At 44.6% G+C, this 72089-nt stretch overlaps 5 protein-coding genes across 6 annotated transcripts in view; 3 read left to right on the top strand and 2 right to left on the bottom strand.

Moving 5' to 3' along the window:
- The window catches only part of anxa3a (annexin A3a), a 21278-nt gene extending 18552 nt beyond the window's left edge, over positions 1-2726 (bottom strand). For both annotated transcript variants that reach the window (XM_080766081.1, XM_080766082.1), the window contains exons 1-2: positions 2661-2726; positions 1-41 (exon numbers count right to left, since the gene is read on the bottom strand). The exon at positions 1-41 is cut by the window's left edge and continues 11 nt beyond it. In XM_080766081.1, the coding sequence (XP_080622207.1) occupies positions 1-4 (4 nt within the window). In that variant the 5' untranslated portion in view covers positions 5-41; positions 2661-2726. The remainder of the gene's footprint in view (positions 42-2660) is intronic.
- Positions 2727-29517: 26791 nt separating this feature from the next.
- On the top strand, positions 29518-32700 carry LOC308317053 (putative E3 ubiquitin-protein ligase HERC4; the record flags this gene model as incomplete). Its single annotated transcript, XM_080765844.1, has 1 exon — positions 29518-32700. One exon carries the CDS (start codon positions 29518-29520, stop codon positions 32698-32700), a length of 3183 nt encoding a protein of 1060 aa, XP_080621970.1.
- A 3291-nt stretch (positions 32701-35991) lies between these two features.
- LOC308317052 (dolichyldiphosphatase 1-like) lies at positions 35992-36687 on the bottom strand (the record flags this gene model as incomplete). Its single annotated transcript, XM_080765843.1, has 1 exon — positions 35992-36687. One exon carries the CDS (start codon positions 36685-36687, stop codon positions 35992-35994), a length of 696 nt encoding a protein of 231 aa, XP_080621969.1.
- A 903-nt stretch (positions 36688-37590) lies between these two features.
- On the top strand, positions 37591-38709 carry LOC308316463 (glutamine synthetase-like; the record flags this gene model as incomplete). The annotated part of the gene is made up of 1 exon (XM_080765102.1): positions 37591-38709. One exon carries the CDS (start codon positions 37591-37593, stop codon positions 38707-38709), a length of 1119 nt encoding a protein of 372 aa, XP_080621228.1.
- A 1878-nt stretch (positions 38710-40587) lies between these two features.
- LOC308317051 (general vesicular transport factor p115-like) lies at positions 40588-43389 on the top strand (the record flags this gene model as incomplete). The annotated part of the gene is made up of 1 exon (XM_080765842.1): positions 40588-43389. One exon carries the CDS (start codon positions 40588-40590, stop codon positions 43387-43389), a length of 2802 nt encoding a protein of 933 aa, XP_080621968.1.
- Between the last annotated feature and the right edge of the window lie 28700 nt (positions 43390-72089).

Raw genomic sequence — 72089 nt, 5'->3', positions numbered from 1 at the left:
CCATTCTTTGCAAACAGCAATACTTGTGACTTGGGATAAGACTGTAGATAAAGTGAAAATTGGTTGAACATTTATTTTTGAAGCAAACAAGATGGTGAAGCAATTCAAACGTATCATTTTACTAGGATAACATGAAAGGCATGGCAACAAAACATGTTTTGGCTTAAAATAGTAAAAGACATTTAAAACAAATAAAATGAATAACACAACTAAAAATCAAAATGCAGAAGAGGGGATATAACTACACATTTTGTGAATCAGAGATTGTGACATTGTAGGCCTATAGTATGAATTGAACCTTTCCACAGAGAGCAGAGGTCGAGGTAAACGATGAGGAGAAATTAATCTGACAATGTGATTGCGGGTACCTGGCCTGTGTCAGTCAAACTACAGTAATTGGACTCGTATAGGTGTAGACCGGTAACCCAGTCATCTCCACAAACATTAACAGAGCCTATAGCTGTGTCATGGCATGATTTTATCTTGTTTATTTCCTTGTGGCTATTTATTAAGGCAATGGCAAGCAGTTTGTCCAGTGTAACCGGCTTAATTGTAGGACAGACATACTGTATACAGCCAAGGCTTCGATGTTACAACTGTATATCCTGCTTGAGCTACAGCAGAGGTTCCCAGACTATTTCATGTCAAGGACCCCCAAATTGACGCCGTTTAGCCCACGGACCCCCATTTGAAGAGATATGCCGGTGACCCCTCATAAGAGAAGATTGTTACGGCTCTAGCAGTGATTCTCAACCCGTTTAATTTCAAGGACCCCCAGTTTGACATTCATTAGTCCACGGACCCCCATTTAATGACATTCCTATCTCTGGGACCCCCAATTTATATTGTAAAATCAATGTCAATTTAACTCTTGAGAGTGTACAAATTGAACCAAATGGACCAGTTCCAAACTATCATTTAGCTGGGGACCCCCTGGAACTCCCTAAAAAAGCACCCGGCCTGGAGGACCCCCAGGGGTCCTTGAGGGAACCACTTTGGGCAGTCACTTTGGGAACCACTGAGCTGTAGCTTGAGGAAACGACAGGACACCGATATTACGTTGGATGGTGTCCTCAAGCTCGATAGAGAATCACCGTGCTGCACGCCATGCTATAGCCTGAGGTACTAAAGTGTTACAGGGGGCAACTGACTGGAATTATCCTATCGATTAGCTCTATGCACAGCAGGTGTGTAGCCACAGACGACACAACTGTCTCTGAGTCCAATTACTTTGACTCAGGTCAAGTGTGACTGACTAAATCAGCCATGACCATCTTTATGAATTAGATTTGTTCCAAGTACTATAGACGAATAACAGTTTAAATCCACATGAATTATCCTTAAGTCCACATGAATTATCCTTAATGTATAAATGATGGATGAAGGGTCAGGTGACAACTAGGCCTTTTCGTGGAGGGGTCAGAATAAAATTTGGACTTAAACTGTTATTAATTTTTATCTTTTTGCTTTGTTGTAAATGCTGATACAGATTTTCTTTTTCTAGTATAGAAAACATTACGTATAGAAGTATAGAAGAAGTATAGAAACATTATTTTATGGTATTTATTCTAATTCAAGAACTGTTTGCTATGAATGATGTGCCAAAGTCATGTGATGTTGGTATCATCAGCAGAATGCTGGTACAAATAGCAGATAATATGTGCGACGCAGAGCAGCTACACATGAGACATGTGAGCCTGTGATGTTTCCCTTCCTGGTTACATAGCTTAGATTCACTGTCCTGTCATGCCTGAAGCCTAGCCCCGCAAGCAGAACCCGAATGTAGTAAAGTGTCTGACACTTTTATGACTTTACTGCATTGGGTCCTGCTTCAAGTGGGGCTGTCGCCAGTTACGCACAAACAAATACAATGTAACACGCCATGAGACGGACTTCTGCGCGCTTTGACCATGGTTATTCATGTATTGACTTACGAATGTGCGAACTATAAGTACCTTACATACCATACCGACACATCTCCTGTGTCGCGGAAGCCGTTAAGTATTTTTAATCCATGATTGATTAAAAATGTCGCTTCTTCCTACCTTGTTTATTGACACCTCATTGTACCTCCTATCTGGCTAGCTAGTGGTGCTACAGCTATGACGGAGCAGATCAAAGGCAGGGACATAGCCCGCAAAGCCAACCGCACATCGGGAGGCGGTACAATAAACGGTAAATAAACAAGAAGAAATCAAAGCGACATTTTTAATCAAACATGGATTAAAAATACTTAACGGCTTCCGCGACACAGGAGATTTTATCAGAGGTATGTAAGGTACTTATAGTTCGCACATCCGTAAACAAACACAATAAAAAGCGTCCTAATTCCGCGCCGATGGACTAAACGATGAGTGTGTGTATATCCGCGTCCCAACAATCGCATTGAAAAATCTTAGCTTGACCAGGAACCCTACGGGTCAGCCCGGTTCGGTTCGGATTGGGCTGACCCAGGGGGTTCCGAGAGGGGCTACCTGAAGCCCTGAACACTGATAAGATGATAGAATAGTATATGCTTCCTGTTTAACTCTAGCCATTTGCTGCATTCTTTTTTTACAAGTAACTTGTCCTCCCTTATGTTGTATGAACACAACATGACACTAACCTGATAAAGGTTGACTGAAGGCAGAAATAATGTATTGATATTAAGGAAATCTTACCTGTTTGTTTGAACAGATCTGAGACACACACACTAGCTTCCAGCAGCTCAGCCTACCCCAATGATGTCACCGTTGAAGCCTGAACAGAAACCTGCACCTGGCTGGCCACACCCACCCAGTCCTGGGTGTGCCAGCCTTGTGCACACACACACACACACACACACTATGCTAAACGTGTCCCACACACACAGTAACCTGACACTTTATATTTATAAATTGACAAATAAACAACTATGCAAGACAGACAGTTATACAGGCAGGAAGGCAGTATACAAGTTACACATAGATTTTATTTGTTACTTGATAACTTTTCTTTTCGCTACAATGCTAAGACAAACCAAAATAAATGTAGTCTCATGTAGCCCTAGGGCACATATACCTGTATGGGATTAAATAAATCAAATCTTGAATGTTATGATATTTACTCTTTTCGCTTGGCTCTTAAAACAGTTTTTCTGCATGGTCAGTATTGTCTGTGTGTGTGTGTGTGTGTGTGTGTGTGTGTGTGTGTGTGTGTGTGTGTGACAGTAGTGTTAGCCAAACCATGCACACCACACCAGTTGCAACTCCTTGCAGATCTACAAGCTCATAGTGCTGCCGCGCTATGAGCTTGTAGATCTACTATCTTTTTAAATCATGAAAATGTGTTGCTAAACTTTGAATATTATATTATTTCAGAGCGAATGTTTTTAACTCAATGTTTTGCTTCTGGGCGGGGGGTCCCTGGAACAACATATTTTCAGATGGGGGCCTGAGAACCACTGACATATAGAAACATAGGTTTTTAGAAGCCTTTTCTTTTTAGAATCGGGTCGGGTTTAATGGGTTAAGGAACCTGGTAAACGCGTTACAACATTCTTAACCCATTCTGACCGGGCACCCATTTTGGTGTTGGCATCATGTTATGCTTTAGCTATTGAAAAATAGCAGATCTACAAGCTCATATCGCGCCACCGAGTGGCGCGATACGAGCTTGTAGGTCTGCTATTTTTGAAAAATCGAAGAACGACTGACATTTTTTAAAATCTGATCTCAGGTCAGAATGGGTTAATCAGACCAGTGTGTGTCCAGTGGAAACCTCGTTATGAATCTGATCTCAGGTCAGAATGGGTTAAAAAATTGTAAAATTCCCAGCATTGCCTCTGGAAATGTGACCAATAAAATAGCCCGACTATATGCAGCCCCTAACAGCTATAGTTCCTAAACCTGTTTTGGCTTTAGAGTTTAGAGTTTACGCTTTGTTGCCCCTCACGTGTACAGAAAAACAAACCGCAGGTCTCATTGAAAATGAACTATAGGCAATGCCCCATCCATGCTTCTTTTGTATATTCTATATTATGTACTCTCCTGTAAGTAAATGTTTGACTTTGGCAGAATAACCACTGACAGCACAGCACACAAACAAATAGGATTGTGAACAATGCATTTGAAAAGTTCATGCACTAGTTAACTAGACCTGAGGACGATTCTACAAATGTCTTTCTGACAGTTTTCTGAAAAATCTATGTTTCTATGTCAGTGGTTCTCAAACATTTTCATGTCAAGGACCCCAAGAAATATCTGTATATCTTGCCGCCGACCCCCATCTGAAAATATGTTGTTCCAGGGACCCACCCAGAAGCAAAGATTTGACTTATATATTCAAAGATTTGCGCCATATTTTCACGATTTTTCAAAAATAGCAGACCTACAAGCTCGTAGCGCTGCACCGGGCCTTCTGCCACACGGCCCCTGCATGTCTGTTGGAAGGAATCCAACTAGCAACTGCTTCTGCCGTAATGTTCCGTCTTTATTATTGATATCAAACCGGATCGCTGATTTCTATTTTTTTTTTCCATTATTATTTTGGCTTGGCCTTTCCTTCTCTCTTTGTCTCTTTTGGAGGATAGGAACTCATATAGTGAACTCAGTTTCTTTGTACTACTTTTCATTGGTTCAATATTTTCGAGCACTGAAGCACTGAATTATACACAAAGAGAATCAAAAACGTCAACAATGTAGAAGTTCAAAGTAACCCAAACCAAGTAGTAAATGAATGTTCACTGTGTTTAAACCCTAAAAGCTACATTAATGTCATCTCTCATGACGCATCGTCGACGTGACTTATTTTAAACGTCTTCTTTTTGGAACTGAACCCTGAATATAAACTTAAGTGTGATAATGTTAATGTTTGTTTTTCAGCCCCTAAAGAGTCGAAGCAGAATCTCTACGTAGCTGTTGTTGTGGTGTGTGGTCTTCTCCTATTGGCTGGCATCATTGTCCTGCTCATACTCTGTGAGTATCAATCTACAAACACTAAGGGCTCCATCTTCATCCATGCTAAACCCCTTATCCCTAAACTTATTTGCCTTTTTAACCATTTTGAAAAACATTTTTGAATAGTTATAAAATAGCCAGTCTACAAGCTCACAACGTGTGGATGTAGATCGAGTTGAACTATTACATTTTTTTTTTCAAAATAATAAAAAAAAAGTTTAGGGATAAGGGGTTTAGCGGTGAGGAAAATAGAGCCCTATATATCTGCTGTCGTGAAGAAACCACCTGATGCTGAATGGATTCAGCATCATGAAAACCCCCCAGTTTCACACGTCTACATAAAGCATGATGACATTTTGAATATAAGGGACACTTTTTTTTTTTTTTTTTTGCAAAAAAATATATGTTAATGACGTTTAGAAGCTTTAGATCACTTTCCTGGGGGTCGTGTGTAATATGGTCAACTCATATGTAAGGAAGTGGCTCGGCCTTCCCAGGTGCCTCAGCAGCATTGGGCTCTATGGAAAAGGGATGTTACACCTACCCATTTCCAGTCTGGCAGAGGAGTACAAGTGCGCCAAAGTAAGACTGGAGATGATGCTCCTGGATTCAAACGATCCATTTGTAGCCCAAGCTGCCCCCATCCTGGCCACTGGGAGGAAGTGGACCCCATTGGTCGCAACTGAGCAGGCAAAGGCAGCACTCAGACACAGGGACATCGTGGGCAGAGTACAAGAGGGGAGGAGTGGTCTCGGCCTTGGGGCCAGTACACAAGCCTCGAGCAAGGCCTCTCAGAGACGCAAGCTGGTGGTCCAGGAGGTACGTCAGGAAGAGGAAGCAGGAAGGCGCGCAAAGGCTGTTGCGCAGGCAAAGCAAGGGCAGTGGATGGCATGGGAAGGAGTGGAGAAGAGGAAGATCTCCTGGAAAGATCTGTGGGAGATGGAGGCATTCAGGGCGAGCTTCACCATCAGGGCTGCCTACGACGTCTTACCTTCTCCTGTCAACCTAAGCCAGTGGTATGATGAAGACCCCACGTGCCCTCTATGTCCAAGTCCAGCAACACTGAAGCACATCTTAGTGGGATGCAAGACCAGCCTCACCCAAGGTCGTTACACCTGGCCGCACAACCAGGTGCTAAAGTGTCTTGCAGCAGTGCTGGAAAGTCGCCGGACAAGCGTGAACTCCCTTCCTCCCCCGTCATCCCGTTGGCAGCCAACACCATTTGTTCGGGAGGGCAAGGGTAAAGCAAGCAGCACCACCGCAAAACCAGACACCGGGCAGCTTGGCAGAGCACGGGACTGGAAGATGCTGGCAGACCTGGACACAAAACTCTGCTTCCCAGCTGAGATTGCATCCACCAACCTGCGACCAGACCTGGTTCTGTGGTCAGCCTCGCTCAAGCTCGTCTTCATCATGGAACTCACTGTGCCCTGGGAGGGTGCAGTGGAGGAGGCCTACGAGCGGAAGATGCTGAGGTACGCCCATCTCGCAGCAGATGCTCAACAACAAGGCTGGAAAGCGAAGGTCTGCCCAGTGGAAGTAGGTTGCAGAGGGTTCGTAGCTACCTCAACATCTAAGCTACTCAGGGAGATGGGAGTACGAGGGAAGGCCCACCGGCAGGCGATCAAGGACCTCTCCAGGGCTGCTGAAAAGGGGAGTCAGTGGCTGTGGATGAAGAAAAAGGACCCCACATGGGCCTTCAGATGAGTCGTGACATCTAGTAGGGAGTGAACCTGGGACGCTGGGATTCACTGCTGAACCCTCTGGAGGTGTCGTGGGCCAGTCAGCGAAACACCCAAGAAGGAGGGCCTGCCCACCTGATGACCCAAACGCTGTCACTGCTCATCTGAAGACCCACAGTGTCTCTCATCGGTGCTTCGATTACCAACATCAATCCTACACAACAGGTATGCGGTCAGGCGCAAGCTTGGCTCAGGGAGGAGGACGCCCCTGCCATGCAGAGTCCACTGCACTTTGGATTACAACATCATTTCCTGTGTTTCATGAATCTGAATCTGTGGTTTTAGATATTTTAAATTGTAGCAGTGAGCCTGTTGTCTCTGATGTCATGGACACTGGTCTCACTACCTTCCTGGACTACAATTCCCATAATTCTTTGGTGCACTGCTCCTCCTTGTGGATAGGGGGGAGAGCTGTCTTACTGAGACAACATGTAGTCCAGGAAGGAAGTGAGCCCAGTGTCCATGACATCAGAGACAACAGGCTCACTGCTACAATCTAAAATATCTAAAACCACATATTACACACATAAAGACCCCCAGGAAAGTGTTCTAAAGCTCCTAAAGGTCATTAACATATATTTTTTTGCAAAAAGGGTGAAGTGTCCCTTTAAAGGTCCACTTCACCACTTTTCAACCTATATTCATAATAATAGGTCCTCACTAATAATCATGAAAAAATGGCGCAATATTTTTCTACTCGGTCTGTGTCTCATAGGAGGGCTGTGGGCAGTTCAGAAACCGTCCTCCAGTGACATCATCGATGGGGAATACAAACTGCAGGCTTTCTAGTCCTGAAAAGTTGCAATGCGAAAATGGAAGCCACCGTTCTCACGATAATGAAAATCTAAACATTTTTGTAAAAAGAAATCTTGTTTAAAAAATAATCTGCCTAATGATGATGTCACTGGAGGACAGTTTCTGAACTGCCCACAGCCCTCCTATGAGACACAGACTGAGTAGAAAAGAATTGAGAGAAGGGTGAGAGTAGGAACGAAGATTGCTCGGTAGACAGAGAGCAACTCTCTTTTGGTCACAACAGAGCGGTACAGCGACTGTAATACCGCCACCTGCCGCTCCGATTTCTCCGGCTGATCTCCTTCTCCGTCCTCCCCTCACTCATGAACAAGACCCCGAGATACTTAAACGCCTTCACCTGTGGGGTAATGCCTCATTCCCTACCCGGACTGCACAATCCACCGGTTTCCTGCTGAGAACCATGGCCTCAGATTTGGAGATGCTGATCCTCATCCCAGCCGCCGTACACTCGGCTGCGAACCTTAACCCTAACCTCAGTAAATTATACCTAAACCTATAAACTTAACCCTAACCTCAGTAAACTATACCTAAACCTGTAACCTTAACCCTAACCTCAGTAAACTATACCTAAACCTGTAACCTTAACCCTAACCTCAGTAAACTATACCTAAACCTATAACCTTAACCCTAACCTCAGTAAACTATACCTAAACCTATAACCTTAACCCTAACCTCAGTAAAACTATACCTAAACCTATAACCTTAACCCTAACCTCAGTAAACTATACCTAAACCTATAACCCTAACCTTAACCTCAGTAAACTATACCTAAACCTATAACCTTAACCCTAACCTCAGTAAAACTATACCTAAACTTATAACCTTAACCCTAACCTCAGTAAAACTATACCTAAACCTATAACCTTAACCCTAACCTCAGTAAAACTATACCTAAACTTATAACCTTAACCCTAACCTCAGTAAAACTATACCTAAACCTATAACCTTAACCTTAACCTCAGTAAAACTATACCTAAACCTATAACCTTAACCCTAACCTCAGTAAAACTCTGCCAATCAGACACATTGTTAAGGCGGGTCTAACCTACAACGTTGGTGGGATTCATAATCCACCCTAAACACCACCACGCCCCCACCGACCACGTCGTCTTTCTGCTAGAGGTCCTTTTCTCTCGTCTTCGAATGAAGATCATTAATCAGAAGAAAGTTGAATTTATAATAAAGATAATCTGATTATTGATTCTCCTTCTTACAGACGCTCCGTTGATTAAAGAGAAACACACCCTGCAGTCCAGTTTGGATCAGTTACAGAACAGACATGACAACCTGACTGACCAGAGAGACCAGTTGCAGACCAGCCTTAACACCACGACTGACCAGAGAGACCAGTGGAAGACTAGGTTTGACAACATGACCGAACAGAGAGACAAGTTAGAGACCAGCCTTAACACCACGACTGACCAGAGAGACCAGTTGCAGACCAGACTTAACACCATGACTGAACAGAGAGACCAGTGTAAGAACACCACGACTGACCAGAGAGACCAGTTGCAGACCAGACTTAACACCATGACTGAACAGAGAGACCAGTGTAAGAACACCACGACTGACCAGAGAGACCAGTTGCAGACCAGCCTTAACACCACGACTGACCAGAGAGACCAGTTGCAGACCAGACTCAACACCATGAGAGACCAGTTACTGAGCAGACTTAACAACATGACTGACAAACCAGATGACCTGAAGATGATACTTTGTGGTCAGTGCATGAGACAATGTTTTGTATTCATTCTAATATCATGTAGAATGTAGATCATCATTTGTCATTAATCTGAGCACATGAAAACAGTGTCTAACATTATATTTTGTGGTTAGAATCACATGGATTTACATTTGGTGATGGTGTGTTACTACATCTCTACTGAGGGGAAGACCTGGGAGGACAGCAGAGCATTCTGTACAGCCAGACAATCTGACCTGATGACCACAAAGAGCAGAGAGAAGCAGGTGCAGTGTGTGTGTGTGTGTGTGTGTGTGTGTGTGTGTGTGTGTCACTAATGGACACGCATGTGTGAGACCATGCACGTGACGTGTGAGTGTATGATCGTGCATGCACGCATGCATGCACGCACACACACACACACACACACACACACACACACACACACACACACACACACACACACACACACACACACACACAAGTCACATGCTCTCACACATGCGTGTCCATTAGTGTATGCTTGAGTTGAGACACATCTATTGTACACATTATACACCAGTAACACATCTATTGTATAGATTGTACTTCTGCAACCATCTGCTTTTATGTCCAGGACCTTGTTATCAGAGTTCTTGGCGCAGTTGGCGGACACAGGGTGTGGATCGGATTGACCGACAGGGACGAGGAAGGAGTGTGGAAGTGGGTGGATGGAACACCACTGACCACAACACCGTAAGACTATACCTTCATTATTCTACTCACACATTTTAATTACATTAACCATACTTCTTTTTCACATTTTTGTCTAAATGGTAGCCTATTAAAACCTATAAATTATACTGTATCTGTTTCAATTCTCCAGTAAATGTAATACCAACAATAGCATAATTTGAAGTCACGATTTAAAAAACAAAACCTTTAGAGAAACAAAGCATTGTTGTGAAGGTATTGTAATGTATTACATGTATCTACTTCTACAGGTACTGGTGGGGTGATCAGCCTGATGATGGCGATGAAGACTGTGGTGGTGATGGAGGACAAGACTGTGGTGATGAAGGAGGAGGACAAGACTGTGCTATATCTGGTTATGGACAATGAAACGACAAACTATGTTCTCAACTTCACCGCTGGATTTGTGAAATAGTTTTCTAGAGTTATCTAGTGATGGTGATGTGTATTATAGTTAAAGGACCACTTCACCACTTTTCAACCTATCTTCATTAGTGGGTGCTCACCGATTCACAATCTATCCGCTTTTTGTTTTTGTTGCTTTTTAGTCATTTACATTTGGGGGATATCTTTCACAATAATGTTCTGGACATTCTAATGATCACAAAAAATCATATATTACAATTATTTTACCTACTTTTAGGGTCAAAAGTTTGCACAGAGTCCAGACATTTTTAATTTGTGTGAATTTCAGCCTCTGTGGGTGGTATTTATATGCAAATATCATGACCAATGGCATTGAAATGGCATTGCAATGAACATCACTGATGACGTTTAGGTGAAAAAAGAACAGAAAAAAATAATTAAGTAATTAATTAAAATGGGTCTTAGAGGGTTAAACAAGGTTAATGTTAAACTCACTTTATGAATGTGCATACCCTCTATTTATGTAACAACTTCAGATATTTACATACTAGTCCATATCTAGACAATACCAGTTACTGTTTAAATATAATTATATGTAAATTACTTCAAATGAGAAGTTCTGAAAAGGCAGGCGTACAGAATTACACAGTGTAGGAAGTTACTACTGCATGGGGCAGATCAGCTGTTGTCACTATTTTAAATGCTATTATAAAATACAACCCTAACACACTAAGACAATTAATACCCGTTGTCAATTACACTAGTATCCAGTTAACCCATTTAGACCTGATGTCGAAAATGTCTTATTTATCCTGACAGTTTTCTGAAACACCTATGTTTCTATGTCAGTGGTGCTCAAAATGTCAAGTACCTTCAAAATGATCTGTATTTGACCGCGGATCCCCATCTGAAAATATGTAGTCGTCGTCGTCGTCGTCGTCGTCGTCGTCCCCCCCCCCCCCGAAAGCAAAGATTTGAGTTGAAAGAATATTCAAAGATTTGCACCACATCTTCGCACTATGAGCTTGTAGATCTGCTATTTTTCAAAAGCTAAAGTATAAAGTCTGTGAAAAAAGATTTCACGTAAATTGCACCAGTGGCGTGCACAGACATTTCGAGGGGCAGGTGCTCAAGTGCAAAAAAGGGCACCTTGTGCAGCAGTGCGTGGAACCGGCCGGTTGCCTTAATTAATAGTGTGAGATTTAGAGATTTTGGGGCCTAAATAATATATTAGAAGCTTTTTATCAAGAATTGATCAGTGTCACCATGGTCCACATACTGTACTTTTTTTTCTTTTTCAAAAGGCACATTGCCAAAAGGGCACCCCCTAGTGTATATCTGTGCACGCCACTGCTGTACACAGACGGACGGACGGACGGAGTGCAAAAAATACACTCTCCCCATGCCTTCGGCCTGGTGGAGACAATGAAGAAGTCATTAGTCATGTTTAACAGTCTGTGTTATTGCTAGTAGCCTAAATGTAAATGAACCACCATCATTGAATTACGTTTCCTCTGACATTTTGTTTAGGTTATCAAGTTCAAGTATCAAGTTTGCTACCGTATACTTCACTATTCTTTCAAAGCATGCATGTCATTTTCCTCTTTTGTGACATATGAGTCTAACAACAAGTTTCAGAACCGATCAGTTTGACAATGAACTACAATGACTGAGGACGTGTATGTCAACACCGGGCCAAATCCGACAAAGAAGGTCAGATCTGGCCGAGGAGAGATGGAGATGCAGGAGAGAGGAGAGAGAGAAGAGGAGACAGGCGACATCTATCTGATTCCAGACGACCAGGACCCCATCTATGTGACTCCAGCCGACCCGGACCCCATCTATGTGACTCCAAACGACCAGGACCCCATCTATGTGACTCCAAACGACCAGGACCCCATCTATGTGACTCCAATCGACCAGGACCCCATCTATGTGACTCCAGCCGACCCGGACCCCATCTATGACACTCCAGACCCTGAGACACAGAACAACACAGCAAAAGAGCAGCTTGGAGGTAACATTATAACTAATGTTGTATACAAAAGGTACTAATATATGTATGGATGTTAGTGTTACACAAGGAAAGTGTAGTGGTGTAGGGTGAACTCTACTACTAAAACACACATTATGTATTATGTATAAATGAAAAAAAAGGGAAAGGAATATATACATCAATGATGTGTCTTTGTGTCATATGAAATTGGTAGGAGATTTCCAACTTTACAACCTTTTTCTTTTCCAATTGTAGGCTATAGGCGTAAGGGGCTTAATCATTCACCCATTTAAATAATTGCTTTCTTCAGATAAAAAGGCAGATCTGGTTATCTGGCGGGTCAGAAAGGCTGAGCACTTAATTATTAATTATGCTCACCCACAGCACTTTTCACAGCAGTGCGCACGTGCATTACGCACAAATGGGTAAATTAATTAATATAGGCCTAGCCTACAAACGTATTCCATTCATGGCGATGCGACTGTGATGTGTCATGTAGCCTTGAGGTGCGTGCGTGCGTGCGCGGACATGACAGCAAGGCAGGCGAGGCGAGAGGGAAACAGACAGGGTAGGCCTAAAGCTTTATTTAATTCATGCAGGTGTTCGTTCAAATACCGGTATATCTTTATATATTTAAGATACAACACACTGCATTGAGTTGGGCTTGCAGTTGTAAATTGCGTGTACATGCGTTGCGTGCATCTGTGTGGACCATTGACCCTGAATGCTATACTCTATTTCAGCTCAGTCAATTAAGAACATAAATTACTTACAGTATGCCATCACAACTTGTAAAAAAAGTGTCACTTATTTTAAATGTCTTATTTTGGGACTATACTGGTTTAAACCTACAGGGAGTGTGACGATGGTGTCGTATGTTTTTCAGGCTCTGAAGACTCAAAGCGGAATCTCTACTTGGCTGCTGCGGTGTGTGGGTGGCTGCTGTGTGTTCTCCTATTGGCTGGCATCATTGTCGTGCTGGTACTATGTGAGTAGCATTCTATCTTTACTGTTGATGGATGTTGAGGGAAACACTTTGGGCTCTATTGTGAGGAAGGTGGGTTGGCGCGAGGCATGCAGTGGACGGGGAACTTCTAAATGTCTGTAGGTGAAGTGTCTTGTTTTTCCATGTCTATACTCTATACGCACAGGTCTGCTGTTTTTCCATGTCTATACTCTATACGCACAGGTCTGCTCCAAGGTGTTTGCTTTTTATTCAAAACACCATAAATAAGACAACGTTTCGGCCGTGAACGGGCCTTCATCAGGTGATAATCGGCAGTATATGTGACGACTCCCTTTTATCCCAGTCGTCACATCACGTGACTGATGACGACTGCATGGGCAGGTGATTCACTGACACCAATAAGTGACAATCAATATAACAATAAATATGAGTAACCACCACAGTTTACAATAAGGCAACACAGTTTCAAAAGAACAGTTTCAATAAAACTAGCTGGTTGTGTCTTATTTATGGTGTTTTGAATAAAAAGCAAACACCTTGGAGCAAACCTGTGTGTGGACTCTCCTCTCTTCTCTTCACCGTACGCAAGGATTGACACTAAGGTCTCAGAGGTCAGGGGTTGACACTAAGGTCTCAGAGGTCAGGGGTCAGGGGTTGACACTAAGGTCCCAGAGGTACTTGCCCGTCGGGCAAGTACAGGTCATGTTCTACTTGCCCTCAGGTCATGGCCACTTGACCCCCAGAAATATAGCAGAAATTGAATTACCGTTCATTTTAACTTATTTTTTACGTTCTACTGCTTGCTTGAAACGTTTGAAAACTGTTTTGTTTAAGTCACAGGAATACAGTAAACAATCAAGTCATCATGTAAATCAGGGCTCAAAATGGACTTTTTTACATGGTAGCACTGGTGCTACAAGTTAAAAAATGTAGGCGCACCTTTCATTTTTTTTTATGAATAAAAACAGCACTATAACATGAAAGTAGAGTTACAAATGCATGGTAGAGGAGGGGAAAGGAACTGGTTGGAATAACGTGTTCCTTCCACGCGCTACGTCCAACCAGGGAAACTCCCCCCTGTCAGGTTGTAAAGGAGCAACTTGGACACTCAGGCATGAAGGAAGCATGAGTTCAAGTCCGTTGCTCTCCCCTTGTCCCCCATATAAAAGGTCCACCTGGTTTACTTCCTATAATTTAGCTGGAGAGGCGCGCACACGCACACGCACACACACACACACACACACACACACACACACACACACACACACACACACACACACACACACACACACACACACACACACACACACACACACACACACGTGTGTGTAGGAGTCGGACAGTATATGCGCACAATTACAACAGCATGATAGCTGATAGGGGGAACCGTTTTTTATATATTAGCATGCTCTCTAGGATCACATTGCCAAACAGCACTGATCTCTGATCAGTGTTAAGCAAAACGGTCACTAATAGTAGCTAAGTACAACACTGATCTCTGATCAGTGTTAAGCAAAACGGTCACTTATAGTAGCTAAGTACAACAATGTACATAATGTAATTATATCCTTTTTTACAGTCCATGACGAACACATCGGTGGAGGCACCCTGCAATTACTTTACTGGAGTGAATAGAAATGTACCTTTACTTTCTACTTTCTACATCGCAGACAAAAAATACTGTACTTTTGCACCACTAAAATTATTTCACAAGCTTAATAAATAATTATGCTGTATCACAGTATCGGGCATCGGCGCCTTATCCTGGTTAATTGCCTGTGTCAGTTTTGCTCATGCGTGTGCCGTGGAGAGGGGAAGTAAATAACACTTTTCTGCGTGAAAATGCGCGAAAATGCTCGTGAACGAGACGCGTGCCTTTTGCGGTGCGCGCTTAGGTGTGTGGCCGCGCGCACACCCTACTGAACATTCCGCACCTCATACTGTAAATATCTTCCCGCGGCCATGCCCAACCCACCATGTTGTTGACTGCTCTCCACACCAGGTCACATGTCTCCCTAACCCACCATGTTGTTGACTGCTCTCCACACCATGTCACATGTCTCCCTAACCCACCATGTTGTTGACTGCTCTCCACACCATGTCACATGTCTCCCCACCATAGAGTCCTCTGTAACACGTCAACCCACCATGTTGTTGACTGCTCCCCACACCAGGGCACATGTCTCCCTAACCCACCATGTTGTTGACTGCTCTCCACACCAGGTCACATGTCTCCCTAACCCACCATGTTGTTGACTGCTCTCCACACCAGGTCACATGTCTCCCTAACATGTTGTTGACTGCTCTCCACACCAGGTCACATGTCTCCCTAACCCACCATGTTGTTGACTGCTCTCCACACCAGGTCACATGTCTCCCCAACATGTTGTTGACTGCTCTCCACACCAGGTCACATGTCTCCCTAACCCACCATGTTGTTGACTGCTCTCCACACCAGGTCACATGTCTCCCTAACCCACCATGTTGTTGACTGCTCTCCACACCATGTCACATGTCTCCCTAACCCACCATGTTGTTGACTGCTCTCCACACCAGGTCACATGTCTCCCTAACCCAACATGTTGTTGACTGCTCTCCACACCAGGTCACATGTCTCCCTAACCCACCATGTTGTTGACTGCTCTCCACACCAGGTCACATGTCTCCCTAACCCACCATGTTGTTGACTGCTCTCCACACCAGGTCACATGTCTCCCCACCATGTTGTTGACTGCTCTCCACACCAGGTCACATGTCTCCCTAACCCACCATGTTGTTGACTGCTCTCCACACCAGGTCACATGTCTCCCTAACCCACCATGTTGTTGACTGCTCTCCACACCAGGTCACATGTCTCCCTAACATGTTGTTGACTGCTCTCCACACCAGGTCACATGTCTCCCTAACCCACCATGTTGTTGACTGCTCTCCACACCAGGTCACATGTCTCCCTAACCCACCATGTTGTTGACTGCTCTCCACACCAGGTCACATGTCTCCCTAACATGTTGTTGACTGCTCTCCACACCAGGTCACATGTCTCCCTAACCCAACATGTTGTTGACTGCTCTCCACACCAGGTCACATGTCTCCCTAACATGTTGTTGACTGCTCTCCACACCAGGTCACATGTCTCCCTAACCCAACATGTTGTTGACTGCTCTCCACACCAGGTCACATGTCTCCCCAACATGTTGTTGACTGCTCTCCACACCAGGTCACATGTCTCCCTAACCCAACATGTTGTTGACTGCTCTCCACACCAGGTCACATGTCTCCCTAACCCAACATGTTGTTGACTGCTCTCCACACCAGGTCACATGTCTCCCTAACCCACCATGTTGTTGACTGCTCTCCACACCAGGTCACATGTCTCCCTAACCCAACATGTTGTTGACTGCTCTCCACACCAGGTCACATGTCTCCCCAACATGTTGTTGACTGCTCTCCACACCAGGTCACATGTCTCCCCAACATGTTGTTGACTGCTCTCCACACCAGGTCACATGTCTCCCTAACCCACCATGTTGTTGACTGCTCTCCACACCAGGTCACATGTCTCCCCAACATGTTGTTGACTGCTCTCCACACCAGGTCACATGTCTCCCTAACATGTTGTTGACTGCTCTCCACACCAGGTCACATGTCTCCCTAACCCACCATGTTGTTGACTGCTCTCCACACCAGGTCACATGTCTCCCTAACCCACCATGTTGTTGACTGCTCTCCACACCAGGTCACATGTCTCCCTAACCCACCATGTTGTTGACTGCTCTCCACACCATGTCACATGTCTCCCCACCATAGAGTCCTCTGTATCGCTGATAGATAACTATCAGCACAACATTGAATGTAAAACTCATCAGTTTGTTGATTCTCCTTCTTACAGATGGAACGTTGATTAAAGACAAACACATCCTGCAGTCCAGTTTGGATCAGTTCCAGAACAGACATGACAACCTGACCCAACTGACTGACCATTTGGACAAGTTAGAGACCAGACTTAACACCACGATTGACCAGAGAGACCAGTTAGAGACCAGCCTTAACACCACGACTGACCAGAGAGACCAGTTGCAGACCAGCTTTAACACCATGACTGAGTTACTGAGCACAGTGACCAGACATACCAACCTGACCGAACTGAAGAGGGTTCATTGTGGTTAGTGAGACGTCACTGTGTTTATACATTCTTATATCATGTTGTTCATCATTTTGTCATTAATCACATTAAAAACAGTGTCTAACATTATATTCTGTTGTTAGAATCACATGGATTTACATTTGGTGATGGTGTGTGTTACTACATCTCTACTGGGCAGAAGACCTGGGAGAACAGCAGAGCATTCTGTACAGCCAGACAATCTGACCTGATGACCATGAAGAGCAGAGAGAAGCAGGTGCAGTGTGTGTGTGTGTGTGTGTGTGTGTGTGTGTGTGTGTGTGTGTGTGTGTGTGTGTGTGTGTGTGTGTGTGTGATTGATTGATTGATTCTTTATTGCAGACTCAGGGGAATCCATATCACAGTACAACACAATAGATAAAAAAAATAATACTATAGAAAGAAATATACAATAAAAAGAGTTCCACCATATTCAGTTTCGAACATACAGACAAGTTCGCCAATGGTTCCACAGTCTGGAGGAGAACCTGACAGAACTACGTACCATGTTAGTGATGACATTAATGATGTCATTTACTGACTCAGATACCCTACACATGAATTTGTACATAAGATTGCGTAGCACAGCAGAGCAGGTGGGAACCCCAACACTGACAAACATTTGACTTGCACTGGAGCTTCTTGGAGCTCTCAGAAGCAGCCTCATACAGTCATTGTATGCCACTGTCAATCGCCTGATACTGGCCTGCTTGTAGCGGCACCACAGGTGGGCGGTGTACAGGGGTGTACAAAAGGATTTAAAAAGTGAGATCTTCACTGGTACTGAGCACATGCTAAATTTTCTACACAGCATGTTTCCTTGCGCATACAACATCCGACGCTGTCTAAATATATCCTTGTCATCAGAGAGGTCATTCGAGATGATGTGTCCCAAATATTTAATCTCACTGCAGACACTAAGGATAGAGCCAGAGAGATAAAAATCAGGAAAGGTTAAATGTCTGTCTTCCCTGCTACGGACAATCATAATCTTGCTCTTTTTTGCATTATATTTAATGTCAAAGTCAGCCCCGTACTGTGAGCATGCACTCAGCAGCTGTTGAAGGCCAGCACTATAAGGGCTAAAGATGACCAAATCATCTGCGTACATCAGGTGATTAACTAGCAGGTTTCCAACCCTACACCCTGTACCACAAGCATTTAATTCTGTAGATAAATCATCCATATAGACATTAAAAAGAAAGGGCGATAAAATCCCACCCTGCCTGACGCCATTGTTTACCCCAAAAGGAGCAGAGGTTGACCTCCCCCATTTTACACTCATCGTCTGGTGAGCATACCAGAACACTAGGATTCTGACTAGGAAGTTAGGGACCCCTCTTTGCGATAATTTATAAAAAAGTTTCTCATGATTGATGCGATCAAAGGCTCTCGAAGCATCAATAAAACACATAAACATGGTAGAATTGTGTCCATTATATTTATCTAAAATTTCTTTGAGCGCAAAAATACACATGTCTGTGCCATGCTTGCGCTTAAAGCCAAATTGGTTGTCTGTAGACACGATGTATTTCTCAAGTCTACTGAGAATGATTCTTTCCAAAACTTTGGACAAGACGCTGGCCAAGGCTATGGGCCTATAATTATCTGAGCTGTTCAGCTTGCCTACTTTGTCTTTGATGACTGGCACTAGCACCACAGAGAGCATAGATTTAGGTAAAATCCCGTGAACAAAGAAGCCTGTAAAGCACATTGCAATTATAGGACACAGTTTCTCACTGGCACATTTAAGATGTTCAGCTGTTAGGTTGTCAGGGCCACAGGCCTTGTTATCACCCAACTTCAGAACAACTTCATAAATCTCCCCAGGAGTGACAATGACATCATCATTCAATTCTGCATTATCCACTACAAACTGATTACTTTTCACACAGTTGAACAGTTCTGAATAATGTTTCTGCCATAACTGTGCAATAGCATCAGAGCCACTTACCCCATCAATATTAGATGGGAGACATGTTTTACAATTATTTATATTTCTTATTTCCTTCCAAAAGTCATTTACATTATTCTTTTGCAGCTTCTTAGCCAGAGAATCTGACCTCATTGTGTTTTCATTCCTTTTGATGAAACGAATGGCACATTTGAAGTCAGTATTGGTGCGTTTTTTCATTTCAAACAGAGGTCCATGTCTCTCTTTGCCTGCCTCAGCCCATTTTTTAAAAGCATTTCTAGCCTCTAGATGGAGCTCTTGTACATGGTCATTCCACCCTGGCTTGGCATTAAATATTTTGGCCTTGTGTTTACAGAGAGCCCTGCTGGAGATGCACAGAGACGCCACAATAGATTCATACAGGGAACATAATGCATTACAATGAATAGGGTTTTTGCAGTGCATATCTCTACACATTACCACATCTTTTGGAACATTGATATTACCCAACAAGGCATCTGAGTGGTTCAAATATTTATCAAGATCTCTCTTGCACAATTTAGACCAGTCTATTTTACCCATACTTGCGCTGTTATCCACCGGCAGCAATATTGGTAAGTTGCCTGTATTTAATACCACACGAAATGGTATGTGGTCAGTGGTAGCCAAATCATACTCAATTTCCATTGATTCAATAGAGTCATGGGCATCCATTGTACAGAGGCAGTGATCCAGCCAGGAAGTGCTGTGCCAAGCCTCGCTTATATAAGTATAACTATTAGCTGGTAACAGTATCTTACTAGATAAAATCAAACCACTGTCTGAACAGAAGTCTATTAAATGATTGCCAAATAAAGATTTTGCATCAGTTACGTCAGCATTCAGGTCACCAACCACATAGATGGAGGTGGAAGGATTATCCTGAATAAAAGACATAATGAATGCCATTCTACTGAGATACTCATCCTCATTTTGATAGCACTCATACGGAGTGTAGACATTCACAATAATTAACTTTTTATCATTACAGCACAGCTCTATCCCAACAGCCCAGTCCACTCCCAGCCTAATGACATTAACCAACTGGTCATATTTCTTATTCCACAGAGTTGCAACTCCCCCTGGGATCCTCCCTCGAACCACTTTAGAACACAGATCGGTGGTGGATTCCCCCGCCCCGTGAAAATCCTTATGGATAGAGTTTAGACCTTCCAGATCTTGTTTAGCCAGGAATGTCTCCTGGACACACAAAACGTCACAACTCTCCAACAGTTTGTCCACAACAATACGCCGTGATTTATCCGTTTCACTGTGGCCAACACGCAGCCCTCGCGCATTGTAGGATACAACACTGAAGTTCATGTTCATGTTCATGTTCATAGTGATTGATGTGTCACAGTGACTATGCAGTCGCAGATAGACTCTCATTCCGAGCAGCAGGTATATCGCTACCCCCCGCGCTGCTATTAGGCTTTAGCCCACGAGCCTCTTAATAGCGGCGGACATAAATCCCAGCTGGCCACAGTTTGGGATCAAACATTTCCTCAACACTATTACATTCGGCGGTAATGTGAAATGAACCGAATCTACTGTGGGGTGACTCGATTTTGCGGCATGTCATTGTCTTATTCTCCAGTTTCTCTGTTAGATAATTACGTATAGTATCCGCATCCAGAAGAGGGGAGAATCGAGTAGCAAACACACTCACCAGTTTGGTTGTCACCACTGCGATGTTGCTTTCCGTGCCCGTGCCAACTATGCCAGGGTTCTTCTGCTCACGTTTCAAGTTTGTTTGCTTGTTGTGATTGGGTCGCGCTGCTGCTGACACCGGCTTCTTGCGCCCTTCTTTCACGACAACGCTCCACTGTTGGGACTGTAGTTGCGAACGTGGCGATGCAGTTGTAATGACACCTGTCACATCCACCACTTCCTCTTGTTGGTCGCCATCCGCGAGCCCTGCATGAATGACCCCCACTCGTGAAGTACTGGGGGTTCCACCAGAGCCCAAACCCGCCGGGACAACGAGCCGTAGCTCCCCGGCGCTAGACGTTAGCTCATGTTGGCGAGTAGTAGTACCAGAGCCCAAACCCGCCGGGACAACGAGCCGTAGCTCCCCGGCGCTAGACGTTAGCTCCTGTTGGTGAGCAGGGGCTGTTAGCGGGCACACCCCCTCCTGTGCAGTGACAGCCCTGCTGTCAGTGACAGCTGTCACCCGGCGATCTAGGGCCGCAACAATAGCACCGAGGTTCACACTCACATCTGTCTGTGTTTCGAGTGACCTCCTCAGACCAGAAACATCATGGCTCAGCTGCTCCATTCTGCTTAGCAGCGCCGAGACGTCCATATTGCCGAACCCCACAGGTGGTAGCTCATCCAGGTAGTGTGAGACAAACCGGGGAATATTTTCTCCGAGCTCATTGAATGCTTTCAAACAGGCCTTGACGTTTTTTGCGTCCTTCTGTGGGCCTTTGTGCATAACATTACGCGAGGTGGTATTTGGGCAGAGCTCAAACAGCAACTGCTTGGATTCCTCAATCCACTGGGATGAAAAGTTGTTTGTTGTCAGCATCACAATTTCATCATGACTCAGTGTCTTCATTTTTACCACAATAAAATTTAAAAGTTCATCTTCCACAATCACCTTTCCATCCTCCGTTTTGTATATTTCGGGTTTTGAGCGAGGGCAAGTAGAGCCTCCTCCATCAACACGCACACCCGCCATTGTCACCTGTATTGAGAACTGCAGAGCTTGTGTGTGTGTGTGTGTGTGTGTGTGTGTGTGCGTGCGTGCGTGCTAGATGTGTGCCATCTAGTTGAGACACACATCTAGTATTGTACACATTGTACTTCAGTAACCAGCTGCTTTTCTGTCTAGGACTTTGTTGTCAGACTCGTTGGCGGATCCAAGTACCGGTATGTGTGGCTTGGATTGACCGACAGCGAGACAGAAGGAGAGTGGAAGTGGGTGGATGGAACACCACTGACACAACCGTAAGACTTTACCTTCATTATTCTACTGAGGCCCATTCTATAAACGCCTTCTAAATACTGACCTAGGTTTTCTGAAAAACTAATATTTATATAGTAGCATCACATTTTATTATTTCTTTAATACTGTACATACTGTACAGAACCCCAAAAGGGGTTCCCGCCCAGGATGGGTTAAAGAAAACATTTTAACTACATTTATTTTCAGCAAACTACATTTCACATTATTTCCTCTTCATATTTATTTCTAAATGGAATCAAAGGCTATAAATTATAGCCTTTGATTCCATTTAGAAATAAATATGAAGAGTGTATTATAGCCTATAATATAATATATAACAGTTATTCTGTATCCGTTGTCTAATTCATTGTCCAATTAATTTGTACGTAGTGTTTTAATGTAATATAATTTGAAGTCATGATTAAAAAAACTATAAACATTCAGATAAAATCCTTGTTGTGAAGGTATTGTAATGTATGAATGTGTCTACTTCTACAGGTACTGGGGGCGTGAGGAGCCTAATGACAATGGTGGAGGAGAAGACTGTGCTGCGTGGTATGCTTATGATGGAGAATGGCACGACAATCCATGTTGGTGGACACGCCATTGGATTTGTGAAATAGAAATAGTGTGTTTGTGTTTTTGTGTGTGTGTGTGTGGGGGGGGGGGGTGAGGGGGGGAGGGGGTGGGTTATTTTATTTTTCTGAGTACACCAAATAGACAATGAGCTTGTAGATCTGCTATTTTGGGAAATGTTCCCCCCAGAATATTCATGCTGGGGTTCAAGAGGATAATTCATATTTCCATTATTCATAATGTAATGTCACATGTAATCAATGAATAACAGCCATCCGTTTCATACCACAGACAGATTGATCAATAAAGTGTTTGTGATGAAACTGGGTTTGGTCCAAATCAGTTTGTTAAAACAACACTTTTCAACCTATCTTCATATAATAGGTCCATAATCATGGCAAAATGGCGCCATTTCCCCCCTACTCAGTCTGTGTCTCATGATAGGAGGGCTGTGTGCAGTTCAGAAACCCGTCCACCAGAGACATCATCGTTAGGCAGATTTATTTTTCAACAACATTTCTTTAAAACAATGTTTAGATTTTTATTACCGTGAGAACGATGGCTTCCATTTTCGTGTTGAAACCTTTCAGGACTAGAAAGCCTGCAGTTTCTATTAGCTTGGATTCCCTATCGATGATGTCACTGGTGGACGGGTTTCTGAACTGCCCACAGCCCTCCTATGAGACACAGACAGGTTTCTGAACTGCCCACAGCCCTCCTATGAGACACAGACAGGTTTCTGAACTGCCCACAGCCCTCCTATGAGACACAGACAGGTTTCTGAACTGCCCACAGCCCTCCTATGAGACACAGACAGGTTTCTGAACTGCCCACAGCCCTCCTATGAGACACAGACTGGTTTCTGAACTGCCCACAGCCCTCATATGACACAGACTGGTTTCTGAACTGCCCACAGCCCTCCTATGAGACACAGACAGGTTTCTGATGTGCCCACAGCCCTCATATGAGACAGACTGGTTTCTGAACTGCCCCACTGCCCTCCTATGAGACACAGAGGTTTCTGAACTGCCCACAGCCCTCCTATGAGACAGACAGGTTTCTGAACTGCCCACAGCCCTCCTATGAGACACGTCTGTTTTCTGAACTCCCCACAGCCCTCCTATGAGACACAGACTGGTTTCTGAACTGCCCACAGCCCTCATATGTGACAGACAGGTTTCTGAACTGCCCACAGCTCTCCTATGAGACACAGACGGGTTTCTGAACTGCCCACAGCCCTCCTATGAGACACAGACTGAGTAGAAAAGCATTGTGCCATTTTATCATGATCATTAGTGAGGACCAATTATAGGTATAGTTATAAGATAGGTTGAAAAGTGGTGAAGTTGTCCTTTAAAACAGTGAATGTTATAAATAAAACAGTACATGAACTCTAATTCATTCAGCCTCTGTAGACATTTTTAAAGCTCAGCTCAAGACCCACTTCTACAACATTGCTTTTAATTGATCTTTTATTTTTTGTTATTCATGTCCTCACTGTATTGCATTACTGCTTGTTTTTTAATGTCGTTGCCTTGCTTTTCTTTTTTTTTCTCCATTGCTCTGTAAAGCACTTTGAGCTGCATTTCATGTCATGAAAGGTGCTATACAAATAAAGTTTTATTATTATTATTATTATTAATTACTGACTGCACTGTAAATTACTGTTATATTTCAACATGTAGTAGAATTGATCACATCAATGTTGTGTTTGTGACACCAGGGAGTTGATAGTAACTAAATTAATGTACAGGATGTGCAGTTGAATAATAAACATCCCTGAGTTTGGACTTCTTTAAATGTAGGTCAACAGATAAGGAACAACTTCAGATATTTACATACTAGTCCATATCTAGACAATACCAGTTTAAATATATTTATATGTAAATGACTTCAAATGAGAAGTTCTGAAAAGGCAGCCGTACAGAATGACACAGTGATGACATCACCAGTGGAGGAAGTTACTATTATTGTACATGTACTGTAATGATGGTACAATATTGGCCTCTAAATTGTAAATGTCTAGCATTCAAGTCTGGATGGTAACCGCAAGGTTGCCAGTTCGAACCCTGTGGTCTCCCCCAGAGTTAGTGTCGAAGTGTCCTTGAGCAAGACGCTGAACCCCTAACCCATTCTGAACGGGAACGCATTTTGGTGTTAGCATCATGTTATGCTTTAGCTATTGAAAAATAGCAGATCTACAAGCTCATAGCGCGCCACCGAGTGGCGCGCTACGAGCTTGTAGGTCTGCTATTTTTTGAAAAATCGAAGAACGACTGACATTTTTAGAATCTGATCTCAGGTCAGAATGGATTAATCAGACCAGTGTGTGTCCAGTGGAAACCTCATATGAATCTGATCTCAGGTCAGAATGGGCTATTTGCTCCTGATGTGCTGGTTGGTGCCTTGCATGGTTTTCCACAATATGACATTGATGAGCTCCACTCTAATAGGACATTGGAAATACTCGACAAAAAACAATACACCTCAAAACTGTAATTATAAGTACTTAAGTAAATGTACTGTAAGTATACAGTACTTAAGTAAATGTACGTAGTTACTTTCCACCACTGTCCCAGAGCATTCTGCTGAAACTAGCAGATCTACAAGCTCACAATGTGTCACTTTGCAATGCATTGTGATCTTGTAGATCTGCTATTTTCAAATGATTTGTATGCATTGTGAAATGGGACATTCCGCATAATTCTGCAATCTACTGAAACTAGCAGATCTACAAGCTCACAATGAGCTTGTAGCATCCGCCATGCACTGTACAGTTCACCAGCATTGCCTTTTTCACTTTTGAGATCTACAAGCTCACACTGAGCTTGTAGATCGGCTATTTTCAGCATGCAACCAAGTGCATAACCAGGCATTACGACACCACCAAGGCCTGACAATAATAATAATAATAATAATAATAATAATAATAATAATAATAATAATCAGGCATTACGACACCACCAAGGCCTGCCAAAATGTATCTTGGATGTCGAATATCTTATGATAGTTAGTTGACTAAAACTAAAGCATTTTAGGTGACTAAAATATGACTAAAACAAGTTTTATTCAAAAGGCTATAGGCCTATGAGTCAAACGAAATAAATAAAAACAATCTGTGACAATCAACACTGGTACAACTACAGTATTGAAAGCATCAAATGCAGCAAAAACAATATCAAACCTCTCTCTCTCTCTCTCTCTCTCATGTTGGTAACCATGACAACACCAACCAGGTAGGCCTACTACTATGAAAACATGCCCAAAAGAAACAACTGTATCCTACATGAGAACTTATATCTGCAATAGTGAAACTGTCTAATCCACGGAGCTTGTAGATCGGCTATTTTCCCCCTCCATTTCTATTTCATTGGACAATTAAGCCCCAATGAGACCAAGAGCAGAACAACCAGACATGCATGACAACTCAATATTATGGCCACAGCTATATATAATGTAAACAAATATGAACCACAAATCAAACAACCTAAATCTAAATAAACAACCAAGCATGTCTGTGATTTTATGCTTTTTATTCATGGAGACCTACAAGCACCAACAGCCAAACAGCATATTAACCTCATCAAAGTGCACAGCTGCGCAATAAGTAGCACCACGTCATGTCGGCAACACACAGCATTGTAACTAAATAAAACAGCATTTATATTTATATTCTAGATGAGCCTTACCTTCTAAGATGAAGTGGCGCTTCCTCCCTGCCTTTTGCTCCTGCATTGTTCTTCAGTTGGTTTTGTTTATTGTCTGTCTGCTCTTTGTAGAATCCACAAGTTCATCTCTCGTTGTGTCCGTTTGTAAAATAATCCTTTAAATGTCTCGGATAAGAGTTGACACACTTTGGACTTATAGTTGGAGCATTGAGTTCACCTGCTGTGGTGTGGTGGCTACTATAGCCTAGGCTACTCTCATTTCTGTAGTTTAATTAAACTCTTTTGTTTCCAAGTTTAATGAATAAATGTTCATGTGGTTTGCTGTGAGTTTGTGTCCATTGTTCAGCAGCTGTAGCTTGTTGTTGTAAAACACATTGAATGTTTAAGTTGTCAGTATAGGCCTGTTTGTGTAAAACATGCAGTTGAAACAAGGTTTTGTAGTGTAGACTAGAGAGTTGAGTCACTGCCACTAAACATTACACAACTCCTCCTTGTAACCCTTTACTGCCACCTGGTGGAAGAAACACTTCATTTGAATCCATGCTACATCTACAATTCTAGAACCTTATCCAAAAACAGAGCCAATCTACAAGCTCACAACGACGTTATGTGAGCTTGTCCGTGGCTCAAATGGGTCCGAGAGGCTAAATGTCATCAAATGGTGGTCCGTGGCTCAATGGGTCTGAGAGGCTAAATGTCATCAAATGGTGGTCCGTGGCTCAAATGCTGAGAAAATAATGGACCTTGTTAAGGAAAATATTGAAAACCACTGATGTACTTTGTTTACTGTATAGATTCCCAAACTTTTTATTATTATTTTTTATTCCACGATTTTGTCAGTAATTTTTCACCCCCTGTGTCAATCATCTAATGTCATACCCTACGCCAACCTGGGGAGAGCAACGGACTTGAACTCATGCTTCCTTCATGCCTGAGTGTCCAAGTTGCTCCTTTACACCTGACAGGGGGGAGTTTCCCTGGTTGGACGTAGCGCGTGGAAGGAACACGTTATTCCAACCCGTTCCTTTCCCCTCCATCAGGCGCACAAGTGTAATGCTTTATGCAGTTTTTGTATTTTTTGCATCGAGTTGTACTTGAAATTCTGCAGTTGGCAGCTCCACCCTTGACAACGTCTCCCCTGTGGGTTCCTGTCCCTCCCTTGATTCTGACAGTAAGACTCTTTCTCAACAATGCCACTATACCAACTTCTCCATTCTTCTCTCTCTCTCTCACCGACATGTCTTCATCAGTAATGCCACTCTACCAACTTCTCTATTCTCTCTCTCTCTCTCTCTCTCTCTCTCTCTCTCTCTCTCTCTCTCACACAAGACACTATAAAGGTCATTGACCCTTTCAGTTCAACTAGGCCTTTCTGAAGGGTTCTATCTGGTGCAGAGCTGTGCTTCAGAGGGTCACCACTTATACAAACTACCCTGACCTCAACCCAGGATGTTGCATGCGAGAGTACACATGTTACCAACACGATTCTGTATGATGGAATGCCACGGGTGAGCCAGAAAATAGCAGCCAGGACAATGTAACTATAGCAGGACACTGCCAATGACACCAAGAGGTGCCAGCCAGCAAAATAGTGCTGTGGGAACCAACACACGGGCGCCGGTCCTGAGAACGCCCCACCTTAACATATGTGGATGTACTCAAGAAAGACGCAGGAGTGCAAAGCACCAACGAGCTGGCCAGATGTATGGAGAACCAAGATGACTGGAAGCAACGATGGAGGGCTCGTCTGAGGACGACCTAGAGAGAGCACAGACACATTATATGTGTGGTGTACAGTAGGATGTAAAGCATCTTAGATGGTTCTCAACCTGTAGGTCAGATGACAGTGTAGTGACAATTGTATGGACTTTTAACACCTAAGAAAGGAAAAAGACATTACTGCATCGAAACTAATGAACAAACTATGCTATAGAAACTGGTCAAACTAACATTGGCCAAATTGTCAAATACTATAAGAAAGGGGCATTGTGAGCTTGTAGATCTGCTATTTTCTGTTTATACATTTTATCCCACTATCTAATGTGATCCTGGGCTCTACACACCCTCCGCTAACCTAGTCCCATATATGGGGGACATGGGGAGAGCAACGGACTTGAACTCATGCTCCCTTCATGCCTGAGTGTCCAAGTTGCTCCTTTACACCTGACAGGGGGAGTTTCCCTGGTTGGTCGTAGCGCGTGGAAAGAGCATGTTATTCCAACCAGTTCCTTTCCCCTCCATCAGGCGCCCCGGCTGGCCAGGGGGAGGCAGTTTAGAGACCAGGATTACTGCATGTTTTTTTGCGAGGTATACCTACCCTATGGGGACACGGGGAAAACATGCAAACTCCACACTGAAAGGCCCTTTCGCCAACCCCGCCTCGGGTATGGGCACTGATGACGCGGAGGAGGAAACACGCCGCCAGCACCCACAGCGTCCAGAACAGGAATGGAACCCAGGGCCTTCTAGCTGTGATCTGAGATCTGCTATTTTCACAACATTTATCTGTGGAACAGAGTCAAACTAAATGTAATTCTTCAACTCCTGCAATTCCAAGTGCTTATCAGGGTCTGGGTCCCCATTTCAAATATTTATTATTATTTCAGCGGTTCACGGCCAAGACAGGTTGACGACCATGCAGTCATGTTGCATTACCAGCAGTAGGAATCATTGTTTTGAAGTGTCTGTTGGATTACTGTATTGCTCTGTATATTGGGGCACACATTTTGGGTCCCGTTAGCTTTCCCACTTATGATGTGATCAATAGAGATGCTATGAGGCGTCATCTTCACGGCATGACATCGGACTGATGACATACTTGATGACGTGAGATTCCAGGCAGATTCCCTTAAAAGATCACTATAGTTATGCATCACATTATCTGAACGTATAAATGTGTTGATGCACAACATTTTATTCACCAATTAAGGTTGGCGTTGTGCCAAACAAACATTTGTTTACGTTGATTTGTCTCAAGGTAGCGTTTGCACCAGTAAGGCAACACTACCCAGAATGCTGTGTTGGGGCAATGCTTCCTTAGGACAGCTAGGGTTGGGCGGGATCGACGACGAGGTAGTGGTCGAGCCACGCACGTGTGACTTCTTTAACGGTAAACCGGTGCGGGACGTGGGGTGTGGCCGGTGGCACACGACGTTCTTGCTCAAAGACGGCACGGTGTACACATGTGGCTGTAATGACCACGGCCAGCTGGGACACGAGAGGTCCCGGAGGAAACCGGAACAGGTGGTGTCACTGGACGCACAGAACATCGTGGCGGTGTCATGCGGAGAGGCCCATACGCTCGCCCTGAACGACAAGGGGAACATGTTCTCGTGGGGTCTCGGCTCCGGCGGGCAGCTGGGTCTCAGTAGCTTAGCGAGGTGTGTCCGGGTGCCCAGAAACATTAAAAGCTTGTCGGATATACAAGTTGCTCAGGTGGCGTGTGGATACGCGCATTCACATGCTCTTTCGAGTGGAGGACAGGTGTTCTCCTGGGGTCAAAATCAACATGGCCAACTGGGACTGGGGATGGACGCACGGAGCATTTCCACGCCCCAACTCATTCAGTCCCTGCAGGGCATTCCTTTTGCCCAGATATCAGCAGGGGGCGCCCATAGCTTTGCCGTCACACCCTCGGGCGCAGTGTTTGGTTGGGGACGGAACACCTTTGGACAGCTGGGTGTAAATGACAACGACGATCGAAACTGCCCAACCCCGCTAAAGTCCCTTAGGTCACAGAAGGTCGTCTACATCTGCTGTGGAGAGGACCACACCGCAGCACTGACCAAGGAAGGAGGTGTGTTCACATTCGGAGCAGGAGGGTATGGCCAACTTGGACATAATTCTACTAACAATGAGATCAACCCAAGGCAAGTGTTTGAGCTCATGGGTAATGTCGTCACACAGATCGCATGCGGGAGGCAACACACATTGGCCTTCATCCCGTCGTCTGGAAAGATGGAAGCGTTTGGGCTCGGTGGCAACGGCCAGCTTGGAACACGGTCTACATACAATAGAAAAAGCCCTGCCCGTGTAAAAGGCCCCTGGGTTGCTACTAATGTCCCAATACCCTCACACACAGATAAAACGCAACGCTGTTGTGTCAACCGCATCTATGCAGGAGGAGACCAGAGTTTCGCCCACTACAACACTCCCGACAACGACCTGGTTTCGGATAATACGATGACACAACAGCAGGACCCTCGTAGACAGATTTACACCTTGACGGCTGATCTCATCCACAGATGGCTGAGCTACTCGCGAGGAAGACTCCCACTGGAGATATTTAATGAAATTGACCTGGTGTTCTCCTCTGCGAGTTGTCTCAACGGGTCCTTCTTGGCGGCAAGTCATCCAGATCATTACAGCACCAGCTGTAGATTTTCAGGGGTGGATATGAACATGGCGCGCCTCCTGTTTCACAGAGTGGTTCAGCACGATCACCCTAAAATAGCCCAGACAATTGCGTCTAGTTTGGGCAAACTGATTCCCAGACTAAGCAACTCTCCTCCAGACATCGAGGCCCTGAGGCTCTACCTCACTCTTCCAGAATGTCCGCTCTTCAGTGAGCCGGGCACCTACGTCATTCTTGCCATCCCCTTTGCTAAATCACTCATCAGCTTGAAAGGAGCTCCGCTGAAAGTGCTAGAGAACTGGTGGTCTAAATTTGAGCCCCAAGTGTTCCAGAGGCTGGTGGAGCTGTACAAAGAGGTGGCGGTGTATCTTCTCAGGATGCACAAGGCGGGGACGGGGAGCCCTCGCTCGGAGCGGCTTCCCGCTCCGACGTATCCAGGAAGCTTCAGCTTCCTGGACACGTCCCTCCGTCTCTTAGAGATCCTGCATATGGTGAGTGAGAGAGCAGGGCACATCATACACTATGATAGGTTCTACATCCACGAGTTGGATGGCCTGATAGACATCAGAAATGACTACATCACGTGGACCCAGCAGCACAACAATAAGGACTCTATGGGCCAAGACGGTGCCGTCACCCTGTGCAAGTATCCTTTTGTATTTGACGCCCAGGCAAAGACCACACTACTTCAAACCGACGCCATCACACAAATGCAGATGGCAATTGCCCAGGCACAGTGGCACAATATCAACACCATGTTGAACTTCAACATGGCGGAGTCTGTGCACCCCTGTCTCATCCTCACCGTTCGGAGGGGGAACATTGTCGGCGATACCATGGACGTCCTCAGAAGGTCCAAGAATGTGGACTACAAGAAACCACTCAAGGTGGTCTTTGTGGGCGAGGAGGCGGTCGACGCTGGCGGCGTGAGGAAGGAGTTCTTCCTCTTGATGATGAAAGAGCTGCTGCATCCCAAATATGGGATGTTTCGCTACTACGAGGAGTCCCGGCTCATCTGGTTTTCCCGCAAGACCTTTGAGGACATTGACCTGTTCCACCTCATTGGAGTGATTTGCGGCCTGGCCATCTACAACCTCACCATCATAGACCTTCACTTCCCCGTGGCTCTTTACAAGAAGCTGCTGAAGAGGAGCCCGTCGCTGGAGGACCTGAAGGAGTTGATGCCGGACGTGGGAAGGAGTCTGCAGCAGTTACTGGACTACACGGGCGACGTGGAGGACACGTTCTGCTTGAACTTCACCGTCACAGAGGACAACTTTGGTGCCACGGAGGTCTTGGAGCTCGTCCCCAACGGCAACGCTACATGCGTCAATAATACAAACAGACACGAGTTTGTCGATGCATACGTGGACTACATCTTCAACAAGCCCGTTGCGCCACTCTTTGAGAACTTCTCCGCTGGGTTCCTCAAAGTGTGCGGCGGAAAGGTTCTGGAACTGTTCCAGCCAAACGAACTGCGAGCCATGGTCATCGGCAACACCAACTATGACTGGAAAGAGCTAGAGCAGAGCACCGAATACAAAGGAGAATACCGGGCCAACCATCCCACCATCAAGCTATTTTGGGAAGTGTTCCACAACCTCACCTTGGAGAATAAGAAAAGGTTTCTGCTGTTCCTCACGGGAAGCGACCGCATACCCATCCTGGGCATGAAAAGCCTGAAGCTGCAGATCCAGCCGACTGGCAATGGAGAGCATTACCTGCCTGTCGCGCACACCTGCTTCAACCTCCTGGACCTGCCCAAGTACACCAGCCGAGAGAACCTCCGTGACAAGCTTCTTCAGGCTATAGATCACAATCGGGGTTTCACCCTTGAGTGATGGTGACCTAACCCGACACCGCCAGATGGTGGCAGTAGTACTCTTTCTGTAAAGCGACTTTGGGTACCCAGAAAAGCGCTATATAAATCGTATATATTATTATTATTATTATTATAATGACTTCCTCCTCCTGCTTCCATCTGGTCTCTCTCGGGCAGAGATGATGTACTCCGAACCAGTGCTGATTGGAGCGATATGTGTCCGTATGCGTCCGCTATAGAGGCGGGATCAATGCGAGACTGGTGACGTATTGAAGAGCCACAGCGCAAATGTAAACACAACCTAACAGGACTACAACTCGAAATTATTATGGAGATATCAGATCTTTGTCCCGCTGCTTCGGGTTCGTCGTTTCTGCTTGAGAGATCCCAGATGCAGGCAGGAGGAGGAGAACTTGTGAACTCAATACTGCCACAATCTGGTGGCGTCAGGTTAATGCATGGTGACCCGAAAATGGATGAAACTTCGAACCAACGTGATCACTGACATGAAGCATGCTCATGCTTTTCCTCACAGAGCCGACTGACACTAAAAAAGGCATAATGCTTTGAATGCATAGTCTTTATAGTTACGACATGGAACCAAAGGGGCCAGCTGTATACAATCCTAGGTATACATAATTGTGTGTGTCCCTAGAAATTATACCAATCACAGTGAACCTCACAACTCACACCTATTGCTTCAAAAAGACCTGTTTATATACTCTAGCAGTTACGTGGAATGCGTTGCCTTAAATCGAATAGCAGCATTGTTAACTTGAAAGAGCACCCATGTTTTTTTGCTATTTTAGTTGTCTGGTACTGGCACACGTATAAATGTATTCTTTTATTTTACTGAATGTCTCTGGTTACCCCCTCACAACACAGGGCACTCATTTTACACACGCATGCACACGCACGCACGCACATAATTAACTAAAAGACCACAACTTTAAATAATCTTGAGCTTTTTGTCAGGTTTCAAACAACAGCCCATGAAATGTACAAGACCCAGTCATACATGAGTCATACTGAGGACCTAATCCTGATTGGCTGCCACACACACGCTGCTGCCATGTATTGGTTACGGGAAGCAGGTAACCGAAATCTTTAGAGACACCCAATGTTATGTAACGTATAATGTTATGATTGAGACTGGCCGGTTGAGAGGAGCGTTCGTTACTAAATACAGAAACCAGCGCTTCTCTCAGCTGACGAGTTCGTATTTTATCATTACAGTTTGGTGTCCCTAAGGTCAAATTGTGAAAAGCACCTTTGGAGGTGCACCTGAACACGTGATTCCAATTTGCGGTGGATTGTAAAAACAAATAATAATAAATACATAATGAATGATAATAAAACCACAACAATCAGCACATTTCATACATAAGATTCAAAGTATAGTCTTGGGAATCATCAGTTCCCATGCCATGTGGCCAATAGGAAGATTACAGTGGTGGAAAAAGTAAAAGTTTCAATACTGCAATGTAGAAACACTCCGTTACAACTAAGTAGGCATCAAAGTATACTTAAAGGACCACTTCACCACTTTTCAACCTATCTTCATATAATAGGTCCTCACAAATAATCATGAAATAATGGCGCAATTTCTTTCTACTCCGTCTATGTCTCATAGGAGGGCTGTGGGCAGTTCAGAAACCGTCTTCCAGTGACATCATCGATGGGGAATACAAGCTAATAGAAAATGCAGGCTTACTAGTCCTGAAAAGTTGCAATGCGAAAATGGAAGCCATCGTTCTCACGATAATGAAAATCTAAACATTTTTGTAAAAAAAATATTGTTTAAAAAAAAATCTGCCTAATGATGATGTCACTGGAAGACGGTTTCTAAACTGCCCACAGGCCCTCCTATGAGACACAGACTGAGTAGAACAAAATCGTGCCATTTTATCATGATTATTAGTGCAGGACCTATTATAATGAAGGTAGGTTGAAAAGTGGTGAAGTGGTCCTTTAAAGTACCAAAAGTAAAAGTACTCGTTATGCAGAAATGTTCCATTTCACCACTTTTAGTATAGCTATAGCCGATCTACAAGCTCAAGTTTAAATAGGGCAGAAATGGTAAATGTATGTTTTGTAATAATAATCTAAATCTACAACGTAGACTATAGTAACACACATTTTCTAATGGTTGTAGTGGAGTACCTACAACATTTGCCTTTGAGTTGTAGTGGAGTACAGAAAATTGGAAATACGCCAGTATAGTAAAAAAAAAAGAGTGTCTGGCCGTTTTTAGCCCAAGGAGGGTTTTTCATGCAAAACAAATGCTTGGAATGTATATTCAGATTTCATAATTATGAATACCCTCTAGTTTGCCCCATCACATGCTATGCTACATAAAGTAGAACATTTTTGCCTTATATAAATTGTTAATTGTTACCCCAACTTTAGCAGCTGCATGTCACAGATTCTCCTATAGGGAAACTTAATTTCAACCAATGTGAGATGTGCTACTAGAGACATTTACAAACACAAATTTCTTGGTAAGAAATGTATTCCCAGATTTTAATATCCCCTACTTGTAGGCCATGCAGAATAAACACAAACATTATCCTAACACAAACATTATCCTAACACAAACATTGACAATGAATGGACAGTTTCAAGTGTTTACGTAAACACAAACGTCGAAGACAAAAGTGGGGACGCAAATTGTGATCGGCCAGAATGAGATGATGTATGATGATGATACATCACTTCACACGGGTGTGATTTTCTTATTATTAGAACGAACGAGAAAAAACATTGCCTGGATGCACCCGGGACGTATCCTCAGTGATGTATCCCAATCCCAATGTCCTCGGGGTTACGGGTCTCGCAACATCATACCCCTCACTCAGGTGACCCAGCCGGGGTGATCAAGACATACTAACATGTCGGGCAGGCATTGGTCCGACAACACCGTCACTCCTGTCGTGCGCGGCCGGTTACAACTATAACCCGTGGCCGGGTTTAAACTCACGCGTGGCTCCCAACATGCACGGCAGGTTAAAGCTAACCCGTGGCAGGTTAAAACTAACCCCCGTGGCTGAGGCTCCCGACATGGCGTGGCAGGTTACAAGTTCCTGTGGTGGGTTAAAACTAACCCGTGGCTTGCTCCTGTGAGGTTAGGTTTAGGTTTTGGGTAGGGTGTTGGACACATGACTGTAGGACTGGTGGACATCGGACCAAGAAACACATGCACCCCAAAGCAGGGGGTGGAAATAGTAGTAGTGTAGTGTGTGTGTGTGTGTGTGTGTGTGTGTGTGTGTGTGTGTGTGTGTGCATTATGCATGTGCGCGTGCTCGGTCCCTTACCTCCGTGGTCCAAGTTTCTGTCGTCTGTTCATTGCCTCTGATCTCGTCACCGTGTATTCAAACCACAAGACGTTAGGGATCAGGCTCGTGTCTCGCACCAGACAGTACTCCGATATCGGCCACGCTGCTACCTTGGGGAACAGCGGCGTCAGCGCCTCTCGCGTGAAAAAGAACCAGAATATGCCAATGGTGGTACCCGCCACTCCACCGCAGAACACCTGACTCCAGGTGTGACGCAACAGGTAGACCCTGCTGTACGAGACCGACAAGGCCGCGCCCAGCAAGGTGACGGACAGCACGTGCCTCCACAGCGGGTCCGTTTGACGCGTCCTCAGATGACGGAAAAGCACCGAGTAAACGACAAAGAACCAGATGAGCTGGGCGTGACTGGAGGGCATCCCGTAGCCCGCGGCCGGCGTCGAACCGACCGGCGGACACGGGCGTGGCTCTCTGAGAACGCGCTTCAGTAGCCAGTTCACGCCTTCGTTCAGGACGAGCCCGCCGAGGAACGAGATGGAGTGCAGTTCCCGTTTGAATGCGATGAGTGTGACGAAACCCACCAGGATCGCTATAGGAAGGAGAGTGATGTAGGCGAGCGCTTGTCCCAAGAGATCGCCCTCTGGGAACTCTACGTGTGTCAGGTAGACGGGCCGCCAATGGGATAAGGCCGAGCACTGCTCCTCCGATGCCATCGTCCCCTGCTGGAAACAGCTGAAACGTGTGTCCTCCTCGCACGCATCAGGCGAGATCGACCGTCCATATAATGTATATTATGATGATGATCATGAAGTCAGTACTGTGACGTCATTTTGATGACAACAGGGGTCTCCATATATGGGCTAAAATAACAGTCTGACAGACAGACAGACAGAGAGACAGAGGTGGACATGAGGATTCGAATATTATATTGTGAGACCTGAACATGATGGAAAGGTATTCTGTATTTAATCAGGACTTCGGCTAGTTAGCTAAATTTTTTGAAAGAAATCCCACCCGTGTGAACTGAGGGGAACTCTTATCATCGTAAAATAAAATTGCTCAGACACTATGACGTATACAATTCTCCATTCATTGTCAATGGGAATTTAATGTTTCTGTTTAGGCCTAGCCCCCTCAACAATAGTATGCCTGGCTAGCTGCCTGCCTGCCTGCCTGCCTGCTTGCCTGCCAGCCTGCCTGCCTGATACAATTGACGTCACAGTATATCAGACTGGCCTCCAGGTACTTTGTGCTTGTTTGACCCACACAATAACCTGGGCAATGTCAATGTGCATACCCTGGCTGGTAATAACACTAGAAAATAAATGCAGTCTGTCGAGCTGCCAACTTACGCTTTGCACTCAAGTTGTCCTTGAATGGCCTATATACTGTATATAATAATATATGAAGTTTCCTATATATAAGTTTGAAACGTTTTATAACGTTTTTACATAAACATACATAGTTACGTCACATTTGATTATTCGTCATTCAAGGCAGATCAGCATAAGAGGGGGCTAGGGTCTCATTCAGTATAGCAATGAAGTCTATTTGGTACATTTGTCTTCGAGACGTTTGACTTTGTTCTTGAGTTAGCAAAAGGCTTTTGGGCTAAAATGGCAACATCAGCAAGTGCAAACCTGAGTAAGCTTGTCAAGCAGCACTACATGAATCTCCCTCAAGGAGACAAGGTCCAGGTCATGTATGTATGGATCGATGGGTCCGGAGAGGGACTGCGCTGCAAGACCAGGACTTTGGATTCTGAACCCACGACCATTAGGGATGTTCCCGAATGGAACTTTGACGGCTCCAGCACCCGCCAGTCAGAGGGCTCCAACAGTGACATGTATCTGATCCCCGCAGCCATGTTCAGGGATCCGTTCAGGAAAGACCCCAACAAGCTAGTTCTCTGCGAAGTCTTCAACCATAACCGCAAGCCTGCTGCGGGCAACCTCCGGCACAGGTGTAAGCAGATCATGAGCATGGTGATGAACCAGCAGCCTTGGTTTGGCATGGAACAGGAGTACACCCTCCTAGGCACGGATGGACGTCTCTTTGGCTGGCCTTCGAATCTCCGCGGCCCTCAGGGGCCTCACTATTGCGGCGTGGGAGCCGACAAGGCCTTCGGACGGGATATAGTGGAGGCCCACTATAGAGCTTGCCTGTACGCCGGGGTTAAGATCTGTGGAACCAACGCCGAAGTTATGCCCGCTCAGTGGGAGTTCCAGATCGGGCCCTCCGAAGGCATCAGCGTGGGCGACCACCTGTGGATGGCTCGCTTCATCCTCCACAGAGTCTGCGAGGACTTCGGCGTGGTGGCCACCCTCGACCCCAAGCCCATCCCGGGGAACTGGAACGGCGCCGGCTGCCACACCAACTTCAGCACCAAGGAGATGCGGCAGGAGGGCGGACTGAAGGCCATCGAGGAGTCCATCGAGAGGCTGGGCAAGCGGCACAGCTACCACATCCGGGACTACGACCCGAAGGGGGGGCTCGACAACGCCAGGCGTCTGACCGGCGACAACGAGACCTCGAACATCAAGGACTTTTCCGCCAGCGTGGCCGACCGCTGTGCCAGCATCCGCATCCCTCGCGCGGTGAGCTGCGACAAGAAGGGCTACTTTGAGGACCGCCGTCCGTCTGCCAACTGTGACCCCTATGTGGTCAGCGAGGCGTTGATACGCACGTGTCTGCTCAAAGAGGAGGGCGAGGAGCCCACAGATTACAGCAAATGAGCGCAGCCTGCTGGCCAGGCGCATGAAGTGTCATTACAATTATGCCGTACTTTTTTTGTCCAAGGACCACACACATACAGTCCCGTCCATATACGGTGTGTCGTTGGCTATAGTCACAGATCTACACATTCGACTCAACCAAACTCCGTTTTTTTTTTTATAAAGCACATTTTAAAATGAGCAAAAGGATAATGAAAGAATAAATTATCATTTAAAGTTCAGATTTTCTTTGTCTTTCTTTCTTTCTTTCTTCATGCCACCTCAGTGGCAGTGCTGAACAAATTTGAAATGGGATCCACATGGTTTGATATCTATTTTAGAGATGCTTCCTCATATCTGGATATGGTTAGCATAATGAGACCCAAACACACTGTTATATATTTTGAGTCTTTGAGCTCAGATGGTGTAAATTAGTGTTAGATGATATTTAACAAATAAGTATGTCTTCACTTATTTTGCCGTGTGTGTGTGTGCGTGCGTGTGTGTGTGAGTGAGTGTGAGTGAAAGTTAAACTTTAGGTGGGTGTATACAATATTATATTTATTATTATTTAACTAATTAATTAAAAATCTATATTATGGTATACGTGCTTACGAGAATCATTATTCAGTTCTTGACACATTAATACAATCACACCCGTGTGAAGTGAGGGGCTATCGCGTCGCTAATTCGCCAGTGCGTAATGACCAACTCATGTTGATTAGGTGATGTAAAACAAACGGTGCAAACACAAACATTAAACGCCATGAACAATAAAGTCAATTGCGTTTTTAAAACAAACATTGAACTAAAAACAAACATTAAATTCTGTATATAGCCCCTCAAAAAGGAGTGAACATAAAAATCCGGACTACAGAGATCGCCATATTTTTCATACAGGATTATATAATAGTGCCAGACAGACAGTACACATATAGTCCTATAACCTCATGGTTCTGTCACACTATAAGTTACAAACCAAGTGGAAGTCCACATTACGGCAGACAATATATAAACTGACATTATTATTTTTGTAACATACAGTTTTGTAACATAATACAGCATTTAACGGTCAAAAGTACAATATGGCGATGATATGCTACGATTTGACCACTAGGTGGGAGTGCAGTATAAAGAAACTAACAACCTGTACTGTGGACAAGAGCAGCAGACAAGTAAGACGCGCAAACGCGGGAAGCGAACGTGTGTGTGTTTTTTGTGTGATACAGCCGCGCCCTCTGGTGGCAGGCAGGTGGTGTTACAGCGTGACAGACAGACAGACAGACATGTTCTGCTAGGTCTCATATTTAGTGCTCACTGTGTTCGCAATCAGCATTATTACTTGCGCTCTAAGTATTGTGGTCAAGCTGGCTTTTTTATGGTATGCTCGGCGGTACAGTATATATACCGATGTTTATGGTGACGTAATTAAGATATGTTTCAATGTCGGGTTATAACTGGCTGTCGAAGGTGACCTAATAAAGATCTGTTTCAGCCTTGCTTGATGGGGGAAAATCTTCTCTGCTTGCTGTTGCTTTGTAACTGGGTTCACTTCACTCATTGACAGGGCATTGACAGATCCACCGTCCCACCAAAACGCTGGTCACTGCCAAATATGGAGCTGTGTGGAACTTCATATTTGGATGTGAATATGATGTTACATCGATGATGCAAGGTTCTCTGGCGGAGATATGCTGTGCTTCACAGAGCGCCAGCATCTCAGGTTCAATATAAGGTTGGAGGTTCAAGTGTTGTGTCGATCGATCACTGCCAAGTTTCTCCACGTCATTGTTCCCATACGAGGGGAATCACAGTCGAACGGTTCTCGCGCACATGGGAAACTATATAAAGAGGACAAAGTAAGCCTCGGATAAAACATCGATAGCAGGGTCCAGAAAGATGGACTACTTCAGGCGAGTGGTGTTTGGACAACCTGAGGATCCACAGCCGTCGGGAGCAGAAACAATCCAGAATCTGTGTGATCGCTTGGCTTCTTCCATGCTCCTGGAGGACCGGAGGGATGCCGTCAGGGACCTCAAGGCCCTCTCGAAGACATGTCGTATAGAAGTTGGTAACCAGGCAATGGAGCACCTTGTCCACATAATGAAAACGGACAGCTTTGATTCCGAGATCCTCGGCTACGCCCTGGACACGTTATATATCATCTGCAATGAAGATGCACCAGGCGAGAATACCTGCTTGCTGACAGAAAAGTTCATCCAGGACTCTGAACATGTGACCCTGGTGCTGACGCTGTTGGAGGAGTTTGACTTCCATGTGCGGTGGCCAGGAGTGAAGCTGTTGACAACCCTCTTGAAGAACAAGCGTGCCCAGGTGCAAGGCATCGTCCTTGCCAGCCCAATGGGTGTTTCCAGAATAGTGGACTTATTGGCAGATGCCAGGGAAGTCATCCGCAATGATGGCTTGCTGTTGCTTCAGCAGCTGACCAAAGGCAACCCTGCCATTCAGAAGATTGTGGTGTTTGAGAATGCTTTTGAACGCCTCCTAGACATCATCACGGAGGAAGGCGGCAGTGATGGCGATATCGTAGTGGAGGACTGCCTGCTGCTCCTCCTCAACCTGCTGAAGAACAACAGCTCCAACCAGAACTACTTCAAGGAGAGCTCCTACATCCAGAGGATGAAGCCGTGGTTCGAAGTCAGTTACGATAACTCATACTGGTCAGCCCAGAAAGTCACCAACCTTCAACTCATGATGCAGCTGGTACGATTGATGGTGTGTCCAACAAACACTCCACAAGTCACGGCCGCCTGTCAGAAATCAATGTACCGATGTGGCTTACTGCAGCAGCTCTGCACCATCCTCATGGCCACTAGCATACCAGCAGACACCCTCACGGAGATCCTCAACACTCTGTCAGAGGTCATCCGTGGTTCACAGATCAACCAGGACTACTTTGCGTCCGTCAGTGCTCCTTCTAACCCACCGAGACCAGCCATCGTGGGGCTGCTCATGTCCATGGTGAATGAGAGTCAGCCATTTGCGCTGCGTTGCGCCGTTCTTTACTGCTTCCAGTGTTTATTGCACGAGAACGAAAAGGTCCAGGGGGAGATCGTGGCCACGCTGCTGCCCTCCTCCTCCTCCTCCGCCAACGCCGTCTCTGCAGGCCGGCTGCTGTGCGGGGGCTTGTTCTCAGCCGACTCCCTGTCCAACTGGTGTGCAGCCGTGGCCCTGGCCCACGCCCTGCGGCACAACGTCACCCAGAAGGAGCAGCTGCTCCGTGTGCAGCTGTGCACCAGCCTGGGCAAGCCGCCGTTGCTGCTCCTGCAGCACTGCACCGGCATCCTCTCTTGGTGCAGCAAAGTGCAGACCAGGGTGGGCCTCCTCATTCTGCTGTGTACCTGGACCAGCGGCTGTCCAGTCGCCGTCGCACGGCTCCTGCATAACCAGGAGACCGTTCCCTTTTTGACGGGTCAGATGATCTCCGAAAACCTGGGTGAGGACGAGAGGCTGGTACAGGGCCTGTGTGCACTGCTGCTGGGAATCTGCATGTGCTACAACGACAACTCACTGGAGAACTACACCAAGGAGACACTGAAGCAGCTCATTGAGAAGCGTATCGGGAAGGAGAGTTTTGTGGAGAAGCTCGGCTTCATCACCAAACACGAGTTGTACTCGAGAGCAGCTCAGAAACCCCAGCCTGAGCCTGTACTCCTCTCTGCAGAACAGATGCTGTTTGATCACCAGTTTGCTAAGCTGGTCAGGGAAATGGAGGGCATGATAACTACAGCGTTGCACAAGTCCAGTGAGGATGACAAGAAGGAGGAGGAGGAGGCGAAGAAGACGCTGGAACAGCACGATAGCATTGTGACTCGGTACAAAGACGGCCAACTCCTGATCGAAGAACGGGACGCTCAGATCCGGAAGTTGAACGAACAGCTGGCGTCCATGATGTCTCAGAATGAACAAATGCAGACGACCATCACCCAGCAACAGGCCCAGATCCAAAAGCACAAAGACCAGTATGACAACCTCAAGCTTACACTGGACACGGATAACCGGAGGCGGGCCAACAACAGCCACTCGGACACCGCCCAGGTCAACGGCCCTCAGGTGGAGGAACTGGTGCGGCTCCAAGAGGAGCTGCAGTGCAGCTGCAGTCTGCTGCAGGCACAGCTCCGCGACAGAGACGCGCTCATCAACAGCCCGAGGTCAGACGGGCGACGGACGGTCTCAGCAGGAGGCCAAGAGCACATAGAACTAATCCGGTCGGAGACACCGAGGAGTCAGTGCCAGCCGGCGGCAGAAGTCGGAAAACTGCAGACGGAGAGTCAGGAGCCGACGAGGAGAGCTGAAGCCGGGTCAACAACAACAGAAACCGTTCCCATCATTGAGGGCCTGGCAGACTCGGCCAAGATGGCGGCAACGGAGAGCCTATTGGCCCAACTGAGGGAGAAACTCGAAGAGGATGTGACAAGCCTGTCGGAGGGCTGCATGCCGGGGCTGCAGCAGCAGCAGCTGGCCTCAGCCATGAGCTCGGGGGTCTTGCCGCAGACTGACGAGTCCAAGCTGCAGGAGGTCAAGGAGCAGGACGATGAGCTGTGTATGCCGCCAGCGGACCAGAAGATAGACGACGGCCTCGGAGACCCGAGAGAGACCGATGAAGATGAAGACACTACAGGCCCCTATCGGGCCGGACAAGATCCAGCACCGATCCCTTTACAATGGACGGCAAATTAAACTACCAAGTACTACTATATCTTACATTCTGTGTGGGTCACACTGGCACCATAATAATTATACTTGAACTTATCCCAGTAACAAGTACCGGTAGTATAACTAACTAATTACGACATTTCAGAGATAATATTACCGTTAGCCTTCCCCAAAAAGTATAACTCAAGACGCTATAACTTACTCACCCTTTCTCACGTCTGAACTGCAAGTCCAGATGTACCCGTAGTGTGATTTTGTCCGTTGTCAGATTATTTTTTTTCTAACTCAAACGCACACACAACTCTCTCTTCCATATGTATCGGCTACAACAGCTGCTATAGCAGCCTGACACTGAGGCTATAAATGTTCTCTGGCGCCATGCATTGATTGGCCCGGTACCACTCCTACTGTAAATGTAAGCCTTGTTTCAGAACCATGGACAGCACTGGGCGGCAGTGGCTCAGGGGTAGAGTGATGGAAACAGCAAGGGTCCCAGTTCGAACCCGGGCTCCCGCAGAGTTAGTGTCCTTGAGCAAGACACCGATGTGCACGTTGGTGCCTTGCATGGTTTCCTCCGGCATCGGTGTATGAATGTGTGTGTGTGAATGTGTGAATGTAATGCACAATCTCTGTAAAGAGCCTTGGATAAAGGCACCATATAAATGCACCATTTACCACTATTTGTTGACACGTCCGTAGCAAGAGAGACCATATTTATGTTTAGTCTCTTTTATATAGTTTCAATCTCGAGCGTAAATACAGAAGACTGCAGACATAGTATTTTTCTTTTGTCATTCTTAAATGTTTTTCTCATTTGTTTTATTATCGTATATAATGTTTAAGTTGGAGTCGCTTTTCCTATTGTGCCTTGTATGTTGTAGGAATAATTTGTAATTTTATCATGTAAAAAAATTATAAAAAATTATATTATGATATATAATATTATTTGTAAAACCTCAATGAAAACTATAGTTTTCCTTGTAGCATAATAACTATTGTGCAGGGTTGGTGTGGTTGTTGCCCCACCAATCTTTTACATATGAAAACGTCATAATTCATGTAATCATAATCATATTATTCCAACAATTGTCTGATAAACGTTAGTTTTGAGGTAACGCGACACCGTTGCCCTGTTTAATAGTCCCCTTAATAGTCCCAGCTGGCAAAAAACATTTACAGATTTACTATGGCCAGATACATATAGGGTCTATGGCCAGATACATAGATATCAATTTGGTCATCTGGTTTTAGAACCAGTTCCATTTGTACCAAAATAATTTGCCAAAATAATTTGCCAAAATTATTTGCCAAAATTATTTGACAAAATTATTTGACAAAATTATTTGACAAAACCCTAATTTGCCAAAACCCTAATTTGCCAAAACCCTAATTTTCCAAAACCCTAATTTGCCAAAACAATTTGCCAAAACAATTTGCCAAAACAATTTGCCAAAACCCTAATTTGCCAAAACCCTAATTTGCCAAAATTATTTGCCAAAACCCCTACCATGAAATGTTCTATGAGCAGGGCCTGGCTGTAAACAAGTTCTTGAGCTTAGTCCAGTTAACCTGGATAAACATAGTACCTTTCCTTTCCTTACCCGTCATGTGGAGAGAGGTGTTAGGAATCGGAGACAAGCTGCACATCCTGGGCACCGTCATCACACTGCTTCAGGTCAGAGAGAAGCTGCACATCCTGGGCACCGTCATCACACTGCTTCAGGTCAGAGAGAAGCTGCACATCCTGGGCACCGTCATCACACTGCTTCAGGTCAGAGAGAAGCTGCACATCCTGGGCACCGTCATCACACTGCTTCAGGTCAGAGAGAAGCTGGCTGCGAGCGACAACCACCGTCCTACAGGAAGCGAACAGACTCAATGCAGGATCATGTATAGCTTCACACGTTTTGACTAGAGATGTCCCGATACTGTATCGGTATCGGGAAAAGTATCGGATCGGCCCCTTATTTGTCATATCGGATCATATCGGTGTCGGTGAATATGCCAGTCTAACCACCGATCCAACACAGGGCAGGTAAATAAAATGTTGGGACACGTGGAGTTTTCTTTGGAGTTGCCCCAAACTGCAAGTGCACATTTGAGTGAGGAGTCTGCTATAAACACAACACGAGATATATATTTAGATAGCTATAAAACACAACATGAGATCATGACACTGGTATTGGTACCGTATCGGCTAACACAGAAATTGTTTTATCGGGACATCCCTAGTTTTGACACTGTTCAAAATGATATTCCGAAATGATGTGCGGAAAACTAAAATACACTGACCACCATCACGAGCACATTTGCTGACCCAGAGCTGCTAACAAGAATCTTTGTTGATCCAAAATGCCGCAGCTCGCTTGGCCTTAACCAGACAAAATTATCACATGGCTCCATTGGCTCCTGGTCGCTGCCCGCACAGAATACATAACTCTGATGCTGGAATTCAAGGCAACCAAAGGTATGCCACCCCCCCCCATATCTTGCAAGTCTGATCGAACCCTACAAACCCTCCCGCACACTCATATCAGCCGACGCAGGGATGCTGGAAGTACCTTCACTAAAATCGCTGGGACAATGCTCCACACGTACCAAACTCTTCTCCCTTCCGACTCCAAAACTATGGAATGCACTTCCCATTAATGTAAATCGCTCTGGATTAAGAGCCTCTGCTAAATGCCTAAATTGTAGATTGTAAGAAGCTCTGGGTCAGAAGGAACTAAGAGGCAGACAGAGGGTTAACGAGCGTCAACAAGCACCATGGTGAACCTCTGCAGTAAACTCTGCAGTAAAGAGACCGGAGTTTCATTTCTCTCCAAAAGCCCTTGAATATGATGGAATATGAGTATGGATCACTGTGACCATGGTAAACTAAGCTCACATAGTTTACACACCATACCTGTAAAATATATATATATAATAATTATTATTATTTTAGGGCCTTCCTAAATCCAGCTTTTGGTGTCTGTCCACAAACTTTGTCCTACACAAACATTAAATTCCCATTGACAATGAAAGGAGAATTTTACATCATAGTTATTATTATATATCTTTATTGAAAGGATAAACCCCTTGAGATGCATCATCTTATTTTAGAGGGGGGTCGTCAACACAGATTAATACATAGAGTATCCAAACAATACAACAATGCATCCATGCAGACAAAGATAGCTGCTGCTGGTTCAACCACTAAATAGCAGAGTTCATATGGAAAACTACCCATAGCAAAAATAAAAAAATAATAATAACAAATGTACTGACATGCGCTACCAATATGCACATGTGATAATAAAAAGCAACAGCGAGCAAGCAAGGTACAAATATGAACATGCATATTGAAGAAAAGAGTCAGTACATTATGATATCGAGATATAGATAATACAATTAGAAGCATGAGCACGGCGTTAGAAGGTGAGTGGAGATAGATTATTTAAATAATACTAGTTCTATAAGGGTATCTCAGTATGAATCTACATATAGGGTATTATAGGTTACATTAAGGTGGGGGGGGGGGGGTAGAGATTTGTTTCTGTGGTATTCTGATATATCAGCATAATCTAATTTTGGTAGTTATAAAATAACACTCAAACTAGTGCTGGTTGTCTGGTTTCGGTCCTGCCGCAGTGGTGTCCGATTAGTTAACTTAGTAACTTAACCGGGATGCCGAAAACTTCTAGCACAACTATGTTGTGCTAGAGATAGTTTCTCAGACCAGGACCACCAAGAGCCTTTCTGGCTCTTGGTGGTCCTGGTCACTTCGGAAACCCTGCCGTCCAACCACAGGACCACCAGTCCGGTTAGGACTCGCGCAGTGGTGTCCGATTAGTTAACTTAGTAACTTAACCGGGATGCCGAAAACTTCTAGCACAACTATATTGTGCTAGAGATAGTTTCTCAGACCAGGACCACCAAGAGCCTTTCTGGCTCTTGGTGGTCCTGGTCACTTCGGAAACCCTGCCGTCCAACCACAGGACCACCAGTCCGGTTAGGACTCGCGCAGTGGTGTCCGATTAGAACTTAACCGGAATGCCGAAACATTCTAGCACAATGTCTGGGTTGTAATAAGGCCAGACATCCTGCCTTGTAACGGAGGACTCTCGCGAGGAGCGTAGCAAATTAACTAATTAATTAATAAACTCGAAACCTCTTCTGAATCCCATTTTCAGAGACTAATTTATTCATAAATGTATTATATCATTTATTTATAAATAGTGTTTGAGCAAATAGTCTACTTTGAGCAAATAGTCTATTTTACGTCATTATGTACAATTGTACATAAAAGTGTTTGAGCAAATAGTCTATTTTGAGCAAATAGTCTATTTTACGTCATTATGTACATTTGTACATAAGTACATTTGTACATAAAATAGTGTTTGAGCAAATAGTCTATACTTTGAGCAAATAGTCTATTTTACGTCATTATGTACATTTGTACATAAAAGTGTTTGAGCAAATAGTCTATTTTGAGCAAATAGTCTATTTTACGTCATTATGTACATTTGTACATAAAAGTGTTTGAGCAAATAGTCTATTTTGAGCAAATAGTCTATTTTACGTCATTATGTACATTTGTACATAAGTAGGGCCTACATTTGTACATAAGTGTTTGAGCAAATAGTCTATTTTGAGCAAATAGTCTATTTTACGTCATTATGTACATTTGTACTGTACATAAGTATATTTGTACTGTACATAAGTATACTACTATACTATAGTATACTATAAGTACATTTGTACATAACTGGCAGATAACGTCCCATAGAGTGGGTACGAATATGCTCGTTGGAATGAACCATTCTTTGTCTGGCCATTCCCCCGAGACCACTCTGCCATGGGAGACCCTACCTGGAGCTCTTAGGCTGCATAGGAGCACTAAGGCTCCAGACAACACAGATCCCGGGTTCATCAGGGCACACAAACCTCTCCACCACGATAAGGTGATGGTTCCTTGGAGGGGGGTAGGGTTTTTTTTTTTTTTTTTTTTTTAATTATAAAAAATGACTTTCCCCTTTTCAGGGGAAAGGGGGTAATTCGTAATTGGGGCTAATTCGTAATTGACCTGGGCCAAGGTGTGTTTCTGCAGCGCTGGGACGGTGTAGTGATGCCTGACGTGTTTCTCACAGTAGGATACGCTACACTCCACGCAGGTCTTGATGGCTGGGGCTGCTGGGCGCGGTTCGCTGGCGCAAATGTCGCAGGCTGGACCGGCACAGCGCGGCTGCAGCAGCACGTTCAGCGCTTCGTTAATGGAGAGCTGGGGACGGGCTGGGTAGCTCTTCTCACACCGGGGGCAGACGTATTCTTCTGCTGGGCCCGGCCGGGACCAGCGGGCGTCAATGCAGCTCATGCAGTAGCTGTGTCCACAGGGGATGGACACAGGGTCCCGCAGGAGGGAGGAACACAGGAAGCATCTCACGTGGTCTGGAGGAACACTGGGGAGAGGAGGGTGGAGAGAGAGAGAGAGAGAGAGAGAAAGAGAGAGAGAGAGAGAGAGAGAGGTCGGGGCAGCGTTATAGACAGAAACAATGGTCACTGACGTCACTCATTCATCCCCTGGGTGAAAATAAGAGGGTATATGCGCCAGTGTTGTTTTCGTCGACTAAAACTAAGACGAAAAATGTACGTCGACTACCTTTTTTCACTGACGAAAACTAAATGGAAACTAAATTAAAACTAACATATGAGGACTAAAACTAAGACTAAATATATTGACAATTTCCTCAACAAATAAAAACTAGACTAAAATGTTAGGAAGTGACTAGTGGACAAGAGCTCGAGTACAAGTCATTTTACACTTGGTTGTATGCTGAAAATAGCAGATCTACAAGCTCGCAACGCGTCGCAGCGCCAAGAGTTGTGTGCTTGTAGATGTGTGTTAAATCAGTGTAAATCAGTCATTTTGACGGCATCAAGGCCCGCCAAAAAACTCGACTAAAACTAGACTACACACTATTTCTTTCCTGGTGACTAAAATGTGACTAAAACTAAAAGGAAAACTATTCAAAACAACACTGGTATATGCGCGTGACATCAGCACCATAATCCGGAAACCTACCGAGTGGGGAAAACAACATCAACAACAAAGTCCTATCTGATTGACAGCCCATATGTACATCCCAACACGGCTATTTTGTCTACTTTTTGTCTTGTTGAGGTTTCTGCCCAACAGTGTGCAGCATGCCCTCTGGAGTGAGTGTGAAAATAATGTGTGTCCCTTTCCACCCCATGTCTACTATAACATTCTAAAGTCTTCATTGAAGCTTCCTCACCTCAACTCAGGAGAGAAGACGAAGCTGAAGGGTTCATGCATGGACTGGTCAGACTTCAGGGACAGACAGCTGGGACTGTCTGACCTCTCTATAAACCTGAAAACCATTCAGTTAGTCTCTCCAGTTGACTCAATGTCCTACGGCAAATCAAATGAGTCAAAGCGATAACAAGCCTTTTCCTCCTAGCAGAATTTAAAATAGCCATTTTAAAATACATATTGAAATGACGAACAGATGACATTTTCTGTTCTTGCCATGTATGACTATGAAGGTGTTGTTCCAGATTCATGTAGCATTCAGAGTATGGTTCAGAGATTGTGGAAACTGGGCACAAACGCTGTTCAGGGGTCTGGCACGTCAATCGTTATACACAAAGGAAAAAAATTGCACACATTTGGGGCAATAATAATATATATTATATATCAACCCAGATAAAATCATATTATTTGGAGAAAAAAAAGAGCAGAATAAGAAAAAAAAAGGTAAAAAAACAATAAGGGGTCTTCTTCCCTTCGGGCTTGATCCCTAATAATGATAATAATAGCTTGAATTTAGAGCCTTCCATGAACCTATGGCGCTAACAATTAGTTATTCGACCTCCCGTTAGTTCGACTGGATTAAGGTTGGTGAGGGATGCGTTAAAACGACCGTATTAAGGTTGGTGAGGGATGTGTTAAAACGACCGGATTAAGGTTGGTGAGGGATGCGTTAAAACGACCGTATTAAGGTTGGTGAGGTATGTGTTAAAACGACCGGATTAAGGTTGGTGAGGGATGCGTTAAAACGACCGTATTAAGGTTGGTGAGGTATGTGTTAAAACGACCGGATTAAGGTTGGTGAGGGGTGCGTTAAAATGACTGGATTAAGGTTAATGAGGGATGCTTTAAAACGACCGGATTAAGGTTGGTGAGGGATGCTTTAAAACGACCGGATTAAGGTTGGTGAGGGGTGCTTTAAAACGACCGGATTAAGGTTGGTGAGGGATGCTTTAAAACGACCGGATTAAGGTTGGTGAGGGGTGCGTTAAAACGACTGGATTAAGGTTGGTGAGGGATGTGTTAAAACGACCGGATTAAAGTTGGTGAGGGACGCGTTGCTCCCGTGCTTGCAGTTATGTTTAGGTTAAGAGATAGTGTTAGTAATGTTACCTCATGGTTCCTCACTGTACTGCTGTATTCACTGCTATTATTTTCATGTTGTTTTTTGCCTTTATTGCTTTTGCTCTGTAAAGGACTTTGAGCTGCATGAACACCAACAAACAAACAACCATTTGTCTATATCTAGATTTTCTCACCCTTCTTTGAAGTGGTCAGGTACATGCATGGACCAGTCACTTTTCATGGACTCATAGCAGCTAGATGCAGGAGAACTGCAAGTAGCTGATCTGCTCCCAAACTGAAAACTGAAACCAAACAGATTCACGCTGGAAACCAGAGCATCAACAGCAGCATAAAAAAACAATGAATACATTATTATTACTACTATTACATGCGTACATAAGGTGTATGTACATTGTACATATGCTAATATATATTTTTGTAATGGCTTGTTCATAAACGTTATACACATTGAGACAGACTGAGGTTAGAGCTGTTCTTGTGCTCTGTTGTTTTTGTGCCCGTCAAAGTGTGAGTGAGAGAGAGAGAGAGAGAGAGAGAGAGTTAGAGAGAGAGAGTTCGGAGGTTAACATGCAGACACTTTAATTATTAATTGGCATCGATAGTCTGAAGTCCGTTTGTTAGTTACGGCTGCTGTAGCCTACGGATTAAACAACTGTTCCGTCACTTCCGTTTTTAATAAACACATGTTTACGACATGAAGTTACATTTTTATTATCATTATATAGGCTAAACATGATGGGTGCGGCCAGAAGTTCTTAAAGGAACGCACAACTGTTGCACGTCAATAAGGGCTCGACGCGTCGACTCGCAAAATGACTACCGAGTCGTTCACAGTCGTTCTGGGAAACATCCCAGAGGATATCAAGTATTATTATCTTACACATATTGCACTCATTGAGACCAACCTGTCATTGTTGATGTAAGCGTCATCAGCTTCCATGTCTTCCAGCACGAAGGGCCGTTCACACTATAGAGCACGAGAACTATATAACCTCACAGAACCCTCACAGAACAATAACCTCAAAACCAAAGCGGTTTGACCCAAAACAGGGCGATAGCTCTGCTAAGGGGTGAGGCCCAGTGGTGTCTCTATCCCTGTTCCCCTCTTCCTGTTGTTCTTGTTTTAACGGTCCAAACTATATATATACTGTTGTTTAATGTTAAATTGTTGAATTAGTGTTGGTGGTTTTGAGCGCACACAGTTGTGGTTTTAGTTTCCTTGCTCGGTGTGTGAACGGCCCTTCAGTCTTGTCCTTGAATCCTTCGCCCAGTGAGGACTTCAGTTTGCACACACACACACACACACACACACACACACACACACACACACACACACACACACACACACACACACACACACACACACACACACACACACACACACACACACACACACACACACACACACACACACACACACACACACACACACACACACACACACACACACACACACACACACACACACACACACACACACAAATTAGTCCACTGAGCTATGCCATGATTTAAATGAGGGGGGGAGGGGGAAATATTTCATAAAAGTCAACCTGCAGGCTAATCAGTTTGATTAAAAGTTGCCATTCTGAATAGCCTCAGTCTGGCATCTAGACGCCAATAATAAGAACATGTTAGTTTTTACCCGATAAGGAAACGGAAAAGAGATCCAAGGGCATGTCGCCATTTTTGTTCCAATGCATTTCCTGAGTCTGGTGTTTTAAAAGCAGTTGTTGCTTTTAAAACATCATGAATGTTGAATTGCTGTAGTCAAAACGCTTCAGATATTAACTCACGAAACTCGTAGATATAGAATCGCAATGTTCTGACCGTGCCTTCATGTGTGGCACAAGCATTGTCTTATATGATCCGAAATGTATTCTACTGCGTCATCTTTTCAAAATGGAGCTGTGTCTGGTTTTGCGTTCATGAGAAGCATTTAGCTGGAGTTTGGCTGCACGAGTCAATCATGAGACACTGCCATAAAAGAAGTTACGCTAGAGTAGCACTTATTGTAAGAAGGGAAAAAAATACACTAGAATAGCACTTAGTCCTACTTATGTACACACATTACTCACCTGCCAAGACCAGGAAAAAGGTAAAAGAAGAAAGACTTCCTGGAAACAGCTGTATTTAAGCAGCAGTGTTGCCAGATCTTTCTGAAGAAACAAGCAACCAGGTGTATGAAAACAAGACCGAGCCATGAAGATCGAGCCATGATGCACACGCACGCACGCAGGCACGCAGGCACGCACGCACGCAGGCACGCATGCACACATTGAAAATAGCAGATGTACAAAATCTCTAACTGTTTATCTGAACTGTTATGATGATTTTTCTTTCTTTTACAGTACTGTATTGTTTGTATACATGTCATTATGTTGTGATGAATTGAAAATGAAGGACCCCAATGGAAACAAGCCTATATTGCTTTAATAATAATAATAATAATAATAATAATAATAATAATAATACACTTTACGGAAAAACCTGCCCAAAGTCGCTTATAATAAGCAAACATGACAACCTTGTTTTTGCAGCCCATGGCCCCACACCCCCTTGAAAACTAGGGGGAATTCCGTTCTAAGCACTAAAGCAGGAAGGCCTGCAGGCGCCGAAACACTTTGTTCTGGTCATGGTTTGACTGCTCCTGCGGATCTTCATCATTCAGGGCGGGAACCCCTTTTTGTGTTTTAAGCATCATGTTATACTTTAGCTATTGAAAAATAGCATATCTACAAGCTCATAGCGCTGCACCGAGTGCCGCACTCGGCACTACGAGCTTGTAGATCTGCAAAAAAAAATGTAATCGTGAAAATGTGGCGTAAATCTTTGAATAATATATATTCTTTCAGAGCAAACGATTTCAACTCAAATCTTTCCTTCTGGGGGGTCCCTGGAACTACATATTTTCAGATGGGGGTCAGCGGCCAATTACAATTAATTATAATTCTGGGGCTCCGTGACATGAAATAGTTTGAGAACGACTGATAGAAACATAGGGTATTTCAGAAAACTGTCATGATTTAGAAGCTATTTGTAGAATCGTCCTCAGGTCTAAATGGGTTAAACAAGACTCTTAATACTGAGAGTGCTGATTTTATTCTCTTCCTATACATAATTTTGACAACAAGCGTCATTTGTATGTCAAATAGTCATATAGAGTATAGTTCTAAACCTTCTGGGTGAAATGATTAAGAAATATGATAGTCTGTAATCTGTATTTGGTTCAGTTTATTCTGTTTTTAGAAATATAAATGACATAGGCCACTATCTTTGCAAGCCGACAATATGGAAGCAGGGAATCATAGATCCACCAGTTTTGGAGATATATCTTATAGAGTAATGTCTTGCAGAGTTGAGAAAACAGGCCTGAATCACTTCTGACATTTATTTCAGACATGCTCTAGTATGTGAAGAGTCTGCTTGTGCTACTAACACATTTTTGGATTTAAAAAATGACACCCGTCATCAACAGCAACCCGTCATAGTACATCATCCATTCATTGTCATTGGGAATTTAATATTTGTGTAGGACAAAAATAGCAGTAAATTCTCCATTCATTGTCAATGTAAATCCAAACTTTGAGTAGGACATAATTTGTTCTACACAAAGATTGAATTCACATTGACAATGGATGGAGAGCATGCCAGTTGCTGGTGGTGCTGGTTTTGGTATTTATTATCTACTACTATTTTCGAACAAGGGTGTTGTTTTAAATTAGTAGTCACTAGTGTAGTCACATGTAGTCACTAGTTCCATTAGTATGCCCTTGTGGCCTCACTATTCTCCCATACATTCATTCATTGCTTTATTTCCGTCATTTGCCTTTTTACCTCAAAGTTATTGTTGCAATCAATGAAAACAAAACACATTAGTTAGTTCATACAGCCTTTAACAGCTACTACGGCTCTCTAAGCACAAGCTCTTTAAATCTTTTAACCCATGAAGACATCAAGAATATTGTGTTGCAAAAGGTATTTAACCAACCACTAAATACCTGTGTGATACACACACTGTGCGTGTGTGTGCGTGTGTGTGTGTGTGTATCAAAATATATAAAGTAGCCTAACCAAGTTTTCAAATAGGCTAATTAAAGTGAAAGTATAATACTTGTGACGTATATTTTCGGTCAAGTTCTCTGTGCAGTGGGTATCAATCGATGGTGTTTCTCTGAAGGAATTCCAGCCGGAGGTTTCAGTCGGTTTGCAGTATCAAAGTTTTATTTGACCAAAGTACTCTCAGTTTACAAACAGGGAACAAAGGCCCCAGGAGTCACACAGCTTAAAGTCTCTTCGAATTTGACTTACACAGTGTGAGCACAATTCAAGTAGATTACAACATTACATTATATCCACTTCAGAAGTCCCGCCTCAGATTTCAAACAGGCTGCCTCCTCTCTATGGGAGCCAATCAAACTTGTTGCCGTCACAGGATAGCCTGTGAGAGTAGGCGGGACATAATGCATGTTGCTCATGTGGCCAGCTAACTGTACCTTTATATTAATAAGACTAGTTAAATATCTATAATATTTATGTATACAGAACCTTATTAAAACATGTAACTATAAGAATGAAATGTCAAAGAAATACATTTGAACTGTTACTGACTCATAATAAACTTTACCAATTAAAGGATAAAACACAAGTTAACCGAATCTTACTTTAAAGACTAATTCAAAATAGGTTATATATTTACAAATGATAAGAATAGCTCTGTAATGTCATACATTCAACTAACTTTATAGTTCAGTCTTAAACAAACGGAATATGATACTAAGTAATGAAAAGGATAGAAGGTATAAATAGGTATAACAAATTGAACATAAATATAATTCTAGACTACAGTTTTGAGACTACATTACTTTTAAGATAAGACACTGTCTCCAACAGGAACGAAGGCTTTGTTTACACAAGCCATTTCTAAGACTTGTATGTAAATTCTGTACCTGAAATAAACTCAACCGACAGTGAGTGATTAAGATTTACTCATATAGACAATGGGTTTCCTTGAGTGATTTATAAAGACAATGGGTCTCTCTGCGTGAGATCTCTGAGGTGAGATCTTCCCAGGCCTAGCTTCCTGGACCCCTAATCTACACCAGAGTCATAACCATATGACCTTTGTTATAAGTCATAAGATATCAAATTATACATCACATCCCCCCTCAGAGCGCTATCAAACGCGCTCTGACCAAAACAAAAAGTATCATACCTGTAGAAATTAAAAACACACAAACCAAGTATATAAACATCTCAGTAGGACCCCCCTCAGTACCTAAACAACCAATTAACAATAAAAAAAACACTCCAATAAATAAATACATCAGTCAACCAAAAAATTACACACAAGAACGAATGTCCGTCGTCGTGCAGAAAAACATACGAAACACGACAATACTCCTAGCTGTCAGCATCATCCGTATAGGCACACAACTCCAAGTCCGTGTACGCCAGAGCATCCCTGCGTTGATCCCCAGCCTCCAGGTCGCCTGAGTTGACCCGGACAGACAACTGGATGGCCTGCATATTCATAGAGTGAACCATGCCTCCTGTCACGCCCTTGACTATCAAACTGCGAATGATGGGAAGGCAGCAGCACAGGATCAACGCAGCAATAAACAGGAACGCCAAGATGTACATTCCAATAGTTGCCCAGTACCCACCCCAGGACCCAAAGTGACTCTCCAGCCACTCCGTCAGGCCCCAGGTGACCCCTGCATGTGCGTGTAGCTCTGCCCTCAAGTTGTGCAGGTGTCCCATAGCCAAGGTGAAGGTGCCATTTGCAGCAGTGGAGTTAGGGATGTACGTACAGCAGAAATCGCCAAACATCGCACAAACTCCACCCTGCGATGCCACCAACACATTTAAAACTTGCCTGTTTTGCCAAGTCATTTCACTCGTAGCTGAAAGCTGCCGTCCTATAGCTCCCAGGGCCGCAATGGTAAAGTTCAGGAACCTCTGCTGATTGTAGTACATATAGTTTATCCATTCAGCATCTACAATTATCCCTATGAGAGGAGTGAACATACTTCCAAATGCGATTGCGGTCTCATCAATGGCCTTGAAGTCTTTTGGCACCCCATGAGGGGTTCCAGTTGAGTCGAAGTAGACGCCGTCGTCCGTCTCACTGCCCCTACGAACTCTCTTAGGCCCCTCGGCAACCCGGGCCCTCAGATCCTTGGCCGGGATAACCACTACAGGTTGCACCACCTGCACACGAGCACACCGCCCCGTCCAGTTGAGAGGCAACGTGCTATACAGTTGATTCCCACCGCATAGCCAGAACTGATCAGCCACGGCTTGGGTGGCATAAAACAACGGACATGCTTGGGGGGCAGGATCTGTATACTCCCCTTTGAGCAGAACTCCAAGTTCCAACCTGGGTAATTTCCCCGGCTGCGGTCGGCAGAGGAACGCATAGACCTGTGTGCGCATATGGAGATATGACAAATCCCATATCGTGTCGCACCGCGCCTCATCAATGGTCCCCATGTCCACAAAAGGTCCTGTCTGCTCTCCTCGTCTGTTCCTAACATAACATTCAAAGGTCCCTACCAATTTCAGAATCCCACTGGGAATCGTGGAACGATCTGTCTTCACTCTGACGTCCAATTTACTGCATCTCTCCCCAAGTGTCAACCCTACTGTATGTTGTTGATATAAAGAATCTTGAATTGCACTGTGTTCCAATAAAGATTCATTATAATACTCTGCGGAACCTAAGTATTGTAGGCACTCTGCCTGACAGAAGGGCGCTGAGTTTGAGTCAAAGTCCTCTGGCTTCATATTATTGGAACCAATCATGGCATTTTTCTTCTCCTTCGCACAATTTTTCCAACTGAAACGCGTATTCAATACGGTAAGATGCGATTGCTGAGCTTGAGCACAAAAGTAGCAGTCCGATTTACCCAACGCCACAGAGGAGAAGACACTCCACTGGTACCATGAATTTGCCTGAGCCATGTGATATAAAGGTTCCAATAAATCACCAGATTTGACATTGAACAAACTTCCCATGTGGAATGATCCTGTTGCCTTTGCAATGTGTACACTAATAGGTATAACCTTTCTTGCAGTCCTATTCTTAACTATATCAAAATCAGGCATGGAAGTCTCCTTGAATGGAGGTTCCATCGTTTCTTCTGACAAAACACTAATAGTGCTAATGAAATCAGATGTAACCGTAGAAGTAGCTGTACTAATAGGAGTTTCTATAACAGTAGGAAAAATAGTAGTAGAAAATAATGAAACAGGGGTAGGGATAAGAGCAACACCAGGGTTCTTGAGACCAGATGCAATAATAAGAGGACGAGTATTGACAGGTGTCCTGGGTAAACTTATAGGAAGGTATGGAACCTCCACTAATCTTTTAGCAAATAATAACAAATTCACGAGAGGCCCCCTCTCAGATATGAGATCTTGCGTAACAAACTTCTTCGGGGTAATCCTCAGGGTAGTCCTAAGGGTAGTCCTAAGGGTGACATTGTGAGCCGAGGTCACACTGAAGTGTGCACTAGAAGTAGACACAAGGACGGGCCTAGAGACGGGAGCAGACTGAACATGGACAACTGGGTCACTAGCTGAGGTCATCGAATCTCTTAGGCCGACGCTTGGTACGAACTGGGCGACCGTGGTTGCGGAGAGACTGACATTCTCCCCCCTCGGAGGACTCAACTCCGTCCGACTCGGCAGCCCCATCGCCCTGTGAGTTAGCTGCGATAGGTTGCCTAGCGGAGTCAGGGACAGACTGGATATCGATGGAGCCAAACCTGCCGTTGGACTCAACGTCTGCAGGTGTGTTTCTTGCACCTGCTGTAGCAGGCAGAGAACCCACATCAGCCTCACTGTCGCTGTCATCCTGCTGAACTGGTGTGGCAAGAGCGTCGTCCTCACTGATGGTGAAATCCTCGTCTTCGTCGGCTGGGGCTTTAACACAATGGTTCAGGTGGTACCACGTTGGAGAACCTCTGACCTGGACTGCCGTCCCGGTACACCGTACAACCTCAAAGGGACCTTCTCTCCTGTGATTGTGCCAGCGCCGCCGAAAGACCTTGATGTACACCTTATCGCCTGGGACAATGGTGTTCGCTGCTGAGAGTGGTACTGCTTCTTGCTGCTCCTTTTCCTGCTTAGAGGAGACATAGTGGGATATACTCTTGTGCAATTTAGACATATATTTCACATATGCCTTCATCTCATCACTTAGAAGTGAAAGGCTCGGGCCTTTCCCACCAGTGTGCAGTCCTGGCGTGAGCATACGCCGGCCAAAAGCCAGCTCATGTGGCGTCATGTGGAGATGGCGAATCTCGCTGGATCTGCAAGCCATCAACGCCAAAGGGAGGGCCTCCACCCAGTTCAGACCTGTATGCTCGCTAATTTTAACAATACGATTCTTAAGAACACCATTCATATGTTCACAGATTCCTTGACTGGCCGGGTGGTACACAGCTCCTAGACGTTGCTTGATACATAACTTCTGAAGAATTAGTCGAACTGTTTTATCAACAAATTCCCTCCCGTTATCACTAGAAATACGAAGAGGTAGGCCAAATCTCGGAAAAACTTCTCTGCACAGGAATTGGGCTACTGACTGGGCGTCCTTGCGTCTAGTGGGTGTTGCCTCAACCCACCTAGAAAATCTATCTACAATTACAAGTAAATAGCGTTTCCCACCCACTGGTCTGATCATGTCTACATAATCAATTACCAGTTCCTGCATCGGCCCTTGGGGTGTAGGAATGTGCCCTGGTAGGGTAATTATCCCTTTCCTCACATTGTTCTTTAAACAAATGGTGCAACGGCTTATGATAAAATCAATCTGTTGCAATAAATAAGGCGCCCAGAACCCATATTCCTGTGTAATTTTCCTCTTGACCTCTCCACGTGACACGTGTGCGAGTCCGTGTGCGTCATGTATCAACAGCCCTAGTAGATCGGGCGGAGCAATTACCAGTCCGTCATGATTTCTCCACAGCCCCTTGCTGTCTTTCACAGCACCCCTGTCGTGCCATAAAGCTTTGTCAACAGCACTGGACTCATCCTGCATTAAGATTAAGTCCTCCAAAGTAATCTTCTCTTCTAGTTCCACCTCATGCGTTATCAAGAGAATCTTACCACTTCTGTTAGCACCTGCGATAGCCTTGGCCGCTGTGTCCGCCGCCACATTACCCTTTGTGATGCGTGAAGTATCTGATTTATGTGCTGCACACTTGACAATAGCAATCTTCCTCGGTTTCATCATCGCTGATAATAACTTAAGGATCTGGGCATGATGCTTAATGGGAGAACCGTCGGCGGATTTAAAGCCTCGACCTTTCCATACCGCTCCAAATAAATGACAGACACTCATAGCGTAAAAACTATCTGTATAGATATTTACACTTCTATTTTCTGCCATCAAACAAGCTTCCGTCAACCCAATTAATTCCGCGAGTTGAGCTGAGCAAGGTTGCGGAACAATTTCCGCTTTTACAGTCACAAACCCAGAGCCCTGGGCTTGGACTACAGCATAGGCTGCACTTAATGACTCACCAATACGGTAGCAGGACCCATCTGTCCAGAGCTCTACTTCCGCTTGCGGTAGCGGTAGAGCTTGTAGATCGGCCCTTAATCTCGAGTACTTTTCGGCCTCAAGCACGCAGTCATGAGGAATCCCGTCATTTCGTGCCGGCAGGCTTGCAGCGGGATTAACCCAATCGCACCTAACAAAAGTGACATCCTCCAGGTCCAACAGTCTATGATAGTCCCTAATCCGGGACATTGTTAGGGTATATCTCCCAAAATTCAAGAGATTTCTCACACTATGGTGTGTGAGAATCTTGACAGGATAACCCATTGTCACAGCTGATGCCTTTTCATACATTAAATAAACACCTGCCAACACTCTGAAACATGGAGCCAAACCCATTTCCACATCACTATAAGCAACTGAGTAATATGCAATCGGCTGTGAATTTAACCCCAGGCCCGTAGCCTGAGTAAGAACTGCACAAGCATGTTTTTCATCCACCGAAGAGGAAATGTACAACAGGAATAGTTTAGTATAATCCGGCAGTGTTAAAGCCGGAGCATTCAATAACCTTACTTTCAAAGTTTCGAATGCCAACTGTGAGTCCACCGTCCAAGAGAGTACCGCACTCAATTCAGGACTCACAGTTTCTTTTATCATAGCTCTGAGTAAACCTGTCAACACAGTGTAACCCTCCACCCAAGGTGCAGAGTATTGAGTTAAACCTAAAAATTGCATCATTTGTCTAACCGTACGGGGCTTGGGCGCATGCCGGATTGCTTCCAAATGAGCATCGGCGATGCTATGTTGGCCATAAGAAATCTTATGACCAAGATACACCACTGTTTCTTGACAATACTGTAATTTCTTACGACTTACGCGATGCCCTTTCTCCCATAGTTTCTGTAAAAGTAAAATTGAATCACGGTGGCAAGTTGCCCTGTCTCGAGAAAAAACAGCAAGGTCATCTACATATTGGAGCACCGTACTGTTAATAGATGGCGCAATATCAGCTAAATCCTCTTTCAATACCTTGTTGAAAATATGCGGGGAATGTTTAAATCCCATAGGTAGCCTATTATAAACATAATGGTCACCTTCGTATGTAAACCCAAACAGACCCTGACTTTCCTCGCTAAGGGGGACCGAAAAGAATGCTCCTGTCAGATCTAATACAGTCATGTACCTTGCGTCGGGAGGAACTTCACACAGTAGAGTGTGTGGATCTGGGACGTCAGCTGGGTAGTCCACCACTATCTCATTAATCTGTCTAAGGTCATGCACCAAGCGGAAACTATCATCTGGCTTTTTTATGGGTAAAATGGGCATGTTACTAAATGGGGTGGTTGTTATTCGTAACACACCAGCCTGCAGTAATCCATCAATTTGAGGTTTAATGCCCTGTATGGCCGAGTCCTTCAGAGGATATTGAGCTTTCCATGGAGGCCGGCAGCCAGGGGAGAGCTTGACCCTGACCGGCTGGGCTGACTTGACCAGGCCAATGTCAGTACTGTTCTTAGACCACAGACCTTCGGGAACTTGTCGTAGCATGTCTTCAAGTAGTTCCTCCGCAGTCATGCTGTACATGGGCTCATAAGACATAGTCACAGTCTGGGGTGAGCCGCCACCCTGTGCAGAAATCATAATTTTCAGATATTGCTGGTCTGTACTTCTCCAAATTCTAGGGTTTTCTTTTAGCGTTACAAAGACGGCTGACTTAGCGTCAGACATCATTGTCCCAATATGTTTTTGGTGGAAGTTCTCAGCAACTCTCAAGGTGACATGCGGTATACTATCCTTCACAGTGAATGCCTCTTTCAGGTAGGCCTGTGGTTCAATGTTCATGGCTGCCCCCTGTGGTCCCAAAATAATATAGCTGGAGCTGAGGTGCACTTTCTTCGGCTGACTTGACATCCATCCTGCAGTATCAGCTTTTTCAGCCTCTTGGAAATACTGCAAGGTACAATGAGGTGGAGACGTAGGCGTACGGGCATCAGGCATGTTGGCGTCAATGAATTTATCCCATTCTCGGGCTGGTGACATCAGACTGTCTTGTAAGTCACCCAGCCAGTAGATAATAGGTTCACTTGAGCAAACTGAAACAGGAAATTGAAAGCATTCAGCTGGGACATGGACAATGCACCCGTCAGGCGTGCACTGTATTGTACAGTTCATCTTACACAGAGCATCTCGGCCCAGTAGGCCGACTGGAGTACTTGCTGACACAAGCACAGGAATTGTAGCTGTCTGGGTTTTATATTGAATCTTCACAGGGTTAGTCAGGGGGATCAGCTGTCCCTTGCCTTCGAATCCAATGGTCCGGACAAAATGTCCAGACATAGAGAGATGTCCAGCGTCTATAGGCATAATACAAGTGTAGGCGGCTCCAGTGTCCGCCATCAAGTTGACATCTCTGCCATCTATCTTCACCCACACCGTAGGGTCGTCATCAGGCCTTGTAGTCACTGGTAGCTGCATACATCCCTCCATTGAATCGTGAGCGCATCCTCATAGTCCATTAGGTTGAGCCCCCCTGTATGGATTCACAGGGCCTCTCGCATCTTGTACCTGCCATGCAGGTGTCTGTGAGGGTTGTTGAGTTTGATTTTGAGATGGCCACGGCTGGTTCTGCTGTTGTCGAGGTTGGTTCTGCTGTTGTTGAGGTTGGTTAGATGGCCAAGGCTGATTCTGCTGTTGTCGAGGGACCCCCTGTTGGTTCTGCTGTTGTGGTTGCTGTTGATTGCCTGGCAAGACAACCGTGCAGTACCGCTGCGTGTGCGTCATCCCTCCACACTTAAAACAGCCTGTGTAATTGGAGTTACGTGAAAAAGGAAAGCGCCGGAACTTTTGCTGACCTTTTTGGGGTCCAAACTGGTTTTGCGGAGTTTCTATCGTAGTGGCCACCACTGTTGCCTGTACAGCTTGCTGTGCACCTTTCAGCTGGGTCTTGTTCAACAGTCGAATCACCTCAGCGTCACTTTTTTTTTGTTCATCAACTTTCTTGCGGGATAGTCCAACCCAATGCACTACTTGATCGATATATTGTTTGAGAGGCAATCTCGCCAGACCAACAACTGCCTCCAAATCAGCCTTGATTTTGTCAGGAAGTCCTAGTTCAATCTTCGAGCGGACAATAGCTCGTTCTAAGTCATTTCGCTCCGGATCCTTCCCCGTAACATCCATCCATCTCTGATAGACGCGGGCAATATATTCACGTGGATGTTCGGAATCTCCCATCGCAGTCATCGTGATAGTGTCCGGGTGCACCTCAGTCGGATATAATTCTTTTAGTGCGTGCCATACCGCTCCTCTGTGACCCAGGAATAGATCAGCGTCTCCACCCGTCATGGTTGAATAATGTCGAAGTCCGGAACGGTCCAGGATCTCATCCATACCGTGAATTCCCACCAAGGTTGCCCACAGCTTTTTAAGATCTCCCATAGCCAGTTGAGTTCCTATCACAAGAACCTCGAATTTTGAAATCCAGGGGAATGCACCATCCTGCAGAGGGGGTAGTTGACGTACAATCTCAGACATGTCAAGGGACGTCCATGGCTTATATTCCAGATGTCGGCCCTTAACCAACACAGGAACCTGGACACAGGCATCGGGGAAAGATAAGTTAGCGGGTCCGAGGTGTACTGTTGGGAGGTCTGCAGCAGCCCTTATCCTCATCGTCTCCAGAAGTTCTCTGTCGGGCTGCGGAGTCATGGCCTCTCCTAGACGGGCACGAGTTTGCAAGCGCGTACGGGCTGCCACTGGAGTGGCGCTGGCCACCAGTAGATCGACCTCGTCCCCCTCGTCCACTTGAGATCTCACCTGCCAGCCCGGAGAGCCCCTGTATGCGCTCTGTTGAGCACGGGAGTCTTGCTGCGCACGATCATCAGGAGTGTGGCCTTGCTGCACATAAGAACCTGGTTGTGAACGCCTTTCACAGGCCTCCTCCTCAACGTCTTGTCGACCTGATGCCACACGCACCTCCGGGCGCCCACCAACCCTGTCAACGCAATGCCTGCGGTCCATCTGCCTTAGTGCCTCGGACTGCTGTTGGTGTAGTCGGGTCAGGCCAAATTCTTGAGCCAGCAAGTCAGAAAGACGATCCTCATAGTATACTGTAGCATCCCGATCCGTCCTCCGTTCCCACATGACCGTTCTCGTCTCATTAATCTGCCTGCGAAGGACATTGAGACTATCGCCCAGAGAGTTCATCGTCATGACAGTGTCCCTCCTCACCACATCCTGCGACAGGCTGGTGATATCGTCACTGCCCACAACAGGAACGCTGTTCACTGTCCGATCAGAGCTTGTTATCCGGCTGTCACGGGCAGAGGTACTGCTCCCCTCATCCCCTGCTGGTACTCTTTGCCCCTCCGCCTGTGCCAGAATGTCTCTGATGTGCGGATGATATCCCCCAAAAGTCAAAGTCCTACTGCCCCTTGGCGCAGCCACCGGAGAGTCCCTGTCAGCCTCAACACCCACGGAAGCAGCCACTCTCCTCCTCGGCTGGGGAACCGGTTGGCGAGATCGGAAATCCGGCCTCAGTGTGATCTTAGCGCTTGCATTTCCACTCTCCAGAAATCCGCCCTCGTCATCCATAAGATTATATCGGCCGTCATGCTCAACAACAGGCATTTGGAGGGTCGGCAGGGAGGGATAGATCATGGGTGTTTGAATCGGCACCATGGGTATAGCCGGAGGCTCCCTAGCTGGGATCGGACCGGACGGGACAGATGGAGCAACATAAGGTGGGGGAGGTGACAGTAGCTCTGACAGGTGTGAAAATGGAGTGACACATATATCCTTTACTTTGTCTAAAGTTAAACTGGGGGCCATGATGCTATCTTGCCTATCTCGAAGAGCCCTAGCGCGTCTCAACCCCTCCTCAAGAAATAAGCCCAGAACCGCTTCCTCCGTCCTACGCTTACCCACCCTGAGGATCCCAGCATTACCCTTCTCTTTCCCCCCATATGCATGCACGAAAACCTGTATAATTTTAATAGTTTCCTCATCAAAGGTTCCCTGAATAGGCCAACGTTGTTCAAGATGCGGCCATCTTTGATGCCATTTTTTTGAAATCTTTGTTATATCTACATAAGCAGGATTGAGATGTTGTACAATTTCCACCGGTGTTCTGTTAGATGAAGAAACAGCTTGTGCACTCACCACCTCTTTCATGATTGCTTTACTCAGTAACCACAAGAAACAGTGTAACAAATGGAAGGCCTATTTATGTTTCAGACTACTACCTAATCCAACCAGTACAAGCCAATTTACCTAACAATGTTGCGTGTAAACACTTCTTTTATAAATTTAATTCTCCACAGGGAGAGTCTTCAAACTATACGTTCAAGGGTTCATACACAGAACCAGAAGTTACCAGCCCCTCAAAGGACAACTGTCAGCAACCGTAGAATAGTAGTGCAGTGAACAAAAACCCACCAGTACGTAGGCAAAATGTGTATGTGTGTATTAAACTATGTGTCACTGTAGTTCAATATACTACAATATATATGTTATACAAGCATATATCTAAATACACCTGTGAGGATGGACAAACTAATACTATACACTATAGCAGGTCCGAACACAAGTCTAATGTGGAACTAGGGAGGACACAGTTTCTAAGAATCCACTATTACTTTTAATTAATACGCATAGGTCACGCAACCCACGTCTTTGCCAAGAGAGTATAATCAAATCACAATCCTATACTAAATAGGAACCAAACGCACTATCCTAAGATTATCAAATCATAGGGAAATAAAAGTTAGAACACACAACCTAAAATGTGCAACCACAATAGGACAAAATTATCGCATAGGGAAGAAATAACAGATTAACGTTAAACAGGGAAAAATATGGTTATACAATATCCATTAAAACAAATGCAAACATCCAGCATGTAACAATAACAAAAGGACTATTTATTTTTAAATCAACAAAGTTGATCAAATGTTATCAATGTCCTACAAATAATTAACTACTCCACTTAAAGAATTTAACCTGAAATACTATCACATTCTTATAACACACGCAAAGATCATACACCCAAGGATTTAATCAAGCAAACACAAAGGAAAACAAACTAACTTAAAAACCAATCAGAAGGAGGTGTAATACACCCAACCAACCGCTAAGGGGAGACAGATGCAAAATAAATCTCCAGACTTGTGTCACCTCCGCGGGCACACAGTCAACGTCAAGCCAAAGAAACGGCTGTACACGACTATATATATAACTAACGGACTAAACGGAGCGAAACTCCTGCTGGCACAAATACACACCACGTACGCGGCTGCTCAAAACAAACTAATCGTAACGAAACAGTAATTATTATTATTATTTTCTTATAACATGCAGCCCACACACAACGCAGACGCGTCGCGTTAGTGACGTGCAGCAAACCAAACTCTAGCTTAAACAATTACAATCAGCTCATCTGTCCCCAACACATACAAAAAAGAGAGTTAGTTCAAAACATATATTTTCCGAACCTTGGGTTGTGCTAAATCCTTTAGCTCCAGGTGGTCCACGGCGGGCATAGAGACGCCACGTCTCCTCCACTTAAAAAAACAAACAAACAACAAAACATTTTGCATGAAACCACATCTTGACATACACCATCACAAATCAGCAATAGCATAGCAACATAGAATATCACACCAACCATTCCTTACCAATACAGTCCCTCATCCATAGAACAAGGAAATATAATCCTACTGGTTTCACCCCGTGCGTCTGTGAGTAGAGTCGCCCAGAGAGATCAGCCTCCATTAATTTATGAAAAGACACAACGTTCCATTTAAATCCGGGCCAGCCGGGTAAAAATAAAAAAAGCTTGGTGTAGCTACACCCAAGTTCTAGCAGTCATATCAAAATCAAAAGAAATCTCTACCCAATCTCAGTGAGCCACCCCCCACACACAGACCCACGCGTTGCCCCAGCAAGCAAAATTTCTGTACCTTACCTTACTAAAAGAACCAGTACTCCGTCGAGTAGCGATCCCCCCTAAAATACGTATAAACGCAGTTTACATCCGCCACTAAGACGAATCATCATTACAACAAAGAAAACCAAGGGTACCCAAATCAACATACAAGCGTGTCCTATATGTGTCTGGCCTTAAATCACCAGGAAAAAGTGCCAGCTCAGTGGAAACATAATTAGTCTAATCAAATGTTAAACGCTAAATTTTAGAATGTACATTGTTGAGTTTCACAGCTGTAACACTGCGTGTTGTACCAGAAATATAAAGTGAAGAAATTATAGACGGAGGAAAACACTGAAGAGTAAATAAATAACACACCAGGAGGCATCAGCTATGTGTTGCTGGGTCAGTAGTATGCACATCACCGACAGGTTTATTTACACCAGGTTATATACACATAGTTAACAAGCACTTCCTGTCTGATGTTAGGTACTTCACAATAAGAGTAATAAATAATAAAATATATATATACAATTCAGATCATTATTCCAACACCCCCACTTGATCGTACATTGGATATATTTTCTTTTTCATACATTTCTCTTATATACATTATTTTCTCCCCTCTCTTCTTTTCACCATATAATACAAAATGCGTATGTCTCTTCAAACAAATCAAAACACTTCTGTAACACACTCAAGTTAAACCTTTGACCATCCGTCATCATGTTGTCATTACTGGTTTCAATAATAAAGTTAGATACACATATTACTCTTCTTCAAATGCATATTTTCTTTCCAAATACTTAATAATAAATAGCAGATTAAATAAATCACAAAATCAGATCACTGAACACAAATGAACATTTCTTTCTCTTTGGTTTCTTTTGTGTTCTCATTTTCTTCTGCATAGCTGGGTTTTGAGTAGTGTGATCTTTAGTCCAATAATCATGCACCATCCCGTTTCTGTCCCCCACTGCTTTCTTGCTTGCTTCCCCCACTGTTTTCTTGCCCTCTGGCTGTCTGACTCTTAACTTGTAGCTGTAGGAATAGTCCATGTTCTTCGGGACCTTTTCTGCACTGACAGTTACATAGTCACTCAAATAGGCTGGCTTCATCCTCACTCTGGAAGGGTAACGTGTCTGCTGTTTAGCCTCATCTTTAGCCTCGCCCTCATCTGACTGCACAGTCTGGTTTGCCTGAGGTGTAGCTACTACAGTCTCGTGCACTTGCTGCTGAACCTGCACAGACTCAGTCTGGTTTGCCTGAGGTGTAGCTACTACAGCCTCGTGCACTTGCTGCTGAACCTGCCCTCGTGGTAGGAGTGGAGTATTTATCTTAGACCTACCCCTCCATCTCGGCACATATAAATCATCATCATCATCATCATTAACAGTCTGGCGCTCTACAATGGGTGGGATCACATACTTCAACCTGTGCGTCTGCACTTTACCATTAGCATTAGCCATACATTTCTGGTCGTTCACTGTGTTCAAATAATACATTCTGTTGTACAAATATATTTTGAACCTGGTATCTCTGCACTTCAGAACATTGTTACCTTTCTGGAAAATAACAGTGGCACCTCTGGTGGTTGCTGCTTGCACCGAAAACATGTCCTGTGGATATGTAGGAATGTATAATGCCTGTCTCAGGGTAGTTGTGTGGCGCTGCCCCCTGCTGTCGATCAGGATCACCTTTGCATCTCCTCTGCGCTCCGCCACTCCCCGACATCTCGTACCGTCAGCCAACTCCATACAGTGTTCTTTAGGCTGGAAACTGCCGTTGAAACTTGTGAACTTTGTGATGTCCGTGATGACATGGGAAGTCGCTCTTGTGTCGACCATCAGACCCGTCTGTCTCTCACGATCACGATGTCCTCGTTCGGCTCTCACTTGTTGAACTTCGGCATCACAGTCTCTCACCCCGAATGAGTACTCGTGCTCGCTGTTCTTCTTCTCCGACACTCTCCGTGCCTCATCTCGCCGCTGTTGTCTCCTCCTTCTGCAGACCGCGTACCGGTGTGTAGAACGTTGACAGTATTCACACCACTCCAGGCGTTCGCACATTTTGGCGATGTGGCCTCTCACGCCGCATCTGTAGCACATCCTACCGTCACCAACGCTCACCGTCCCTCGCTGGTCATCATCAGGACTTTCATGTAGCATAGACATAGACGGCTGCGGCACTCGGATCTGGGCGCTCATGACACCGTCATTTCCTGATGCTGCTGCAGCCGGCTCTTTGACTGTATAAAAGGCTCTCAAGATCTTTAGTGCCTTGCGTCCATCATCCGTCGCTGCTCGTGTAATCAGCGACAGGCTCTTGCTGTCCAAAAACTGGACCAGCTCTCCATATGCCATAGCGTTCTTGTCTTCGTAGGGCACATCAACTTCTTCACCCTGAACGGGTGGCTCGAGATCTTTTAGGACGATATCCTTCAACCCCTGTAGTCTCAAATGTCCCAACATCCTCGTCTCCCACAGTATATATCTCTCAGCATCTCCGTCGAAACACAATCTTGACCAATGAGTCTGACCACTCGAATCAGCCCGCATGGTTCCGTTCTTCTGTTGTTAGCCTAACTCGAGACTAGTTTGGCAAAGCACGCCGACAACAAACTTTTCACCTCGTAAATAAATCCGGTCTCTCTGGGCCCATAACCTGTTGAGTTTCACAGCTGTAACACTGCGTGTTGTACCAGAAATATAAAGTGAAGAAATTATAGACGGAGGAAAACACTGAAGAGTAAATAAATAACACACCAGGAGGCATCAGCTATGTGTTGCTGGGTCAGTAGTATGCACATCACCGACAGGTTTATTTACACCAGGTTATATACACATAGTTAACAAGCACTTCCTGTCTGATGTTAGGTACTTCACAATAAGAGTAATAAATAATAAAATATATATATACAATTCAGATCATTATTCCAACATACATGACATCAGAACAGCGAAAATAGATTTGATTCCTGAATAAAAAGTAACCCCCACACAAGCAAGCATTTTTCCCAACTTCAACCAGTTAGCCTATACCAGACACACGTACACGCAGGCCGTATATAAGAGCTGCAGCTTATACACGAAAATAGGCCTTCCATCGCCGGCACTAAACTTCCACGGTTTCGACGGGCTACGTGAAGAATTAATAATCATAATTAATAATCCCAAACTCCTGAAGAACATAATACCCGTGGCAAGCGTTGGTCCATGTTACCCAACTAAACCCCTGGAGATACTTCCAGGGAGGCAGCTAATTCACCCAAAATATTGCCTCCCCTTGAATTGGAATCACTCCCAAAAAACAGCATGTTGGTCATTACAACAATATGAGAAATACAAAAAACACGCTCCCAAAAAATAGAAACAAAGGAAATATCTATACAGCCAAGCCATATCATCCAGCTGCAATAATAGCCAGGCCTATGCTTTATGATGAATCATCACTTTGACGAAGAGCCATCATAAAGCTAGAATTCGAACTTTAACTGTCTTTAAAATGTGTTTTTAAACCAGGGTTAAGGACGAGGTATGAGCTCTCGCCCGGTGATTACAGAAAATTTAACAATGACAAATGAATTGCGCGTTGTCCACTGAGCAAACAGAAAGAAAAAAAAAAACCCTCTGCGCCCGGTGTTCCACAGAGAAACCCCACCTTTGCACCACACAGAGCCCTCACGTGATATACACAGTCCCTGGGACTCTTGTTACCAGGCTTCCTCAAGAACAGCAAAAATAACAATTAAATATTATAACTCACCCAATTTGAGCACGCTCAGCAAGGAAACCTCGGTAAACGGGTTTAACGGCACCAATCTGACGTATATTTTCGGTCAAGTTCTCTGTGCAGTGGGTATCAATCGATGGTGTTTCTCTGAAGGAATTCCAGCCGGAGGTTTCAGTCGGTTTGCAGTATCAAAGTTTTATTTGACCAAAGTACTCTCAGTTTACAAACAGGGAACAAAGGCCCCAGGAGTCACACAGCTTAAAGTCTCTTCGAATTTGACTTACACAGTGTGAGCACAATTCAAGTAGATTACAACATTACATTATATCCACTTCAGAAGTCCCGCCTCAGATTTCAAACAGGCTGCCTCCTCTCTATGGGAGCCAATCAAACTTGTTGCCGTCACAGGATAGCCTGTGAGAGTAGGCGGGACATAATGCATGTTGCTCATGTGGCCAGCTAACTGTACCTTTATATTAATAAGACTAGTTAAATATCTATAATATTTATGTATACAGAACCTTATTAAAACATGTAACTATAAGAATGAAATGTCAAAGAAATACATTTGAACTGTTACTGACTCATAATAAACTTTACCAATTAAAGGATAAAACACAAGTTAACCGAATCTTACTTTAAAGACTAATTCAAAATAGGTTATATATTTACAAATGATAAGAATAGCTCTGTAATGTCATACATTCAACTAACTTTATAGTTCAGTCTTAAACAAACGGAATATGATACTAAGTAATGAAAAGGATAGAAGGTATAAATAGGTATAACAAATTGAACATAAATATAATTCTAGACTACAGTTTTGAGACTACATTACTTTTAAGATAAGACACTGTCTCCAACAGGAACGAAGGCTTTGTTTACACAAGCCATTTCTAAGACTTGTATGTAAATTCTGTACCTGAAATAAACTCAACCGACAGTGAGTGATTAAGATTTACTCATATAGACAATGGGTTTCCTTGAGTGATTTATAAAGACAATGGGTCTCTCTGCGTGAGATCTCTGAGGTGAGATCTTCCCAGGCCTAGCTTCCTGGACCCCTAATCTACACCAGAGTCATAACCATATGACCTTTGTTATAAGTCATAAGATATCAAATTATACATCACTTGCCTCTGATGTAGTGGAGGTATAGG

The sequence above is a fragment of the Protomyctophum bolini genome (assembly GCF_963924005.1).
Source record: "Protomyctophum bolini genome assembly, chromosome: 6".
Taxonomy (NCBI): Eukaryota; Metazoa; Chordata; class Actinopteri; order Myctophiformes; family Myctophidae; genus Protomyctophum; species Protomyctophum bolini.
Note: the sequence above shows the minus strand (reverse complement) of the source record. Positions and strands in the feature narration are given on the sequence as shown.